This window comes from Aethalodelphis obliquidens, unplaced genomic scaffold (assembly GCF_003676395.1).
Source record: "Aethalodelphis obliquidens isolate GAN/ISIS:26980383/991018 unplaced genomic scaffold, ASM367639v1 scaffold9, whole genome shotgun sequence".
Classification (NCBI taxonomy): Eukaryota; Metazoa; Chordata; class Mammalia; order Artiodactyla; family Delphinidae; genus Aethalodelphis; species Aethalodelphis obliquidens.
This window is the reverse complement of record NW_020837953.1, coordinates 27,762,184-27,833,182: the sequence shown is the minus strand read 5'-3', so window position 1 is coordinate 27,833,182 and position 70,999 is coordinate 27,762,184. Positions and strand designations below refer to the sequence as shown.

General features: G+C 50.5%; 2 protein-coding genes across 17 annotated transcripts in view; both read right to left on the bottom strand.

Annotated features, from left to right (window-relative positions):
- Positions 1-5,070, bottom strand: part of ADGRB2 (adhesion G protein-coupled receptor B2) — a 36,152-nt gene extending 31,082 nt beyond the window's left edge. For 9 of the 16 annotated variants that reach the window (XM_027109326.1, XM_027109329.1, XM_027109327.1 and 6 more), the window contains exon 1: positions 1,776-1,880. In XM_027109326.1, the coding sequence (XP_026965127.1) occupies positions 1,776-1,865 (90 nt within the window). In that variant the 5' untranslated portion in view covers positions 1,866-1,880. Of the gene's footprint in view, positions 1-1,775; positions 1,883-4,895 lie in introns of those variants that run through there. The other 7 variants (XR_003433351.1, XR_003433349.1, XR_003433350.1 and 4 more) reach the window with 4 other exon arrangements.
- Positions 5,071-30,221: 25,151 nt separating this feature from the next.
- On the bottom strand, positions 30,222-59,574 carry SPOCD1 (SPOC domain containing 1). Its single transcript, XM_027109325.1, has 16 exons — positions 59,442-59,574; positions 58,389-58,748; positions 41,725-41,763; positions 40,549-40,725; positions 40,044-40,085; positions 39,829-39,889; positions 39,416-39,506; positions 38,513-38,672; positions 38,289-38,405; positions 36,512-36,637; positions 34,494-34,626; positions 34,114-34,264; positions 33,661-33,796; positions 33,032-33,121; positions 32,556-32,742; positions 30,222-31,641 (listed from the first exon to the last, which is right to left on the bottom strand). Exons 1-16 carry the CDS (start codon positions 59,547-59,549, stop codon positions 30,974-30,976), a joined length of 2,646 nt encoding a protein of 881 aa, XP_026965126.1. The 5' UTR covers positions 59,550-59,574; the 3' UTR covers positions 30,222-30,973.
- Positions 59,575-70,999: the final 11,425 nt, after the last annotated feature.

Here is a 70,999-nt window from a genome sequence, read left to right as displayed (position 1 = left end):
AGTGGCTCATGATGAGTGACATCCGATCCCCCCGCTGCCCCCAATTATTTCTAAGCAGGCTGCAAAATTCAGGCCATGGCTGTAGCTCAGTGGAGGCGAGGTGGGGCCTCATTATAACTGGCCTTGTCTCCCCCACTTAGAGCAGGGCAGGGAATCTCCACGCACAAACACACCGACACCCCTGTGCCCTGCAGACATGCACACAAAAGCATGGATGCAGACACGTGTGTAGCCAGGCATTCTGCCTGTGGAGAGATACACATGCACACAGACATGCACAGAGATCGGAGTAAACCACAGATGAGTGAACTCAATGCACACGAGGTGCGCACACTCACATGTACAAGGCTGTCAAGAGCCAGACACTCATACACACGTGCAGAGATGCAAATATACTCTCTAGTGTAAACACACAGGTATTTGGGTGTTTGAAGCTCAGCATATGACAGCTAAGCATCAGGCAGGATCTGATCTGCTGCTCCTTCCTTGGTGCTCCTGAAACTGAGGGCTCGGGCCCCCAGCCCCATCTCCTGGGCCTCCCCTGCTCCCTAGTCCGTAGCTCCAACCCATCAAGAAGCACTAGGTGCATATCCCGCAGAGCCACAGCCTGGCTTCTCCAGAACTGAGCCACCCCCAAACCCTGCCCAAGCCCCGTCCTCCACTCAGTCTCCTTCAGACACCTCCCCTCACATCAGTTCTGGAATTACACCCTGGGTGTATGTGACTCTCACTGTTCCTGCTGTGACATAAGACCTTCTAGGGGCCCCTTTTTTATATCAGTCTCCATCCACAAGAAAAGGCAAGGAGCCCAATTCCAAGCTGAGTCAGAGACCGCCTCCCCTGGGAAGGGACCTAGAAGGATCCTGGCCTCACAGGCAGCTCAGGTGGTTATGAGCCATGATTAGCCTCCCTGAGCCTGAGTTTCCCCCTCTGTGGAGTAGGGACATGATCCCTGCCCTCAGGACTGCATAAACCTTCTCATTCAGCCTCCTGGTGAGTTCCTAGCACAGAGCCTGCCCCGGGGAGAGCGCTCACACCATCCTTTCCCCTTCCCCCTCCCTCTTCTCAGAACCTCACAGGCTCTCCTGTTTCCTGCTGAAGTTGAGGTCGGTACCTCTGAAGGCTCTTTGGGTTAAACCTCAGAGTAGCTTTGCCACCTGCAAGCCCAGGAAGACCACAGACCCTTCCACGCACAGAGCTAGACAGAAGGGGTATGGAGGTCACCTCCGAGCAAGAACTTCCTGGGTCAGGAGGCTGATGGAAAGGATAATCAGTAGGCCACCTCCCTCAGGACCTCTCTGGGAAGAGATGGGTGAGGAGCTCAGTCTCAGTCTCAGGATCCCCCTCCTCCAGCCACAGGCCCCCTTCACCGCATGCCCCCCTGCGCCCCTCAAACCTGAGACTCCCACCCTCTCTCCAAACACATTCATGCCCCTTTCCTCCCAGATCCCGCAGGCCTGGGCTTCCCTTCTGCACCAGTGAGGGATTCCGAGGCTTTCCAGCAGCTGGAAGGGCCAAAACAAGACTGGGGTGGGAGGAGGCATAGGACGTAGTGCGGCGGGGAGGGGCACCTCAGGGCAAGGGCTGGGTCTCCGGGATCCCTGGGATCGACCCCTAGCCTCCCGCTAGCTGAGAGCAGGGGCGCCGCGCGGCGGGAGCCGGGAGCCCTGGCCGCGGTCGGGGGAGGGGCGGTGGGTGGGGGAGGGGGCGCGTCGGTGCGCACATCCGTCGCGTTTATCCACCTGGCAGCCCCAATTCGCCTGCCCGTCACTCACCCTCCGCCTCCCGGGCGCTCGCAGCGCGGCGGAGCCCAGACCGACACGCGGGCGGGGACCCCCGGGCCTCGAGGTCCCCTGCCCTTGCATCGGCCGGGGACGGGGTCCTCAAGCACCCCTCTCCCGGAGCTCTGCCACCCAGGAAGGCACACACCCTCCATCCAGCCTTGGTAGCTGGTGGGCCGGACCGAGGGGAGGGGGCGAACCTCCCCAGTGCAGCCCCTCCCTCTCCGGCTGGCAGAGTGTCTCTCCGTCTGGCGAGGGGGGCAGGGGCCTCCGACACACCACTAGGATGCGGGCCCCCCAGCCCCCCGCGGGGAGGGGGGGCGGTGCCGTGCGCGCGGGCGGCGGGGGAGGGGTCGGTGACTCAGCCGCCCTCCGCCCGCCTCCCCGGAACTTTGCAGCAGCTGGAGCCGCCGTTGCTACAGGAACCGAAAGCTTTTGTTCCCCAATGTCAGGGCTGCCCTGGCAGGCGGGAGGCTGGGAGGCTACCACTCCCCGGTGAGACCCAGGCCCAGCCACACTGCCCAGAGGGCTTCCAGGCCAGCAGAACGTCACGAATTCGAGGCTCCTCTCTCCCCCTTGCCCGCCAAAGCCAGGTTTCTTCAAACTCTTGGGGCCCTCTGGCCAGGTCGCCGCCTAACTCTGACCCGGAGCGCTAACTGCCCTGGAAAGTTCCTGCTGGCATCTCTCCTCATGGGGGTAGGTAGAGGTGCTTCTGTGCCCCATGTGCTCCTCTGTGACTGATTTCCCACGTGGGCTGCCCCCCCCCAAGAAGCAGCCTACCTTTGGGGACCTTGACTTGGTTCCTCCACTTCCCCAGCTTCTACACTTGAACCATTCCCTCAGAGGCCTTGGCCTTTCACTCATGCCCCTCTGATCCCGGAGGAATCTAGTGGGGTGTTGAAGGATGGGTGAGGGAGGGGGGAGACTAACGGTCACAGGCTCCCTGGACCCATTCTGGACCTGAAGCTATTCTCTGGCTTTATTATCTTGGAGGTTGGAGTGATGTCACTAGAACTTGTTCTGCATTTCTACTCTGGGATTAGGAGTGGAGTGGAGAGGGGCCTGACCTTGGCCTTGAAGAGAAACAGCCCAACACACCTATCATTGTTGAGCATTACTGGGTGCCAGACACTCTATACAAACAACCTAATATCATTTCTCCCAGCAACTATATGAGGCAGTTATCACTGACCCATTTTATGGAGGGCCAGTTGAGGCTCAGAAAGGTTATATAGCTCGCCTAGGTCACACAGCTTTTGAACCCAGGTCATCCAACAAAAAGCTGAGTTCCTAACTACTCAGCTCCATTACCTGGGGGTTAGGGGGGAGGGAAGAGGGCAGAGACTAGCTGAGACCTCACTGTGGGTTACAGAAATGCCTACTGCACACACCCACCCCAGGCTGGACCTCTTTCCTTCTGAAGAGTGATGGGGGAGGGAGAGAGAAAATGGGAGGAGAAGGAGAAGAGAAGGCAGAGAAGGGAAGAAGAGGGGGGAAATCTGTCAATCTTGGTCCGGAGAAGACCCTCCCTCATGCCCCCCTCCCCCACAAACCAGGGCATGCCCTGCAGAGTCCATACTGACCCTCACCCCTGTGGCAGCTCATGGGATGCTCCCCAGGTCCCTGCTCTGTCTCAGGGCCAAGTGGACTCCCCCACTTCCTAATCCATGCCCAAGCCAGACAGAGCCCACCTCTGCCCCACCACCTAGTGGGTACTGCCATGGGGTAGACAAATAGAGGCTTCCTGGGGACACCTGCCCAAGCCCAAACAAGCCCAACCAGAGCACCTCAAATCCAGGGGCCAGTCCTGCTGGTCTGTGCCCTGAATTGCTGCTGGGATAAGCCCTCCACCCCACCCCACACCTCATCCCCGGAGCATAAGGCCAGACAACCAGGGCTGTTCCGGCACGGCTAGCAAGAGAGGGCACCGGGCCTCGCCCACCCGCCTCCTCTCCCCAGGGACTTCCCAGCGCCCCGCAGCCACCACTGCTGCTCGGGCTGCGGAAATCTAGGGTTGCCCGCGGGAGGAAAAGGGGAAGGTGGGTCCAGGGCTGCGGGCAGGGGGCGCCAGAGGACGCCCAGGGGCCCGGCCGGCAGCTGGCGAGGCGGGCAGGCGGGCAGCATCTCTTGGCCCGGGAGCCCCTCCCCCCGAGGGCACCAGACCCTTCGCCAGCTCTGCACTGGCCGTGGCGCGGAGGACTTCCCTCGGACCGAGCTGACTGCGGGAGTGGCCGCCAACTTCACGGCCTACAACCCGCCCTCCCCCACCCCCGCATCATGCCAGCCCCCGGGGCTGCGGGAGGGTGCGTTTGGTGCCCAGCTCTATGCCCTGGGGGTGGGAGGAGAGGGATGGGGGATGGACAGAGATACTCCGACCAAAGATGGACAAGAGAGGCAGGGATGCGAGGCCAGTCGAGTTCCCAGGCTGGAGAGGAGGGGGCTCAGAGCAGACATGGGGAGCACGGCCCCAAGTCCAGGCTGAGGGGGAGGGGACTTGCAGCAGAGACTGACGAGGGATAGCGGGACTCCGGGTAGATATGGGGGAGGGGGCGATCAGGACAGAAATAAGAGGGGAAGCATGGTTGGGTTACTGGCGCTGGGAAAGGCAGTAACTATAGGCAGGCATGGATGGGGACAGGAAGGACTCTGTGCAGAGATAAAGTGGAGGGGAGGAGCAGGGTCCGGCTCCAGACGAGGAGGGGAATTAAGGGGGGAGACACAGGCGAGCTGCAGGTTGGAGACAGGGGCTCTAATCAAGGGTGGGGGGTGCACCCCTGGATCCAGGCTTAGATAGGGAGAGACTCGAGACAGCGATGGGGGTAGGTGTGGGTAAGGACTGGCGGCGGGGGCGAGGGGTTTTGGCAGAGATGGGTAAGGAGGAGGGGGACAGAAAAGGGACTCACCAGAGATGAAGGGGACCTCGGCCCCAGGCTTGTTAGTTCCCAGAGAGACGAGAGTGGGTAAATAGATGCTGAACGAACTCAGTTGGGGCGGGGGAGAATTCAGCAGAGGTGGGTTGGGGGAGCGCCCCCAGTCCGGGCCGGTGCGGAAATCGGGACCGCGACAGGAGGGCTCGGTGCGGGGCCGGGTCGGGGTCTGGGGCCGAGCACTCACCTGGACGCCGTCAGAAGCAGGAGCGGGGGCCGGCGCTGGCGGAGGCGGCCACGGGGCGCAAGTTTGCCATCCCTATGGCGGGGGCTTGGCGGGGCGCGGGGCAGCTCGCTGCAGCCGCGCGGAGGGCCGAGGCTCCCGCTCCGCGGAGCGGCGGGTGCAGAAAAGGCGCCGCGGAGCAGCGCGGGGCGGGCGGGCGCCGGGCCGGGCGAGGGCTCCTGCCGCCGCCTCCTCGCCACGCCGCCCCCCACCCCCCCGCTCCCCACTCCCCCGCCCAGAGCACCGCCCGCGCTGCGCGCCGCGTCCTATTCGCGGGCGGCGGCCGCAGCCCCGGGCTCTGCAAACCGGCGCCGCATCCTCCTCGGTCTCCGAGAGCCGCTGCCGCTGCCGCCGCCGAACCGGGTTCCTCCGGCCGCTCCGGCCGGTTCCCGCAGCGCGCGCGGGGCCGAGTGACGGCCGAGATGGGACGCGGCGCCTGCGCCGGCCGGGCCCGGGAGGAGGCGCGCGCCGGGCCGGGCGCGAGGAGCCGCCGGAGAAGGGGCGGGGGGGTGGGGGCGACGCGCGCCGCCTCCTGTTAAAGGGGGAACAGCTCCAGCCGAGCCAAGCGCACCCTCCCCCTCCCCGCCCTGGGCCCCAGGCGCCGGCGCGGGAGAAGCCCCGGGTAAGACCCCGCCCCGCCCTCGGCCTCCTGGACCGCAGGCTGAGGCGATCCGCGACACCCCTCCAGCGATATCCCAGGCGTAAGGCATCTCGCGCAGCCAGGGTCTCGGGGCCCTGAGGGCTGAAACATTTGCCCCCCTCCCCCATGTGCACTGCAAATTGCATATCCCTGTGCATGCAGGTGCCAGTCGTGTGAGCTGAACTTTGCGTATGCTTATGCATACAGGTGCCCTAGGCGTGCACTGCAATGTTGCCTGACTGTGCATGCAACTGCCTCACACATGCACAGTCCTTTAACTTGTGTTCAGGTCCTGAATGCATGTTGCTTGTTCCTGCGGGTAGGGATGCTATATATGTGCAAGCTTACAAGTGCCACACGTGTGCTGAATGCTGTGCGTCACTTGTATGTAGGAACCACATATGTACACTGCAGTGTGGTATGTTTGGTGCATACTCTGGTGTCAGCTCGGCAATGTTGCATGTCCCTAGGCACGGGTATGCTACACGTGTGCAGCGTGTTACATGTTTTCCTGAGCGCCTGTCTATTCCCTCAAGTGCCTTTCCCTGTGCCAGGGGCGCCCCCATGTTGCATATGTTTGTGTAGAGGCAGCAGAAACCTACAGACCCGCCCCCTCCCCATCCCGGCAGTGCGCCCAGGAACAGTTGGGTGGGGCCAGAGCCCACATGGTAAAGGCGGTACTCAGGGAGATGCCCATGGCTCAGGACCCTGGTCCGGTGGTTTGTGGCCTGGGCAGGTTGCCACCGGGAAGGTGGGCAGACCAGGGACACACCACTTCCGCCAAAGACAAGTAGGTTAATCCCACGGCTCTGGTCAGAGGAGTAGCCAGCAGGGGGCAGCTTTGCAATGAGGGTGGGACGGTTTCAGGGACTCTACTTTTTGAAGGTTCTCTGGCCAGGAAGGGGCCAAACCTAGAGAGCAAGGAAGTCCCCAGTCCACCCAATCCCAACCCCACCTCTCCACTGAAGCCCCTTGAGTTGTGCCTCCCGGGAGATGGAGCAGGATAAGACCACCTCTCCCCAGGGGCAGTACCAGAGAAAAAGCCCCCATTCCCTCCCTCCGTCTCTCACCTCTCCAGCAGTCTCAGTGACATTTGTTGTGAGTGATTGTGAGAGATTACCCACTTTAATGGAAGGAGGTAATAAGGAGTGATGAAGGAGTCTCACCCATCACCTTCAGGGAATTTATGAGGCTGGATGAGGCAGGGAGGAGGGCTGGCACTTTTCCTTTCCCAGCAGGAGCCCAAGGAGGCCTGTGCCTTGGGCGGAGCACTGGCAGGCAGGGCTCCTGGGTTCTTGCTGGGCACCCTCAGGCACACCCCGGGTCTCGGGGTTCGGAGGTTCAGCTGCTGCTGGGAAAGCCAAGCCAGGCGAGCCTTGCTGTCTGCATGGTGTGTTGAGAGCCACCCCAAGGGCAGTGGGAGATCCCAGGCCTCCTTACTCGGGCGCTGGGAGGGGCAGTGGGGTTGCTGGGGTTGAGGTCCTAAGGAGGTGGGCAAAGGTGAGGAGAGTGGTCAGGACATGGGATACCCACAAGGATGTAAGGACAGGCCCTCAGAAGTCTCCAGGACCCTGTCCTTCACAGCTCCAGCCCCTTCCACTCCTACAGGGAGTCTGCCTTCCTCTGTATGAATATTCATGACATTAGCATACTAGAGACCCAGAGCCCAGAGAAACCCGGGCAGGTCTCTTGCAGATGTGATGCAGCTGGATCCCTGAGGCTTTCCCCCTCCCCTCAGGATCCAGCTGGGTTCAGGGTAATGGGAGGGCTGGCTCCGGAGAGACAGCAGGGTTTTGTCTGTTCCTCCGTGCCTTGGAAGCCCTCAGAGTTCTCGACCCCATTCTTTCAGCCACAGAAACGTATGCCCTAGGAAAGACAGGTGGTCAGACAGAGTGAGGGACTGACAGAGATGGTACCCCATACCTGGGGGCTCATCGGGGCAGGGTGGGGAGATCAGTAAGGCAGGAGGGGCTGTGGGAGCTGGCTGGAGAGAGCTGGACCTCCCAGGGGTTGTGCAGGAGCAGGCTAGATTCGGTCAAACCTCTGGAAGGCTCTCCCCCGAGGTGCCTCCCTGCACTGGGGCTTCCCCACCTCCTTTCCCATGAGCCCCTGCCCTTCTAGACTCACTCTGGTGATAATGCCGCCTGAGAGGACTTGGAGTAATTACAAATCGTTTCCATATTCAAATCCAGGTGGTTGAAGAGAAATTACTTTTCTGACAGCCCTGGCAGGGGGTGGAAAGAGCAAGTCGTAGCCCCAAGAGGGCCTCCAGGGAGCCTGGGGCAAAACCTGGGCAAGGTAAGGGGCACCGGCCAGAGCCTGAGCACAGAGAGCTTGTGCAGAGTGAAGAAACAGCTCCCAGCAGCTCCCCACCACACAGACTGGACAAGGCCAATGACTCCAGCTCTTTATCCATTGGGGCCCCTTCTGGGACCTCTGAGGGGATGGCGGGGACCAGTCCCACAAGGGCAACTAGAAGTCAGGCTGTCCGCTTGCTCTCATGCTGCCGTGCCAGGGCACCTCGAGAAAATCCCTTCAGCTTCCTGAGCCGGTTTCCGTATCTGCGAAGTGGTATAAACGATCTCACCTGCACTCCAGTAAGATAAAGATACGGGTTAGCAAGAGTTATGCCCCTGAAAAGGGCCTTTTAAAAATAATTGTTTGATTACCAATTAATTTGTATTTTTGTTAACAGTAACCACCACCAGCAGCCCAGTCGGGAGGCAGCCCAGCCCTTAGTGGGGCAGCGCAGGAGAAGATGGCGGGTCGAGGAGGGGAGCAACCCCAGCCTCGCCCGCCTGGCCTCAGCTCTGCCTCTCGATGGGCCAGCCACCGCTATGCTTCATTGCCCTTTAAACAGATGAGAAAATCTTCTTCCCTTCGCAATGATTTATTTGGCCCAGAGCCTGGGCAGGTTTCGTTCCAGCCGGTGGGACCTAGGAGCACCCCTCCCTCAGCCCCTGCCCTCCATTGCCACCCAGCCAGGCACCTACAGCAACCCAAAGCTCTGGGTACCAAGGTCTCCTTCCAGACCCCCACCCCCACTGCAGACACCTATCAGGAGATCATAACATGGCCCCAGAGACACCCAAATCCATGGGACTGTCTTCTACCAGGGTCTGCCCCAGAGCTCAGTGCTCTGGCTGCCGGGGCGGGGTATACTGGAAAAGATGGACTGGTGGGCCCTCTCTGCCTGCAGGAAGTCCTGCGTGTCTAGCTTCCTGCTGCAGATGCCGAATGGGTTAGGAGCCTGGGGCAGCCCAGGCTGGATGTTTGTCATTTTCCTGGTGCTATAAATTAGGGAGAAAAGGGCGGATTAGTTGCTTCCTAGCTAAATCTTCCCAGAAGGTCAATGCCTGGCTTGTGTACAGCCCTCAGGGCAGTGCCTGCATTCTCCGGCCCCTAGCCCCTGGGGCAGAGGATAGAGAACTTTAGGGTCCTGGGTGATTTTTACATACATGTCTTATACTGGAGGATGTGCACAAGACACCTGGAGGGTATGCACAAGAAGATGCCTGCACTCATTCATTCAACAAATATCTATTAAACGTTTACTATGTTCTAGGCACCAGGATACAGACCGTCAGCAAGTCCCATTGCTTCTACCTCCCAGAATATCCCAAATCTATTCGCTCTTCACATCCCCACTGCCAACATCAGGATCCAAGCCACCGACATCTGGTGCCCGAACTCTCCCTTATTTAGTCTCCGGGTTCCCACTTCTACTTCTCCATCCCAACCCATTCTTTGGAGCCCACTGAGCCATCTTTTTAACATGTAAATTGGAGCACCCCTTCTTAAGTCCTCAAATGGCTTCCCACTGCATTTAACACCATGACCTTCCAGGCCCTGCATGACCAGGCCCTTACCAACCTCTCCAGGGCCATTACCCCGCCCACACTATGCTCAAGTAGCACAGGTCTCCTTGCTGTTCTTGTAAAACTCCAAACCCTCCTCCTCCCGGCACTTTGCATGGCTGACTCCTTCTCAGCAGGAAGATCTCAGTTCCAATATCGCCTCCTCCTGCAGGCCTCCCTGATGACACTTCTAAAGCAGCTTCCCCCCTCCCCGCCCCGACCTGCACCGCTCCAGTCGCTCCATCCCATTGCCTTGTTGTATTTTCTTCCTAGCACACATTACTCTGAAAATATGTTGTCTATTTACACCCATGTCATCTGTTTCCCCCACTGGACCATGAGTTCTGTAAAGGCAAGGACCTTGTCCATCCATCCACCATTGGATCCCCTGGCACAAAGCACGATGCCAAGTACACGGTAGGTGCTCAGCAAATGTTGAGGGAGTGAATGGTGAAAGGACAAGCATAGACCCTGCCCTCAAAGAGCTTCCAGTCTGCAATCTTCGATCAATGTTTGTCCAATAAAATTGTGTTTTACAGTTTCCCACGTGATGAACTGGAAAGAGTTCAGGCCCTGGGATCACACAGATCTGGACTCCTGCTTCTGTTCCTCACTGGTTGTGTGACCTTGGACAAGTCACTTATGCTCTCCAAGCCTCAGTTTTCTCTTCTGTAAAATGGAAGTAATGATCCCAACCTAACAGAGCTGATGTGAGTCACATGAGACGGTAAAGATGAAGTGCTTCACGCAGTGTCAGACACAGGGAGGTGTCGTCTGCATGAATGTGGGCCCCTTTCAGACTTACTCGGGGCTGCAGGCTGTTCTCGGTTCTGGGGGTCATGGAGATGACTCAGAATGGGGCCCTGACCTTGAGGCCTTCCCAATGCCCCCTTCCTGAGCCCCATACCAGCTGGAGTTCTCATCTGCTGAGATCATTGCAGCGAAGGAGGCAGCGGGAGCCAAGGTGTGACCAGGACAGTGTGTGCACGTGACCCCTGCAGAGAAACTGAATCCAGATCCACTTCTCTGCAGCACCTCCTCTCCTTATTTGGAAGCCCCTCTTCCTTTTCTGCCATCCTTGTCTGTGTAAACACACACAAACGTACACACAGATGCATATACAGACAAACATATCCACACACTTTACACAGTCGCTGTCCCACAGACATATACACTTGACTGGGGTACGCAGGTATATAATTAACCAACACACCCAACCCCAGGACACGATCCCCTCCATTTTTCTGGTGCAGCGGGGACCTGTCTGGCTTATCTATCAGTCCTGTCACCTCCTGCTCTAGACTGAGGTCAGAGACAATCCCTCCCAGTTGACAGGAGGCAGCCCAAGCACTCCCCTTGTTCAATTCTCCCACACTCCCCGCTGCTGCAGGCCTCAGAGGCTAGGAGCCCTGGCAACGACTCGGGGTCGGGTGGGGGGGATCCCTTGGGGAGGGCCTGGGACACTCGGCAGGCACGGGGCACACTGGCAGTCAGGGGGTCAATGTGTTCCCATCGTCTGAGATGGCCCAGGTTCTCTCCCTGCCCCCAGGTGGGCTCCGTGTCACCTGGATCCTGCTGAACTGGGCTTGTGTCAAGTCGGACCCCACAAGCATAGCAGGCAGGGTGGGGGTGACCTAGAGGTCTAGAGGGACCAGCTCATCCTGCAAAGCCCCTCTGTGGGCCTGACACTGTGCCGGCTGTTTTTAACTTATTGTCACAAATAGCCCCTGGAACGACCCTTTAAGTTGCTAGGGTCACTCCCATTTCACAGATGAAGAAACTGTGGCTTAGAGAGAGGCAGAGATAGAACCCATGCCTCCCCTCATTCAGTAAGGCCCTGCCTGAATCCTGCCTCATCCTTAGCCTCCTTGCTACCCCCCAGAGGACAGACCAAATGCCAACTGTGGAAAATAATTTATTTCAGGATTAGAGCTGATCTTCCAGAGAAGACCAGCTCCCTCAGGGTGAGAGATCTGAGAGGGGTCTGACTCCCAGGGCCTCTTCCCTGAAGGGAGAGGCTGAAGCAGGACTCCTAGATCTGGGGGAGACAACCAGAGTTGCTGAAGGTGTTGGGAAGGACATGGCACAGGCCTGCTGACACCTACACACTTGCCTGGCAAGGAGAACCGCCATTGCCACAGACACCACCGCATGGGGACTCACCCCAGGAGGACATCCCTCATGCTTCAGCATACAGCACCTCGTGCTGGCAGGAGAGCAATCACTGCCAGGTGAGCAGCTGGGCCTACCTCACTGCCAACCCTGGCGACTCTGACCTCTGGGGTCCAGGCTTGGACGTGAGGCCTGTGGCTGAGGCAGGGGTTGGGGGTCAGGGGAGGAGGGGAAAGAAGGCTCCTGAGTGCTGTGGTTGGAAGGGAGAGGCCCTGGGATGCATCACTGAGCCAGCGTTCCGCATGTCAGAGTGGGAGTGAGCGGGGCTGAGCTCGGGTACACGTGTGGGTGGTTGTATGCGTCAATGCGTGGGGGGAGAGTCTCTGTGTGTATACGGTATGCCTGCCTGCAGGTTCTGTGTGTGTCTGCCTAGGCCTTGTACGTCAGAAGCCGGGGCCTGGCTCCGGGGATCTCTGCTGTGTGTGTGTGTGTGTCTTTGCGTGCAGGGTGTGTGGGGTATTTGTGCACTGATTTTTCTGTTTGGGTGTATGTGTGGTGTGGAACGCATACTTGTGTGTGACACTGGGATCTGTGCACCCCCTCAGTGTCTGGGGGAATGTGCCGGGTGTTGACAGGGCAGTGTTTGGTGGTGTTGGAGTTTGTGTGGAACCAGAGGGTGTGGTGTTTCTGTTTAGTGTGTGCTCGAGCCTGTCTGTGGCGGGGTGGGGGGGAGAAAGTGCTTTCAGGCCTGTGCGTATCTGTGTGTCAGTGTTTGGTACGTGTCTGTGCCAGCCTGTGGTGTGTGTTCCTGCATGCACTTGGAGCTGTGGGCAGGCCTTCAATTTCCCAGGGGGCCTGTGTGTGTGATACTATTTGGTGTGTGTCTGTGGGCGGTTGTGGGCCTGGGTGTTTTATATATATGTATATGCCTAGATAAGGGATGTGCATTAGTGTGTTGCATGTGTCTGCTGATCTGTACTCATGACATGGTTATTCTTGTCATTGGGGATTTTTTGAACTAATTCTTGCCAGGAAGTCCCCCGGGGACACACGGCACTCCCAGCCTGAGACCTTGGCGATGCTCCCCACTCCCAACCAACTTGGTGAGCTCTGCGCCTGCCTTTTGGAGGCGGGGCCCTCCTGAGGCTACCCAAAAACTGCCGGCCACCGGGGCAAGGTCACATAGCTGGAGGAACACGGCCTCCCCGCACCCCTCCGCTCACAAAAGGCACTCCCGCTGAGGCTGCCGCGCACCCCGCGCCCCGCCCAGGTCTCCCCTGAAATGAATTTTCATTTCCGCTTGGGGCGGGCGGCGGTAAGGCCTCCGGGGCCCTCCGTGGAGGCCGGGGTGCCGGCCGGCCGCAGGGTCGCAAAGCCGAGGAAGGCAGCGCGGATTTGAATTTCAAAGGCAGCTGGGGCCCAAGTGCGTCTGCGTTGTGCGGTTGTGTGTGCGGCGCTGGTGTGTCCGCTCACGCGCCTGCGTGTGTGGCGTGTGTCTGGGTGGACGTGCTTTGTGACTGGGTCTCTGCGGGGACGGGGCGAGCCCGGCGTGGGCTGCGAGCCAGTAACTGGGAGCACGGGTGTCAGGGTCTCCATCACTGCGTGAACATCCACGGGAGCGTGTCGCGCGTCTGTGCGCGCTGTGGGCAAACGTTTGCCTCTGCGAGCCTGTGTTTCCAGCCTGTGTTTCCAGGACGAGTCCGCTCGAGCGTGTCTGTGTCTGTGTGTGTCCGTGTTCCCGGTCCTGCGTGTGTCTGCGAGTGTGCCAGTGCATCTGGGTGCTCGCTGCCTATGTCACTGAGGGTGTGTCGGTGTGTCTGCGCTCACGTGTGGACGAGCGTTTGCCCCAGTGAGCCTAGGGGGCGGGTGTTTGTAGGAAGGAGTCTGAGTGTGTCTGTCCGTGTGTGTCCGCGCCCAGCCCCTGCACAAAGCTGCGATCGTGTCCCTGCATTTGTGCACTTAGGTGTCTGTATCATAGTGCCTCCGCCGGCGTTGGCGCCCACGAGTGTCGGTGTGTCTGTGCAAGGGTGCAGGAGTGGGTGTCCGTGAGCGTGCGCTGGGGGCACAGCGCTCTGGGGAGCAGGCCCGACGCTCACAGCCGCCCGTGCCCCCAGCGCTGTGTGTCCTCTACAGCGCCACTGGGCCTCTCTGGGCACCCGCGGGAGGCTGAGGGAACGGCCCTCTCCTCACAGGGACCCCGGGCCGCCAGCCCCGAGCACGCCTCGGCCCTCTCCTCCCCCCAACCCCGGCCTCCCGGCTCGCCGACCCACGCGGCGCTCAATGGGTTCTCGGAGGCAATGGCCAGGGAGGATGAGCCATTAGCCCGAAGGGCGGAGCGGCGCCTGTTTCACGCTCGCGCTCTTCTGAGGCCCTGGGGGGAGCTCATCCGTCTTGGGCAATGGGCTTGCGCGGCTCTGAGATCTTCGCCAACACGTGGCTGCACTGAGATTCAAGCTAGAGCGCAGGAAGGTCCACCAGGGTACCAAGGCGGTGCCGACTCCTAACAAGCACATGCGCACACGAGCCCTAACTCAGATGCGTCTGGGCACATTCCTAAGCACGCCTAACACAGCCAGGCGTGTGAGACAGGCCCCTGACACCGGGCTCAGAGGGCAGGTCCACGGATGCACACCCAGAGACCGGCAAGTGTGTGTGCACATTCCACTCACTTGAACAGCCTCAACTCTCCCTGGGTTTTGGACCCTGTGGGGTGAAGAGCACCGTGGCTCAGAAGTGCTAGAGAAGAGCGGCAGCCTGAATCACTCCATGTTCCCTTTACTCCGTCAGGCCCTAGTTTGGGCCCTGACAGGGAGGGTTCACTCTGCACCCTATCTCCCAGAAGCTGGGGGGAGGGGCACAAAGACCCCAAAGCCAGTTATTCCTGGTCATTCCAATAATGTGTGGTCCCATAGCCAGAGGCAGACGAGAGCCAGTTGCTGCCTCCTCCTGGGGGCCCTCCAGAGGCCTTACTAGGGACAGGGAGGTGACATCAGGATGCCCAAAGGACAAGAGGAACTAGGGATGAGAAGATGATTTCAGGTCCTCCTTCCCTGACAGATGGGGAGCATTTTGAGGAGGGGAGGGGCCAACCCCTCCCAGTAAGCCTCAACAAGGGGCCTGGCGCCAAGGGGCTGCTCCAGAAACACTAGGGACAGAATGAAGAAAAGAAATAAATGAGTCAGAGAAAGCAGAGGACCACCTGAGGGCTGAGGGAGCCCTACACAAAGGCAGAAATAGCATATCCAGGCTCTGTACCTGTGTGTGTGTGTGTGTGTGTGTGTGTGTGTGTGTGTGTGTGTGTGCAGTTGTTTGGGGGAGGATGTGTGAAGCTGGAGATTAAGCTGGAAATATATCACTGAGGGTCTTGTAAGCTAAACTAGAGGTAGACTTTATTCTGAAAGCAAGAGATCTATGAAGAGTGTTGGACAGGAAACAATCATAGTCAAGTTTGTTTAAGGAAGGACACAGGGCAACTGGAAGGTGGATTTGAGGAGTCAGGATTGGAGAAGGCAACTGGTTAGAGGCTCATTCGATCATTCATTCATTCATTCAACAAATATTTAGTGAGAGCTTACTAAAAATGTCTGGCACTGAGCGAGTGAAGAGGATACAACCTAGGATCTCCAGGAACTTCTAGAACCTGACAACCACATAACTGCTGTGGTTATGTGGAGTTTACCTTCCAGTGGGGGAGGGGAGCCAGACACAAAAGCGTAAATACATGGCATGTGAGTGTTGCTAAGTACAAAGAAGGAAGACAGTGCTGGGTAAGGAGGCAGGAGAAGTAGAGGAGAATGGGGGTGATTTGGGGTAAGGTGGTCAGGGAAGGTGTCTCTGGGAAGGTGACATCCAAGCAGAAGGAGGTGAGGGATATTTGGAGGAAGAGCTGTCCAAATAGGGGGAACTGCAAGTGCAAAGGCCCTAAGGGGGAGTGTGCTATTTACTCAGATGGGGAAGGATTTGTGGGAAGTCGATATTTTCTATTTTGGACACACTGCATTGAGGCGCCTTCAGGACATCCAGGGATGGTGACCAAGAAACAGGAGAGATTTGGGTAAAGATAGGGATTAGAGAGAATGGAACCTTGGGAGCTAATGCAGTAGGAGAGATTAAGGATACACTGCAGGGAGGAGAATGGAGAGCAACCTGAGGCGTGAGAGTCAATTTTGGAGAGACCGGCTGCTAGGGGTAGAGAGTGGGCGTGGGGACAAGGTGACTAAAATGGCATCCCCAGAATGGTCCTGGGTACTAGCTGCCCCTCCTCCCAGTCCTGCCTGGGCCCACAGCCTCTCCTCTCTTGCCAAATTACCCTGCTGCCTGGGAGAGAGCCAGGGAAACAAGCTGGGCTGTTGACAGGAGCCCCTTTCGACATGACCTCCTGTGGTCCCCTGGGCTCCGTCTGCCCCATCCTGGCCATCAGACCCAGCCTGTCCACCTTTAGTGCTTCCTTCCTCTCCCTTGAGGCTGAATCCTCAAGCAACTCTGCAGCCCTCCCAGATGGTATTGGTCCTGGGGAGTAGGGGAGCCTGGACTGAGAGTCTGGGGGGCCACAGACGAAGTCTTGGGTGGCTCCCGAGCCTCAGTTTTCCCTTGTGTTGGGATCTGTAGAGACCCTCCAGCCCTAACATGATTAGAATCTCTGACGCTCTTGCATCACATTTCAGATGGTTTCAGTGGTGTGCTGGTAACTGTTTAACGGGCTCTGGGTAGGGAGTAGGGAGGTGTAGCCTTGATTTGTAGCATTTGTCAATTTCCATGGTGTAAAGCCTCCCGTGATGGTCAATTTCAACTACTAACATGAAGTCAACTGGTTGGCAAAAGTCCTAAACATTTACAATGGGCTCTCATAAGCTGGAAGAGCTGGCTCCCGCACCTTTGCCAGACCCTTTCCAGAGAGATGGAAGAGGCAAAAAGCCTGGGGTGGGGCATGGGGGTGTGTGTGGTATCTGCCGGCAAGTGAGGAGGGAGAAAAGCTGGGCTTTCTAGCCTCCCCATCTTCCTCTCCACACCGAAGTCATTCCTCAGGGAGAGGCTCAGAGCCTCTTGTCTGCCCCCATTTCTCCTCCAACTTCAACCATTTGACATCCTTCCTAGGCTTTCTACCTACTGCATTTCCTACTCAGAAGGGGTCTGGTACCCACGACCTCTCCCACTTTCCCCTCCTCCCTCTCAAAGGGGCACCTTTACTTGGAAACAGAGGCCAGACAGCCACAGGCCATGTCATAAGGACCCGTAGTCACGCCACAGCTGTGGTCACTGTAGACAGGTGACCCAGATATCTGGTCCAGCTCTGCCACCAGCTCCCAGGACGTTCCTCCCTCTACCTGTCCTCAGTTTCCCCATCTGAAAGATAGGTAGCAAGTGCTGGCGTCTCCAAAGGCTCTTTCAACTGTGAGATTCTGCAGTCTCTACCTTTCCTTGTCTCAGCCCTGATGGCAGCTCAGGGCCTCCTCTCTCAGACACATTTCCCCAGCCTCCTAGACCCTCCCTGCTCCAGTGGCCCCCCACTGCCTCTGGCTCCCCAGGCTCCCCGATAAGGGGCCCAACTAATTATATTAGAATTTCATGTCAATTAGCAAACAATTACACGGGAAAATTGGTGCCTAATTTGAAGGAATAACAGCAATTCCATTGGACATCTCCACTGGCCAAGGCGAGATAGCTGCAGACAAGACTGCTCAGCAGGCCTGGCCCCATCAGAGCCCCTGCAGGATGGGAGCTGGCTCTTAGCCCTGACCTGAGCCCAAGACTACAGTTCTCCTTTAAGGATCTTTCTTTGAACAACTTTGTGCTGATGACATGGTCTGCCCAGGCCTTTGCTAAGTGACGGTTATAGAGGAAAGGAGGGAAAGTGGGCAGTGGGGACAGAGGGGAGCTGAGGCAGACAGGGCCTCCTTCACTGAGGAGGTGGGGAGGGTTTGGGGAGGCAGGGAGGAGGGGAGACATGGGGCGGGGGGTGGGGGGGACACTAATTAACATGAGCGAAGGCTTGGATGCTGGAGTGGGTGATGTGAGCTCATGACTAATGGAGAAACCAGTCGGGCCAGGGCACAGTGGGTGGGAGGAGCTGAGGCCACAGAGGTAGGTAGGGTCAGACTGGGAATGCCATTCCAAGGGACTGAAACATTCTCCTGGAGGCCTAGGGAGCCACTGGGGGCTCAGGGGAGGAGGAGGAGACTGTGCTGAGACTCATCTTGGCTTCCTGACCTTGGACCACCAGCAACTACCATCTCACCCACAGCTGCTGTGGGGTCCCATCTGATCTCCCCTCTTAACATCTCTGGAACCCACTGCCTTTGTTCAGGACCACAGACATGTGACAGTAGCTATTAGTCTTGTCCCTCAGCCTCTGACAGTATTTTCCCCAAGTGAAGTGAAGAACAAATTCAACCATATTCCTCCTTTGCTTAAACCCCCACTGGCTCCCCAGCGCTCTCGGGATAAAGTTCAAACTCCTTACCTCAGCATTCACTGCCCTTTACCATCTGACCCCTGTAGACCCCCCAGCTTTCCCTTTCTTCCTGCCTCCACCCCATGTCCCAGGATCTAGACCCCATTTTCTGATCGTACCAGCCTCTCTCTCACCTCTCAGGCTCTGACCGTGCCATTCCTTCTGCCTGGACTTCTCAGTGAATCTTTCCAGGACCCTTCCTCTACCTCCCAGATTCCTCCAGAAAGCATCAGTTCTTCTCTCCTTTGGGCTCCCTTTGTAACCTCCTTCTGTGACACCGTAAACTCTGTTTCAGAGCTGTTAGCACCAGCGTCTGCTTGTCCCACTGGACTCAGAGCTGCTCACGGGCAGGGCCTGGAGCTGATTTACTCCGTGTCTCCTTCCTCAGCACCAAAAGTGAACAAATGAAGAAGACAAAGGGATGGGAGAAAAACATTTTCCCCTGAGGGTGGTAGGGAAGCTGAGGCGGGCCCCAGAGAAATATTCATGAATCTGGTGATACTTCACTTAGAAAGGAAAGCTGGGTCGGCTTTTAGCCCTCTGTCTGCTAGAGCCAAGCCCTGCCCCCATCCCTCCATCCTTACAAAGCCTGGAGTACCTCACTTCAGTCCACTCTTACCCAGGTGTTTTCACCTCTGCTTTCAACACATGAGATAAAGACAGCCCCTACTAACCCAAGGATACCCACCCCCAAAAAAGGCAGTTCTCAGGAGGGCAATGGCACAGTAAACTGAATTGCAGCAGGAAGGACTGTGGGCAGACTCAAGGAGGAACTTCCTGACCATCAGAGCTCAACCACTAAAGTGATCCCTAAAGGAATGACAAAGGGAAAGGGGTGGGGGGCCTTGGCCCATCCAAGGGAGACCAAACAGACGCCAGGGATGGATACGCAGACCTTCCTGGAGGCAGGGGGATACCTGGCTGACTTTTCTGAGAGCTTGGTTCTCACTTTGGGGGGTTGCCACTCCATCTCAAGGCCCATCATTCACATTAATTACTGAGAAAAAGCTGATTTCTCCTCATTTCCAGACCTCAAATGACAGTATCATTAGGCTGGTAATGTTCAGAGAAATTGTGTGTGTCTGTCTTGGAACGTTTCCTGAGCCAGAATGGGTGAGGGTGCCCCCAGTGAGGGCTTGTCTCTAAGACACTCCATGTGGCAGAGGGCCGATCTCAGAAAGAGATGCTATGCCACCAGGGCAGAGGTGCTCTCCCTCTCTGGTGATGGTGATTAAACCATACCAGGCAATGGTGTGGGTAACAGCTCACAACACAGAAACCCTGCCAGATGTGAACAGAGCCAGCAATTCCCCTCTGGGACTTACACAAGGACACAAACGTCCTTGAGTCAGCTGAACTTGAACTCAGGCCTGACGGTTGCCACGAGCCTTCCCCGTCTTACCTGGACTCTGTGCTCTGAGCTCCCTGCCCACCTCTGGACCAAGAGGCATCTGGGCACCATCTTGTCTCTGGGAAGGGGGAGTTGGCCATTGCCACACATTCCTTCCTCCCTCGGCCCCGTGTACATAAACATGAGCAGACCTCAGACAATACCTCACAGCCCTTTATATGCCTCTTCACACTCTTCATCGTGTTTAACCCTCACTCAGACCCACTTATCATATGTGGAAACTGAGGCCCAGAGAGGTGAGTAATTTGCCCAAATTCAATCCTCCGAGCTAAAGCTTGACTCCAGGTCTTCCCAACATCAAAGTTCAGGCTGAAGACAGAGTCTTCAGTGAAATCCATCCAGTACACCGGGAACACCTCCTCTGTCCCTGCTCCTGATACAGAGAATTGGACCCAAACAGGCTCTGCCCTCAAGAGCTGAGGTTGGTGAGGGAGAGGCAGGATGTAAAAATATAATTATAGCTCACTGTGATCTGTGCATGACACAAAAGAGGAGATACAAAAGCTTTATCCTCACCAGTAATCAAAGACATGCAAATTAAAACAATATGATGTAGTTTTACCTATTGAAATGAATACTTGTTTTTAAAGATAGCACCAGTGTTGATGAGAACTGAAATCTGGGGCACTCTCAGCCTCCATTGATGGAAGGGTAAAGGCCATCGGGCTATGGTGTCAGGAGCTTTTAAAACAGACAGACCCCTTGGCGCTCTTAATCTACTTTTAGGAACTCAATCCAAGAAGTAACCAAAGATGTTGAAAAAGAACCATGCATAAGGATGCTTATTGCCATTATTTATAACCGTGAAAAGTCACAACCACCATAAATGTCTAGCAATAGAGGGTTGGTTAAATAACTTATGATATATCCATATATAAGAATATTATACAAACGTTAAAAGTCATGTTCTGGAAGAATTTTTAATAACCTGGGGAAAAGCTCATTATGTAATGATGAGTGAAACAAAGCAGGAAAAGAAACTGTACATATAGGATATTCTTAATTTTATAACGAAAATATTATAACGAAAATATTCAATCAATTCATTTAAAGAAAGTCTGGAAGGAAATAAACAGAGTTAAATCTGAAGAGAGGATTATCGGTGATTTTTTTTGTTTCAATTAATACTTTTTTGTTTCTTCTAAATCTTCTACAAAATTTTTGGGGAAAAGTCATTAGAAATATGTGCAGTGTGTGTGCAGGGGAGGAAGGGGGCAGCCCAGGATGTCATGCGAACACAGAGGCTCCTAACCCAGCCTGGGCAGTCAGGGAAGGCTTCCTGCTGGAGGTGATGCCTATGCTGAGTCTCAGAATGTGAAAGTTTATCCAAAGGAGGGAGGATTGGCTAGTATAAATGGTAAGTATAATTTTGGATATCTGGGTAATTTCTAAGAAAGATAGGATGCTCAAACATTGGTCATGAGGTATAGTCTATATCTAGCTTTGCTTCTTTTTTTTTTTTTTTTTTGCAGTACGCGGGCCTCTCACTGTTGTGGCCTCTCCCATTGCGGAGCACAGGCTCCAGACGCGCAGGCTCAGCGGCCATGGCTCATGGGCCCAGCCGCTCCGCGGCATGTGGGATCTTCCCAGACCGGGGCACGAACCCGTGTCCCCTGCATCGGCAGGTGGACTCTCAACCACTGCGCCACCAGGGAAGCCCCGCTTCTTATTTTTATATGCTGTGAAGTAGTTAGTTCTTTGTGCCAGTCAAACTGCCACTTAAGAAGGTATAAAAGGGATGTGGGGGTTATTTCATGTGTTTTTATAAACTCTTTTGGTTTGTGTGAAATTGTGATTTATAATAAGAAATATATATTTTGTCTTCCTCTTGAAAAAATAAAAAGGAGGGAGGATTGGTCCCAGGCTAGGAAACATTATGTGCAAAAGCACAGAGGAAAGAGAGATCCTTACCTCTTCTGGCAACTCTTAGTAGCTGTGTAGCTGAGTGAAGGGGCAACAGGTAAACCCAGTCAGTGAGCAGAGACCTAGACCGGGTTGAGGAGCTAGCGCTTTGCTGTGAGAATAAAGTGAATGGTCCTCTGCAGGGGCTGTAACATAACAAGATCCAAGTTGTGTTTTAGAAAGATCGTTGCTGTGGCCACAGAATGGGGCATGGGAGACAGGATGAGGCCAGGAACTGGGGAGAGCCATTCAGAGTCTGTTGCACCATCTGGGTGAGAGAGGGGGCTGGCCTGGGCTGGGCGGTGGTGACAGAGAGGAAGAGAGGAGGGGCAGGCTGGGGCAGTGATCATGAGGAGATCTGACAGGACTCGGTGATTAATTGGAGAGGGGAGGCAGGGTGGGGGAGGGGAGGCTCTGCCTCTGACCGTGACTGTAGCGCGCACACGCAGGCACTCAGATTAGATCGCACGATTTCAGGAGGGGCTTTCTCCCCCATTCTCCCAAAGGGGCAGATTTGGGGCTTAGTCAATATTCGGCTGCAGACCCTGGAAGAAGCTGACCTTGGCCCAGTCGCCACCTGACCTCTGGCTCATGCCGGGCACCCCTGTACCCCTGTGTGTGCCCAGCCTGCTGCGCCAGAACATGGGGGTGGGCAGGGTTAAGGGGAAGCCCGCATGGAGGGGGGCCGTGGGCGGGGGCAGGCACAGAAAGGCCAAGGCTAGGCCTTCCCTCATGACTCAGATACACACGGCCACACACATGGACCAGGATCCACAGAGAGAGGGCACAGTCGTCCACAGGGACTCTGAGAGTCACAGACAGCACAGGCAGAGATACACAGAGGCACAGCCTGATGTAGGCTGTCAGATGCGGGTCCTGTCGCACACACAGCCGCATATCCACAGTCAGACAGCCTCCGACACGGTCAGCCCCAGACAGGGCTCACGCTCAGGCCACTGTGCTCAGCTGGAGCCCCCAAGGGCCTCCAGGCTATTCCACCCCCAGCCCTACCACCCCACCTCCCTCCCCAGGAGGATGGGACAGAGGGGCCAGCAGAGGGGACTGGCACAGAGACCAGCAGCCAAACGGGGCAGCCGGGAGGGAGGCCTCTGAGAAGGGGTTGCCAAGGCAACAGGCTCCTGCAGAACCAACCAGGAGCTTAGATTCTTGACTCTTATTTTTAGAAGTTGGGCCTGGGCTGGTTGGACCAGCCAGCGGGCCAGGTTCCCCCAGGCAGCGCCTGATGGTATAGACACCAGCCTCAACCCTGTCTCCGGGGGTTCAGGTGGGCAGTGCTCCTGCTGAGACTTCCACACACACCCAGCCTCCTTCCCAGGGACGTGCCCTGGGCAGGATCTTCTACTTCCTTCTGTCTTCATGCAGACCCAGGCTCCTTCTACCGGCACTAGCATCTAACCTGCAGGCCCCAGGAATGGGGACAGAGCCTGCCCTCCTACCACAGCCTGTTGATGTCTCTGGCTTAATTTCTGGTGTGCTGGGGAAAGAAAGGGTGGGGAGCTTGGCCAGATTTGTGTGGTGGTGTGCGTGACACCTGTGTCTGAATAGTGCATACGTGTGTACATCTTAAGGGTGACTCTCGCACTCAACTCTGCATGCCTGTGTGTGTGTGTGTGTGTGTGTGTGAATTCTCTCTTCTGCAGGGGCAAGACAGAGTTCTCCCTCTCTCTCAGCCCCACTCACCCCCCCCAACCTCCACCCCTGCCTGGATGTCTTAAGAGTGGGGAGAGGGCAGAGACCTCAGATGGAAAGGTCGTGGGGGGCCTGGGCCCTGGTGTCCCCTCTTGTCCAGACCCTCTCTGTGTCTGAGCAGATAGCTCCTGAGGGGGGTGAAAGAGTGGCGTCAAGGATGGGAGGGACCAGACACATCCAGGTGGACAGAGACTGGATGAGGGGAGCTCGGGGAAGCTCCAGTGAGCTGACTTCATGGCGACTCCTCCAGCTGCTGGGGATTTCTCTGTTAATCTGGGACTGCTCCGTTTGCATCTCATTTGCCTATATTTGCATAACAAGGACCTGGCTGGCACCAGAGATTGAAATTCCTAGCCTGGGTAATTATGTGAAAAAGCCTCTGGAGACCAGCAGGAATCCTGGGGCCAGGGAAACAGAGGCAGGGAGCTGGATGTGTTGGTGTTACTGGTACCCATTCAATCCCAGAAGCCTCCACTCCTTCCCTAATCCCTGCTGCAGGAGGGGTGGGGATGTCAGTGAGAATGGGATGGGAGGGGCAACAAGACTGAGAATCAAGTCATCCTTGGGAGCCCCCGACGCCCAGATGGAGCTGGGCACAGAGCATTCCCATGGCGGGGACGGCCTGAATTTGGTCAGGGCAGGGTTGGGAGTGGGGATGGAGAAGTAAAATTTAACAACCTCTGCCCATCCCACCAGCCCCCTGCCCCCCTCAGTCCCCATCAGTCCGTTAAGAGCTGCCTCTAACCAGAGAGCCTGGGATCGTATGCTGGATCTGCCATTTACTAGCTCCAATATTTTCAGACCTGGGCAACCAAGACCCTTGCCCTGGACCCCCCACTTTAGAGGACCCCACTTTGGCCCTCTTCTGCATGGGGTGAAGAATTTGAAGGTCCACAGTGCCACAGGGCTGTGCCCACCTGGAGCTCCAGCCCCCTTCTAAACTATACTCCGACCCAGGATCCTGGAATTCCCTCTCCAAACAGCCCTAAACTGGCCGCCAGGGCCTGGTGGCCTCTCCCACGTCCTTTCTCCTCAAGCTTGCAGGGTGGCAGAAGGGCGGCTCTTTGCCAGGAGTGTGGCAAGCAGGGTCTCGAGTGTCGGGGCATCAACAGGCATGCCCACAAGGCCCCTCGTGCAGCCACAGGGAGCCCAGGGATGGGAGAGAAGGGAACCGGGTAGAGGGCTAGAGGCCTCCTTTTGTACTCTGCCCTAGGCTCTTCAAACAGTTGGGGTGGCTCTGACAAGCTGTTTGACCTTGGGCAAGTTACTTAACCTCCCTGTGCCCCTAAGTGGGGTTAATAATAGTAACTGCTTCATAGAGTTGTTATGAGGATGAACTGAGTTAATTCATGTAAAGCACTTAGAACGGTGCCTGGCACAGAGTAAGAGCCTGTAAGTGTTGGCCATTATTATCTATTATCCTGGGACTTGGCTTTTTTTCCTTCCAGCTGCAGAAGAAACACCTTTTTTTTTCACTTTTAGAGACTGAAGAAGAAGTAGGGGGTGGGGGATACCCTTTCCACTCTTTCCCCTTCTCCCTCAGAGCCCAGACCCACCTTTTCTCCCTTCCCAGCAATTGCATCCCCAGGCCAGGAGGCCAGGAGGCCAGGAGGGCAGCCAGGTTATTAGCCTGAAAGTAATGATTTGTTTAACGTCCTTATTGGTTGAATGAGTGAGTGAACAAATGAACAAGTGAAAAACAAAGACTGAATGAATAAAAGTCAAACAGAAGGCTCGACTGACTGACAAAAGGAGAGACTGACAGGCAGATGTTTTGGCTTTGGGGGCCCTCAGATCTGTTTCCTGTCTGCTTTCATTATATGGTGGGAGGCCGAGGGGGAGTGAGGGGCCTCACCAGGCGATCTGCAAGGTCAGCCCTGGCTTTGGCGAGTGGCTCATGCCTTGGGAGGAGGTGCCACTGACGGGCTGCTAAAGGGGGAGCGCCAGGCACTGCGTGTGTCTGGGTCCTTTTGTGTCCTGTGGAGGTCTGCGTCTGTGCGGGTGGCTCCGTGTAAATGTGTGTCTCTGCTCAGAAGCTCCTCCCTGCCCAACAGTGAGAGGCCCTGGGGCAGGCCGCATCTGGGTCTCGGGCGGGGGATGGGGGATGTTGGTGAGCCTCATTACCCCCTTATTTACACCATGCCCCCCTCTGGCAGAGCCAGGCCTCAATGTGCCCGCCTGTCAGCCGGCGGGTTAGCAGTGAGGGAGAATTCTCCTGGGGCCTGGAGGCCTCCGCCGTCTGGCCAGACTAGTGTTGGGGGAAGTGGGGGGACCTGTCTCAGGACGACCCTCTGGGCCCTCGGGCTTGGCACTAGGCTCATCTCAGAGAGGGATGGGAGTGTGGGCACGTGGGAGTGCAGGTGTGTGTGGGCATCGCTGCGTGGGAGCCCGTGTGAGTGATTTTGTGTGTGAGGTGAGACTGTGCGTGGGCAGATAGGTCTGGGTGTGACTGTGAGTAGAATTTTATGTGTTTATATTCATGACTGTCTATGTTTGTGTGTCTGCATGACTGTATCCTTGTGGTCTGGGGTTTCTGTGTATGATGGCGTATGTCCCAGGCTGGGAGCTAAGTGCATGAGTCTTGGGTCTGGGGGTTTTCCACGGGAAGCTCCAAGGTGGAGGCTGGAGTGAGAAGGGCCCGGTGGGGACTGGAGCTGTGGCCTTGAGAGGACGGTGAGCATTCTCAGTGAACTCCTGACGTGGCTTTCAACCAGGAAAAATTAACCTCCAAGTCCATTCCTTTAGAAACTGTTCTCATTTCTCTCCTCCTACCTGGGTGAGGCCCAATGGTGCTGAGTCCCACTAGAGGGGCTGGAAGTCCCTGTGAGGAAAACCAAGGAGTCCTAGAGGATGTTTGACAGTCTCTGAGCCTCGATCCCTGGAGGTAGACCCTGGGGTCAGCAGAAGTCGCAGGTTCCCCGGAGAAGCATCCCATAGAGAATTCCCTCATCTGCCCCAGCACAGAGACAGGACACACATAAAGCCACTTTGAGGTACTGTCACACAGTTACCCAGACCTGGGCACTGACATAGCATCACACGTGAACTGGAAACCCACGTGTGTAGTCACAGATACGCTGCACACAAGCACACGTACCCGTTCCCATGCACACATCACGACACGCAGACACTAATACAGGCACTCAGATGTATAGACACATGCGTGCTTACACACAGGAACATGCCCATACATCGGTAAAACATACTCTTGCCAGGACATACATGCTTAGACTTACATGCACACAGACATGCTTGCGTACATGTTCACAAATATTCTGTCCCTTCCTACCCGCACTCCAGCTGCAAACCAATGCCCAGCTGCAGCTCTCACCCACTATGCACGACCCTTTGCAAGGTGGGCATCAAAGGAGGACAGATGCCATATGCATCTGGGACCCTAGGAGTATGGAGCTGTGTGTCCATATATCCAAATCGTATATGTGAGTGTCACTGTGTGTCTGGTTGTCTGTGTGGCTCTGTCTAAAACAGGGAAGTGTCTGTTTATGACACTGTGGGTATTTTCCTGTGTATGTCGGTGTGTATTTCCGAATGACCAATGTGTAGCTCTGTGTTGTGCGAATGTGAGTGTGGGTGACAGTACAGGATGTGTGTATCTGTGTGACTGCACTTTGTGGACTATCTCTGTGACCATGTCTGTCTATGTACGTCTACGTTTGTGTATATGCACATTTCCCATGTATATATGACTCTGTGGTCCTGAATCCACAGGCTGGCTGGCCTGACTCCCTCCCTGCAGAGGCTGCAGCCTGGGGCGGGGCCAGGAGACACTGCACTGAATCCGTCAGCCATTGACAGTCATATTTACAGAGCCCTGAGTAGGATGTAATTGCTTCTATTAATCTTTCTCCGGTTGTTAATTGCTCACTTATCGGGTTGTGTATTATGCCGACTGTTGCTCTTAATTCGCCTCCATAGCTGCAGGTGTTTGCTGCCTTATTAACTGTTAATCGGCGCGGCTAGAGATGGAGACTTAATTGGCCCCCAGAGCGGGACACAAGCAGGCCAACTGGGCACTGCCAGGCTCTCAGCCTGTCCCTAGAATCCTTACCTGTGGAGCACAGGTGGCTACGAGGGAAGGAAGTGGCTCACTGCCATCCGCCGGCAGACAGTAGTCCTGCATAGTGTCAGAGTGACAACGGCAGGGTATGACCCCCAGGTAATTCTACCTCCTCCAGGAAGCCAACCAACCAATCGGAATCCAGCTTCTATACTCCCTCTTCATCACCAATAACCTTCCTCTACCCAGGATAGGAGCCAATCTCATTTATTTTAATTATCTGAACCTAACTGAGAACTAAGAGACCAACACAGAGTGGAACTGATTCTCCTCCTTTAACACCTGCTCTGCCTCCCCTCTGACCCTAGCAGTCAAGGCTGTTAAGGTTACAGAGACACCAGCAAAAATGAGGGAGAGAAGGAGCTTCTGCCAGAGCAGGAAGGTAAAGTTAGACCCAGGCAGGACTTCCCAGCTTTTGAAGAGGCTATCTGGAACAATTAGAGTCCAAGTAAGAACAAGAACTTCCAGGATATCTACTGCTCCATCCCAGCCACGCTCAAGGGGTAGGGTACCTCGCAGCCTCTGCCCCAACAGAAAACTCACTTCCTCCATGGCACTGCTACAGAGCTGCAGCAGTGAGAGGGTTCTCCATACTGAGCCCTCCACCCCAAATCACAGCAGAGGAGTCCCAGTTGTCCACAATGGGGACCCTGAGGACCAGAAAGGGCAAAGGAGTGGCCCCAGGGTCCCCCAGTTCTCTCTGGTAAAGGCTCAGATAAATGGCTCTTCAAGCAAAGTTTCTGACCTTAGCCTCCTGCTGGACCCTGCTCCATCCCAGACATCTCAGTCCTGGAGAGTACTTTCTCGATCACCTTAGCTCTGGTTCTTAAGTCTCTCAACCTCCCTGCTGCCGTTTTGAGACAGAAATGCAAGGTTTCTGGAAACAGTTGGCCGCTGTTTCCAAAACGCTGCTGCCGTTTTGAGACAGAAATGCAAGGGTGTAAAGGTGTGTGTGGTAGTGGTGGTGATGGTGGGGTGGTGTCCGTGTTTCTCACCAACCTGGCCTCCAGCATCCAAGAAAGACAAACAGGCAAACTAATAGTCCTCATCCTGTGCCTCGAACCCAGTCTGCCCTGACATCTGGAAGTTCTTCCGGGTGTTTAGTTGTCATGACATGAGCTACAAAGAAGTCAGTTTGCTTTGGCTGGGGCCTGAGAGGAGCTGGGCTCCATGGAGGGAGGCAGAGAGCTACCACTAAGTGGATACTGTATGCCAAGAGCAGCAAGAAATGCATATAAAAGTGGCATCCCATTGAACCCTCTCATAACTTGATGAGTTAGGGATTAGTATCCCTATCCACAGAGAAGGAAACTGAGCCGTAGAGAGGACAACTAAACTTGCCCAAGGCCACACAGACAAGAAAGGGCATAACTGGGATTCCAACCAGGCCTGGCATTGCCCGGTGGGACGGGGTCTTTGGTCAAGGGTACGTGGATTCATCCAAACAGCTCTATGAGGTGACTGCGGGGCCTGGGAACCGGTGGTCACTATTACAGTTCACCCGCCCACCCCAAATCTGGGAACATTAATAAGCAAAACACTCACGCATGCGCGGCCCACGTGCCCATCAGGCGGGATGAGAGAGAAGCAAACGGAACTGTCCAGGGATAGTTGCCCAAACAAGTTCCGGCTCCGCCTCTATGTTAATGACATGCAGATATATGTAAATTTACACACGCAACCGCTCAAACCTTTGGGAGCAATGGGGTGACACTGGAGCGGTTGCTATGGAAACCCAAAAGCGACCCTCCCTCCCCCTACCGCACTAGCAAACGCGTAGACACGTGCACAAAGACCCAGGGTTCCTCGCTCCAGAGCCCAGAGGATAACGGAGTCTCGGAGGGTATGACCGGAAGGACCCTCCGAGACGGCGTCCTGCCCAGGGGAAGGTGAAGCCCGCAGAAAGTCGCGGGGAGACCAGCGTCGACGGCCGCCTTCCGTTAAAACCTAGGGAAGCTTAGCTGGCTCTTCGGGTCCCCTGATACGCCTACTCCGGCCCAGCAACGTGAGCCCCGCCCAGCGTTGCTTAGCAACCCGAGCCCAGCAACCTCCGGTCACGCCCCCTAGCAACAGCTCGCCTAATCCGCGCTCCTGGCCTCCTCTGCCAAAAGAAAGGCAAGAGGCTTGCGGACTAGCGCCAAAAGGTGGGTGGAGATCATGCTGTCCAGCCCCCATCCTCGAAGCAGGCTGAGGATTTCGGGGTTCACCTATAGCCTTCTCTGCGGGGCGAGGTGCCAGAGGGCCGCACGATCACTCCCATCTACAAAGGGGAAAACTGACGCTCCGAAAGGAAGTCCCAGCCCAGAGTACGGAGCTTTTTTTCCCCTGAGTGCTCGGGAAGGGACCAAACGGTCTCCCGTCTCCCTGGGAGGAAGTCCTGGGCTTGGAGGGAGAGGGCGCACAGCCGTCCCCCAACTGCCCTGTGTTAAGAAAATGACCCAAGTTGCTGCCGACTTGAGTCAAGCCGCAGGTTGCAGGGTAATTTGGGTAATTTGCATATAGCACTGAGGCCCTCACAAGGCCCTCGGAGCTTCCCCCCCACCCGCGGTTCACCTGCCCAGTCCCCCCTCCTTGTCCCACCCCCGGCACCCCACCCCACACACACACACGCGCCCAATCCCTACGGCTAAATTCCCACACTTCGCCCCGCCTCCAGCTTGGCCTCCAGTCCTGCCAGCCCCGACCTCCATCCCAAGGCCTAGGGCCCCCTCTGCTGTCGGCCGCGGGTAGGGCAGCAGCACAGCTCATGGGGCAGAGAAGTGGGACTCCCCCAACTATTGCCCCATCTTTCCCAGCCCAGGGCGAGGCTGGTACATGGGTAGACTTCAGAGAAGGGGTGGGAAGAGATACACCCCTTCAGGCCAGGGCAGGGGTGAACGGTGGGGTCCTGCCACAAGTTCTGTCCTCCAAGCCAGGCCCTGCTTCTGGACCCTGGATTAGGTAGTGAGGAGACAGTTAAGTTCCCATGGCAATGCCTAGACTCAGCTCTCCGGAGGTACACACACACGGAGATGCCTTCCAATTGTAGCTGCTGTTAAGAGCTCACTCCAGGCCCCAGGCAAAGCAGCACCATCCTGCCCTGTAACACCAGCCTCCAACCCCATCCTCAATGTCCACCCCCATCCACCAGGCCAAGGCCCTTGGCTTTCTCCAGTATCAGTCCCCAGGAGCTGGCAAGAGGAACAGAGAGGAGACATCCTATTTGGACCTCCCAACTTCCTCAACAGAGACCCACACCGACATATGGTCACAGGCATGCGCACACACAGAGACCCTCAGATACACACAGAGACGCGTAGGGATTACGGCGGTAACCCCCAACTCTCCAAAGGAAAAAGTCTTGGTAACTGAAAATTTTTAAATCCATTGCAACTTGCTCTCCTTTTCCTCTCTAACAATCTCTAAGTGTCTATGCCCCTTCAAAAGCCTCGTTTTTCTCTCTCCCCCCAACCTAGTGCTGCCTTCTCTCCCATCACTTCTTCCACCCAGTTCAAAATACTTGCAAAATGCTTCCAGAGTCCACCATGGCAACAGCTGAACCCTGGCGCACAGTGATGGTTAAGGACCTCAGACAAGCAGCAGACAAAGCTACCCCCTCCATCCCTAACACTTTAGCTCTATCTGTGCACAGAAACTCCCAGACACACCCACGTCAACCCACACGTGGCCAGGCCCAGGGTCCCTCCTGTCCAGCCAGCAGATGCAGTCTCAACTTTGCCAAATTCTTTATTAAACCAAAAATTAACACCAAGCAAACTGCAGAACAGGAAATTCAAACAGCTAACCATCCCCTTCCTCTGCCCCTGTTGCTCCTTCCGGAGCACCTCAGGGTTCAGCACTGGTTAGGGAATTAAAGCCCCTCTTTTGGTGGGTAATGAGGGTCAGGTCTCTTCAGGAAGGGGACACTCAGAGCCGACTCCATCTGTAGACCCCAAAGAGGAGTCAAGGGATGGACCAGGGGGCTCTGGAGCTGCAGGGGACTGGCAGAGGAGGCCAAGAATCCCAGCGGCTACAGGAGGCTGGGCAGGAGGTCGGGGAAGTTGCTCCTGGCCTAGGGACCTCAGTGAGGCTTGGAACTGCTGGCTCATGGCCACCAGGGATTTGAGATGCTGAAGCAGGGCTTGGCGGGGACAGGAAGCCCTGTGGAGGTGCTGGTCATGGCCAGCTGGTGAAGCTGAATAGGGATGCCAGGACTGGTGCCAGCCTGGGTTTGGACGCCGTTGCCCTCGCCCAGGACCCTGCCAGGTCTCAGCCTCTCCCCACAGTCTCCCCCTGCCTCTGGCAGGCCTCTGCCAAGCACAGATTCCCCTTGGAGCCAGGCTGCCTTTGCCCTGGCCCTGCTGCAGGGCACCCACCTGGGGAGGGGATCCCTTCAGGGCCACGTCTGGCCCTGTGGCCTCTGGCTGGTGGCATCTCATCTCTGCTTTTCTGTTGAAGGAGAGCATTTTGCGAACCTTCCCCCACAAGGGGCTGAACTCTGCTGTGGCCAGAAGCCCTGCCTTGGGGAGCAGCACAGCCAGCAACAGGCTTGCGTGAGTGGCTTCCAGGCCTGGAGAAAGAGAAGGAAAGAGACCAAAGGCTTGGACGGAGAGAACTCACAGCCCCCAGAAGCTGCATTCTGGCTGTGGCAAGAGGTCTGGAGGTTAGACCCCAAGAAGAGCTTTCCAGTAGTGAGATGGGGCCCATGAGATGCTAGGAAAGTTAAGTAGGAGGGCGTAAGATTTGCTCTCACAGTGTGTGAAAGGGTTCACCTGGCTGAGACTGGGGCATGGATGGTTTAATCTCAAGGCTGTATGATTCATTCTACCACACTGTCCCCAGGACAGGCAGCCCAGAAAGATCAAACACTACTCAGCAACAGGTACAGTCTTCCCCTTGATACCCCCTCCAGCCCCCTCCCATGCTTTCCTGGATCCACACCCTGGAGGCTATCCAGGCACAAAAGCCAAGCTTGGCCCAGGATAGCTGTGGTGAAAACATCTCTCCTTCCTCTTTTATGTAGGTCCTAATTTCAGCCAGTTGGTGGTTCCTGCCTCTTCTGCTATGCTGGGGTCAAATGTGACTGGTGAGTTTCTCATCAAGGTGCCTGATTTGAGAGACTGTATGTGTGGTGGTTAGCAGGCCAGTTTCTGCTACTGACTGGCTGTGACTCTGGACACTTGCTTTCTCCCTACCTCAGTTTCCTCATCTATGAAGTGAAAAAATTAACAGCACCATCCTGAAGGGGTTATTTTGAGGACTAACTGAATTAATATAAGTGAAGCTTTCAGAATGGTGTCTGGCACATAGTAAACAATATACAAGTCTGAGCTCTTCTTGTTTTTGTTCTCACGTTTGCCCATCTCAGAAGTTCCCTTCTGAGATGTGTCTGCCTCCATGGAGACAGGGGTGACTGTGTCTACAACGTCTGTCTGGTCACCAAGTGAGGGGAGACAGGGCCTGGGATGGGCATTGGGCACTCACCTGGGCCTCCAAGAGGGCGCAGCCTGGAGGGCAGGGGCTGGAAGGCAGGCAGGGGCAGCAGGACCACCCCCACCTGTTCCACAGCTGCCAGGCCGTGGCACTGCTTGTTGTTGAGGTAGGAATAAAGCAGGTGGCAATTTTGGGTGTCCCGAGAGCCCTGTGGGCACAGTCTGACCACGCAGATGTCCTGAGGTTGCAGGAAGAAGAGCAGGTTTAGGAACAGTCATTCTCTGCTCCTGTGAACACCCCTGGTCTCATCTGAACCTCTGAGAACCCTGTGAGGAAGGGTGGCCCCATTTTCCAGAGGTGGAAACAGAGGGACTTGCCCAGGTTCACACAGTGAGTCTGCAGTCACAGTGGGAACTGGACCCGGATATCTTAAACCAGGCCTCTGCTCCAGAGCTGGAGTGAAAGAGAGCTCAGGGCTGGGGATATGGTGCTAGGAGGAGAGGTGGTGCCCAAGGGTGGGTGGTTACCTTGGCCTCGGCTGGGCAGATGCTGGCCAGAAAGTCCCAGACAGCACTGGGGGGGATGCAGCCTGCAGAGCGGATCACCTGGGGCAGGGCCTGGGGACAGGTACGAGGCCAGTCAGCCTCCCAGCTTCCCGCCCACTTTAGGCAGACTCAATACTGGCTACCCGGAAGCCACAGCCTGTGGCCAAGAGGATTGACAGGCAGTGTATCAGGAGCCCCAGTGGCTGCTGGAAAGCCCTAACTACCCCTGGAGGCCTACAGCCTGTCCTGGCCAATCTCCTCCACTTCTCAGGAGCCCCTCACGCCCTCCTCTAACCCCCTACCCTCATCCAACACTTGGCTGATCGTTCACTCACTCAACAATAACTCCTAAAACCCTACTCTGGGCCAGGATGCACCAGACCCTTTTCCTGGGTCCTTCCTGCTTTATGCCTTGGGTTATAGGGAGTCCTTTGCCCATGTGTCTCTGCACGAGTGGGGCTGCATTTAGCCTAGCACAGGGCCAAGCACAGAGAGGGAGCCAAAGACTTGTTTCAGAAGGAGTGAGTGGGTGAATGAATGAACGGGGGTGTGTGTAGCTGACTGGGCTGGTCAGTGTGCAAGGGAGTCTCCGGCGAGCTGGGCAGGAGTACCCGGATGAGACAAAAGCTGTGCCCCGAGACCAGCTGCGCCTTGACCCGGAACTGCTTAATGGAGAACATGTCCAGAGACCCCTCCCAGGGCGGCTGGCTGGGCAGGGCTTTTGTGGACCCAGCAGGCATCTGGAGCCTAGAGGGAGGGACAGAGAGAACAGGGCCAGATGAACAGGTCACCAGGGCTTCCCCAGCAGCTCCTTAGTTTTCAGAGAAGGTCCTGTGTCTCCACTGTGGGTGCTGGAACACTGGTCCAAACATGGCCTCATGTGGTAGAGACCAGTAGGCAGGGATGATTAGTTCCATTGCACAGATGGGGAAACTGAGGCCCACACAAGAGGCAGGATTTGCCTAAGGCCATATGGAAAAACCCAGCCTGTGTCTGCTGCCCTAGCAGGTGGCCTCCCCCACCCACCCTGCCAGTTGCCCACCTCCTTGCCCACTGCCCCATACCTGTCCTTGGGCTCCGTGGGAGGCTTCTCCTTGGTTTGGGGCATCTCTGGAGAGGACATAGGGACCAGGCTTGGGGCTCTCTGGAAAGCATCATCCCCCATCCTCCTGGTGGCTGTGAAGGAGGCTGGCCGCTCATACAAGGGCTTCCAGTCTGCAAAGAGCAGAGGCAGGAGCTGAAAAGGGGGCCGGCAGCTAGGCTGAAGCCAGCCCAGGGCATTAGAAACGGAGTTTGAACCAGGTCCTTTTTGAGGTGACCTGGAACACAGGTACCCCCACCCCACCACCTTCTCCCCAAGCCATGAATCCCTGTTGCCGCTGAACCCCACACTCAGCCCCAGCCTACCCACCACCCCTGTGCCCCTCCTGTGTCTCCCTCCCACCCATGCAGATGCGGCAGCTGGGGTCTAGGAAGTGGTGCTTGTGCTGCTCTGTGGTGTCCTCGTGCTGCTCCGTGGTGCCCCTCGACGTGGCAGGCAGGGCCAGTGGGCCGCAGTCTATGGACATCATGGGTTCCTGGGAGGCAAAGGAGGAGAGAGGGGTGGGCCGGGAAGGCGGCTGGGGAGGTCAGCAGCCCTCCATGAGTAGGGGGCCCTCAGGGCTGTGGTTTTATTTTTCTAAATAATATATTCTTTAATTACAAAGGTATCGTGAACTTGTTACAGAAAATTTAGAAAATATAGAAAATTTGAAAATTAAAAAAAAAAATCCCCCCTTGTCCCACCACTTAGAAACAACCGTTGATACTCCGGGTGTTCCTTTATAATAGTTTATCTATACACAGAGTTTCGGGGGTCCTTTTGTGGTTCATGTGTCCATGAAGCACAGCAAAGGTATCTGCCATGTTATACCGTCCCTGTAGACATTGCACTGATGGGGTGGGCTGGAGTGTACGCATCACCTCTGCTGCTAGACAATCAGGTCGTTCCCAGGCTTTCACTGTAACAAATAACACTGAGGACATCCTTATGCTGAAAGTATTTTCCTAGACTTTCAATTATCTCCTTAGGACGAGTTCTCAGAAGCAGACGACAGAACTGGGGAGAATGAACGTTTTTAAGAACCTTGAAGCCCAATGCCAAATCACCCTTTCTTCCTCATAATAGAAACAGCTTTAAACACACAACAAACATTGATTGCTTCAGGAAGATTTGAAAAGATCTTGAAACTCTCACTCTTGCCTTAAAACCACCTCCAGAGCAGTGACAAGGCACAGGCTTTGGAGTCAGAGAGCCTGGATTCCAGTCTCCCCCACTGCCAACTAAGTGACCTTGGGCAAACGGTTTCAGGTGCCTCACCCAGGAAACAGGCATCACCCATCTCGTAGGTTATATCGTGAGGTTTGAATGAGGCGTTGTTTGTAAAAGTGGCACATAGTAGGTGTTCAGTCGGAGGAAATGTTGCTATTCTGTGTTATCTTCCCCTCCCCTACTCTGCCGCCCGCTCTCTCTTCCCTCTCTCTCTGGCTCCTCCCCCTATATTTACATTCAATTTACTCAGGGAATACAGGTTGGTTTGGGTTGGGGAGCAGCCACGCCCTCTTAGGGCTCCTCTCCGCACAGCCAGGAGGTCTGCTTGTTGGCCTGGATACTGGTGAGGGACAGCAGGGATTTTTGTCGGTCAAGGTCACTGCCATTTCCCCAGCGAACGAACGTGGCTCAAGGGACCCTGCGCTCCCCCATCCCGGACACACAGCTGATTAGACCGGGGTGAACATCTGACCCACGGGACGCCCAACCAAAGCCGGAGCAGCCTTCTCCTGAGAGCGACTGAAGTGAGCCAAGGGGGCGCTCTGATTGGCTGCAGGAGGCTGAGGGGATGGGTTCACTGATTCGAGGGCTGCTGAGCCATCCTGTTGAGCCATGTGCAAGGAGGAGGGGCCAAGGGGGAGGAAGAAGCAGGATGGACAGGAGGATGGGGCAGGTCCCCCACAAAGAAAAGGACACTCCGCACAGGCTGCTCTGGACTCCAGGTGGTGCCCTGCCGGCGCATCCCTAAGTCCTTCTGCTGAATAGAGCAAGTCTCTGCTCCTTACATCCGAAAAGTCGCTGCCTCAAACAGCGTGTCCCTCCTGCTTCCCAACCTGGGATCTGGTCGGAATGCCTGAGGTTGGGGGGAACTGCGGAGACAGGACTCACTACTACTCACACGAGGTGCCTTGGGGTTAGGCCAAAAGGAGGGGCAGCAGCGCTGCGAAGGTGCGGACAGGCCCGGTGCCGGCGTTTGTCTCACCCCGTGCTCACCCAGACCCTGTGCGGCCACCGTCATTCCCCTATCTACGATGAAGACCGTGGGCCTCAGCGTAGTCATATGACTTGCCCAAGGCCACACAGCTGGTGAGATGAGGGGTGGGATCCGAGGGCACAGGCCCTGCCTGGCACCACGTCAGGCTCCCACTTACCACCAGGTCCTCCAGGGTCAGCGTCTGGTCCATGTCCCGCAGGATCTCGACTTCCCCCTTGTGGGTCAGTTTGGAGGCCGGGAGGCTGCACGGCTCCTTCTGCAGCTGTGCAATGATCTCCAGGCTCTGAGGGGCGGAGCAGCCCCAGCTCAGCCAGGGTTGGAGGACTTTGGCCACCAAGAGCCCAAGTGCTCCCTTGAAGCCCCTCCACTGTGGCCCCTTCCATGCCAGCCCTTTCCCTTCCTCCACGTCTCTGCTTCTGCCAGTCCCTCACCTGGAGACCCCCCACCATCCACCTTACTTCTCCATTTTCCACTCATTCACCCTCCAACTCAAACCCGGCCTCCCCCAGGAAGCCTTCTTGAACTTCGCCTTCTCGCACGAGTCAAATCTGCCCGACTGTATCCCACCCACCCTCTGCCCTGGGAAGAGTGTGGGGTAGTCGAAAGAGCACAGGCGCTAGAGCACCACCTGTCATTAATAAAGGCCCACAAGATGGTGTGGCCCTGGGCAAGCCCTTCATTGCTCTAAGCCTTAGTTGATCTGTTCTCTAGAAATGAAATTAAGAGCATCATATTAAACAGCTTATGTTGAGTGTTTAGCCTGGAGCCTGGCTCACAGTAAACGCTACTTGTGATTCTTATTGCTGATCAGTGTCATCCTACCTGAAACGATTCCTGAAAGCCTGTCTCTTCCTTTCTAACAACCCCGGGAGGACAGAAGCCCTGTCCTCCCAGCAGGGTTGGCTTTGCGGGCATGGGCTCCAAGCAGTAGCCCAGGGCCCTGTGCCTAGAAGGGCCCCATGCTAAATACTGCCATCATCTTGAAATTCTTTTTTTTTTTTTTTCTTGGCCGCGCTGCCCGCATGCGAGATTTTAGTTCCCCGACCAGGAATCGAACAAGTGCCCCCTGCAGTGGAAGCACAGAGTCTTAACCACTGGGAAGTCCCTGAAATTCTTAATCGTTGAACAAAGCACCCGCATTTTCATTCTGCACTGGCTCCACAATTTACACAGCTGGTCCTGGTCGCCCACAGTGCCCGGACAGAAGCTCAGAGTGGACAGATGCTCCTAACGGATTCCAGTTATTAATTCTAACCAGCCCAGTGTCTGTCAGAATAAGGGCCTTATTGCCCTAGCCCATACCATAGGCCCTGCTCCCTCGGTCAGTCCCTTTCTCACTGGGGCACCAACAAACATTATGCAAGCATCTCCTGAAGCTGGCTCAGTGCCCACACCTCCCCTGCCCCTGTGCAGTTCCCCCTAGGTGTATGGGGGTGTATCTGTGAACTGCTGGAGGCTGTGGGGTTCCTCACTCAGCCTGGGGCACTAGGAAGACTCCGGCCTTTTCTGGAACTTCTGGGGCTGGACTGGAGCAGGGTCATCACACTGGGTCTGTGCCCCATGGATGGCGGATGACAATCCTGGATTCCAGACTCTGGGCCAACATCCCCAGTCCCCCCACCCCCCAGCCCAGCTCCATAGAAAAGCAAGTGGAAGACAACACCCCCGGGGGTGTCACCTCTCTACTGAGCTCTCCATCTCCAATCCCCTTCATTTCTGCCCCTTTTCCCTTCTTTTTTGGTGGGGAGAGTCTCTCTGACTCTCTCCCTGTCTGCCCGATCTTTCCGTTCCCTCATTTCTGTTTCTGTCTGTCCTGTGCTCCCCTGTCTCATCACCTTCCTCCTCACTCTTTGTCTCTGTCTCTCCCGCTCCATCCTCGGGCCTCCCCCTCCCCAAACCCCTTCTCCATGTCCTGACTCGACCCAACAGCTCACCCTCTTTTCCTCCTGGTCCCGCCAGCGGGCCAGCTCTTGGGGGGCCAGCTGGACCGAGCTCATCCGCACCAGGCCGTGGGGGCTGACGTCTCCGTGAACCACCTTGAGAAACAGGTCCTGCAGGGGCAGGGGCTGCACCACACCGCTTGGAGAGCCCCACCCAACATCCTGCCAGGGCTTCCCACCTCTGAGGGGGACCCAGCCCAGCCCAGAGCCCCACTCACCGGGTTCCTGGGGTCCCGCAGGTTGAACAGCAGGCTGCGGTACTTGTTCTTGTAGCGGCCGTCGGTGGCTTGTGTCAGGTCGAAGAGGGCTGCCTCGATGCTGGCAGCGATGCCCTCCACGGCCTCCTCACTCAGCGCCAGGTCTGGGCGCTCCTGAAGGCTGTGGGGCACAAGGGCAGGGCCAGGGCACCGAGCCCGAGAGGGAGACATGGGTGGAGAGCAGGGTCTGGGCCAACTCTGGTTTCTATTCTGAACATTTTCGTACATGCACCCATTTATTCTCCCCCCAACTCCGTGAAGAAGAGGTATCATCATTCTCCATCTACAGATGGGGTGACTGAGGCTCACAGAGGATAAGGGGCTTGCCTGAGGCCACACGATGAGTAGAAAAGCAAGATCGGATTGCTCAGCCCCTGCTCTGTCCCTGGCCAGTAAACCGGGGTATGGAGGGAGGGGAGGAAGCCTGGTGGGGGGAGGGCAAGGCATGGGTCAGGGGAGGGGATGGAGCCCTGGCCCTGGATGTAACCCTGAATCGGCTACTGACTTGCTGTGTGACCTCTGCAAAACCCTGTCCTCTCTGGGCCTTGGCCTCACCATTAGTAAAGTGACAGTTCTGTGCTCAGATCTCTGAGAGTCTCACTGTGTCTGAAAGCATTTGCTGTGGGCGACATCCACGAGGACCTGAGCAGACACTGAGAGCTGCAGCGGCTTAATGAGAAAGCACAGCCCTGAAGCCAGAGAGACCCAGGTTCAAACGTGTGGGCAAATGACGTCACAGGATAAAATGGGGTTAGTCGTACAAACAGAAGCCCTTAGAACACGGCACAGCTCTGGGAGGTGGTGTGTGTGAAGGCAGCCCTTCAGGATGTCCTGGATGTCAGGGAACGAGGAACAAGGCCTTACCGACTCCACAGCGCCTCCCGCATGGCACGGACCACAGTGCCCCGTACCCCAATATCCAGGGGTAGCTTCTCCTGTCGGGGCTGAAGCTGAGCTGTGGGGAAACAGAGTCTCTGGCGCCCAGTGGATGCTCAGGGGCAAGGGGAGGGGGTGACTCAATGCTGAGGGGCTTAGGCAGGCAAGGCAAGGGTCCCACCCTCAGAGACCCAGGGCGTCTAGGATGTCTGTCTGGGAGCCAAGTCCAGGCAGCCAGCAGTCCCCACCCCACTGGGGAAGGACTACAGGCTGATTGCGGGTGGGAGAGGAGAGGAGTCTTAGCAGGGGCTGGGGCCCAGAGCTGGGTGGGAGCCCCCTGCGTGCTCAGCAGTCCCTAGAAGACAGATGGCTGCTGAGGGGCACCCTCCACGGCCCCTCACCTGAGTCCTCTCCCCGCGCCTGCTCCCCAGGCTCCTCCTCTTCAGCCTCCACTGGGCCACACTGTAGGGGAGGGGTGAGGACCCGAGGCCTTGTCCCCGGGTGCAGCCTCCCAGCCCCAGGGGGACCCTGCTTCCCCAGTCACCTCCCCAGTCCCACATCCCCCCTACCCGTGCTCCAGGGAGGGATGCCGTGTGGCCAGGGCAGAAGCACTCACCCCCGGACACTCTGCACCAGCCTCCTGAACGGGAACCCCCTCCTGCAACAGAATGAGCATGTGGAGAAGAAGGTGGAGCCCCTGGGCAGAAAGGAATGACTCCTCGGATGGTGGGAGGGGTCAGAGAGGCCACCAGAGCCCCATGCTGTCCCCCCTGAGGGAGGCGGCTAGAGGATCTTGGGATGGCAGGACATGAGGGGTGGCCAGGAACAAAGGTCAACAACTGCTCTCTCCCCGAATGCATGGAGGCCCAGCCCCTCCCTTCCTCCTCTGCTCCGGTCAAGCTCCTGAACTCTGCAGTGCAGGAGAAGGAATGCACAGACCACCGCCCGGGGGCGGCCAGCCAGCAGAGGTCTAACTCTGCCTCTGGCTTCTACGTTCTGTGTGACCATGTGCAAGTCACGGCGTCTCTCTGGGCTGCAGCACCATCTCTGTGAATCAGGTGTGCATGTGCCTCTCCCAACAGGATGAAGAGACCTGCCAGTGTAAAGAACATCTTCTGTACCTGGCACCCCGTGGGGCCCCGGGCCATGGGCCTTTCCTTCAATCTGGGCCTCTGGACAGGTGAGGCTGAGTTGACCTCCATCATGTCCTCCAGAACCTCCAGCTTCGGAGGCAGGAGCCCCCCTGCCTGGCTGTAGCCGATGGCCCCCAGGAGGTGGATCACTGCCCCAGAACCAACCTGCCAGGGGAGAAGAGCCCTTCAGAGCACTAACCTCACCTGCAATTGTTTACTGTCCTCGCTCTTCCCCGCTGAACTGTAAGCTCCATGAGGACAGGGAGCATGTATGTCTTAGCCCCCATTGTATTCCTAATGCCCAGAAAAGGCTGGCACAGAGGAGGGCTCTATAAATGTTTGCTGACTGCCTGGCCTCCATCCCAGGAGAGAAGCCTGTCTTCATTCCCATCCTCTCGGCTTCCCCTCTCACTCCCAGCCATGTTCAGAGTTACCTGGACCCTGTACTGAGACCCTTCTCACCCTTCTGACCAGAGATACATCTTACCAGGGAGCCATATCCTGTTCTGAGCCCACCTTCTCTTCCTCAAAGCTCTGTCATGCCCCTTTTCCAGGGTCACTGACTTGCCTTTTGCCCTGAAACAGCCACGTGGCGAACACGTCCAACACCCCCTCTGAAAGCCTGCTGATCACCCCTCTATTGCCCCTGAGAGGAAGCCCTTCATGACCATTTCAAGATGCAGAGTGGTTCTGGGTCTTCTAATGAGCTATAGAATCTCTCCTGCTCCCCTTTTTGCATTGGCTTCCAGGAAGCTTAGTATTAACTTTAAGCCTAGACGTTGTACCTTTCCAGGATTGGGGGGTGGGGTGTTGTAACAAGATTTCCCCCTCTCCTCCCCCTTTTCTTGCTTTCTTTAGACTTTAACCCATTTGAGTGTGTTTTGATTCTTTTAATTTATTACAAACCACAGGGAATTGTTTTGAAAGTAGATGGGTCTAAAAAGTAATCCTTGAATGAATGATCATGAATGGTCAGGTTCCAAGGTTTGGGGGAAAACAGAGGTCTGAGATTCACGTCATAGGAAGTGGGGAGTACTAGGAAGCTCCGGAGGAGGGCAGGCTGGGGCAGGGGGCTGGGATCGTCTCTGGGGAGGACCCCTCCCACCCCACCACACCTCAGGAGAGAGACAAAAAACAGCAGTAATAAAAAGGAAAAAAACCTACGTAATACACATGCTTCACCCCATGGGCTATTTTCATTGCCTCCTCGGAGAGAAAGAAGAAACAGACATTAGAATTCAGAGGACCCAGTGACCCCACTGCAGGGAATTCACAAGAAAATACACACAAAGGTGAAAGATGTACATTCAGTGTTCACTGGGTTGGCATTTATAACAACAACAAAAAAATTGGGTATAATCCAGTGTCCATCAAAAGGGTAATGGTTGATAAATGGTTACATATCATACTACGGATTCTAAGTGGCCATTAAAAAGAGTGAGTAGTAATAAAAAACTACCATTCATCAAGGGCTTATAAAGCAGCTGACCCTGGAAGAAGCATGTCATACATGATCTTATTAAGGTCTCAGAACAACACTATGAACTATGTACTATTTCCATCCCCATTTTACAGATGAGGAAACTGAGGCTCAGAGAGGCTCTGAAAAGTCCCATAGCTACTAAGTGACAGAGCTAGGATTAGAACCTAGTTCTGTCTGACTCCGAAGCCCAGGCATTTAACTGCTGGGCTATGTGGAGAGCACTGAGAGATATGGTAAGATTCATGGAAAGATGTCAAGCTGTATTGTTTGGAGAAAAAGAAAGAAATAGGTTATGGAGCAGTATGTGTTGCATAAACCCATTTATGTAAATATATATTTATAGATGCATAATAGAAGTTATCTCTGGGGAATGAAATTCCAGGGGGATTTTCACTTTCTACTTGTAGACACTTGGGTATTTATGTTACTCAGAATGAGCATGTGTCTCTTTTATAAGCACAAACATACTTTTTAAATTAAAAGACAAGTTCAGAACAATGTGTGTAGTGTGCTACCATTTGCTTTAAAAAGAGAAAGATTTTTTCATTGTATTTGCTTGAATCTGCATGAAATACCTCTGGAAGTATCCACAAGAACTTGATATCAGAGGCTTCCAATAGGAAAGGGACTGGGAGTTGGGAGGGAGACTTTTCACTTTTTTTTTTAACCATGGGAATGAATCAGCCTTTCAAAAAAGTAAATTGAGATGGGGGGGAGGGGGTGGCAGAGAGAAAACGGGACATCTGGGAAGGAAAACAGGAAAGAGATTAAGAATAGTCCCTCACAGTTTAAAACCTTTTGACTGGCCCCTGTTCTCAGGGGTCCACATACCAGTGTTACGAGGCTCCCAAACAATAGGCAGCAGAATCAGACCAGCAAAGGCTTTAGATACTGGACTTATCAGACAAGAATACAACATATGTATGTATGATATGTTTAAAGAAATAAAAGGCAATGTCGAACATATGAGTGAAGGGCAAAAATATGTATTAAAAATATTATATATATATATATAATCTGAAGGGCAGATTTGGTTGGGCACAAAACACGACTTCTGGAAATAAAAATATGATAATAATAACTATTAAAATTTAAAAGTCAATATATAGGTTTAATAGCATATTAGACACAGCTGAAATAAGCTAGTGAACTAGAAAATAGACTTAAAGAAATTATACAAAATATTTACGACACAGAGACCGTGAAACACAATCAAAGAGACACAAAGGCTAGAGCGAAAGGACTAATATCACTCTGGAACTAAAGTTCCAGAAAGGGAGAGGAGAGAATTGAGCAGAGGGAGTATTTGAAGATAGACAGCTAAGAATTTTCTAGACTTGATACAGGACGACAATTTACAGATTCAAAAAGCTCAGTGAATTTCAAAAAGTTTAAGTGAAAGTAAATCCACACCTAGACACATCATAGTGAAACTGCTCCACACCAATGATAAGGAGATCCTGGGCTTCCCTGGTGGAGCAGTGGTTAAGAATCCGCCTGCCAATGCAGGGGATACTGGTTCGAGCCCTGGTCCGGGAAGATCCCACATGCTGCGGAGCAACTAAGCCCGTGTCCACAACTACTGAGCCTGCCCTCTACAGCCTGCGAGCCACAACTACTGAAGCCCGCGAGCCACAACTACTGAAGCCCACACACCTAGAGCCCATGCTCCACAACAAGAGAAGCCACTGCAATGAGAAGCCCACGCACTGCAACGAAGAGTAGCCCCTGCTCACCGCGACTAGAGAAAGCCCGCGTGCAGAAACGAAGACCCAACACAGCCAAAAATAATAAATAAAATAAATTTATTTTTTAAAAAAAGGAGATCCTAAAAGCATTGAGAGGGGGAAAAAAAATCTAACACTTTAATAGCACTGAAAATGTGCTACCACTGTTCTGAATGCTTTCCTTGTTAGTTCACTTAATCCTCATCACAACCCTGCGAGTTAGGTACTGGTACCATTATTGCCCCCATTTTACAGAAGAGGAAATTGAGGCACAGAGAGGTTAATCAGCTTGCCCAGTGTCATACAGCTAGTAAACCAAAGATCTAAGATTCAAATCCTGGCAGTCTGATTCCAGAGGCCACACGTTTAACCGCTAACGCTATAATGCCTGCCTCTCACAAAAAGACATTCTACCTACAAAGGAATGGTAGTTAGACTAACAGCTAACTTGTCAATAGTAATATGGAAGCAAAACATAGTAGAATAATATTTTCAATATGCTTAAGGAAAATATCAATTGTGCATCCACACAAAATATTTTTTGAGAATGAAGATAAAATAAAGATATTATAACTTATTTACAAAACAGAAATAGACTCACAGACATAGAAAATAAAGTTACGGTTACCAAAGGGGATAGCGGGGGTGGGGAAGGATAAATTAGGAGTTGGGGATTTACATATACCCACTACTACATATAAAATAGATAAACAATAAGGACCTACTGGGTAACTCAGGGAACTATATTCAGTATCTTGTAATAACCTATAATGGAAAAGAAACTGAAAAAGAACAGATTCAGTGAACTGAGTCACTTTGCTGTACACCTGAAATATTGTAAATTATACTTCAATTTTAAAAATGGTTTAAAATAAAAAATAAAGATATCATAGAGAAAACCAGGAGAGTTATTGTTTTTCTTGGTAATTTTATTTTTCTCAATAAACAAAATGTTAAAGGATGAACTTGAGGCAGAAGGAAGGAAAAATGATCCCAGATATAAAAGCTGAGATGTAGAGAGGAATTCTGAGCAAAGAAAATGATAACTATGTTGTTAAATCTAAATGAACACTGATTATATGAAACTATAATATTTGTGTAATTTGTGGGATTAAAAAAATAACTTAGGACCAACTTACTAGATAACAACAGCACATAAATTGGGAAGGTGCATGCTTGGAACTAAAGCATTCCCAGATCATCGTATTACTTCAGAGGAAGATAAAGACAGTAACTTCCTTTATACTTTGATAGGTCAGGTATTTGTGTTAACATTTCTACAACAGCCACCAAAAGAATACAAACAGGGCATAGAGGGATAAAAAGGAATAAGAAAAAGTAATCAATCTAAAAGGAGGTAATAAAAGGGAGAAAGTGTATAAGAAAATGCAGGATATATGCAAAGCACAAAATAAGACAGTAGGAATAGAGTCAAATAAATCATAACTACAACAAATGTAAATGGACTAATATTTCAGATTAATGCAAAAATTATCAGAACTTTAAAGAAAGGAAATCCAATTATAAGACACTTATAAAACCTATTTATGAAACACAACAATGCAAAAAGGTTAAGAGAAAAAAATGGAGTAATATGTGAGTGGGCAAATACTAACCAAAATAAAGTTTTGTAGCTACACTAGTCTCAGACAAAACGAACTTTAAGGCAAAAAATAATTAGAGGCAAAGACCTCATTACATAAAGATTAGCAATTTCACCAGAAAGCTATAACAACTCTAAATGTATAAGCATCTAATAACATAATCTCAAAAAACATAAAGTAAAAATTGACAAAGCTATGAGGAAAAAGACAAAACCACCACTATAGCATGAAATTTTAATGTATTTCTCTAACTATTGCTAAATCTAGCTGACAAAATAATCAGTAAGGATAAAAAAGATTGAATGAAAACAATGAAGAAGCTTAATCTGTGTACATATATAGAACACTGTTCTTAATATACATATTCTTTTCAAGTATACATGTAACATACATGAAAATTAAGCACAACCTGAGCCATAAAGCAAATCTCAACAAATTTCGAAAGACTAGTATTTTTTAGACCAACACTGCCCAATTAATTACAAATGTGAGCCATAGGCGTATTTTTAAGTTTTCTAGCCACATTAAAAAAGGTAAAAAGAAACAAGTGAAATTCATTTTATATTTTACTTAACTCAAAACATCCAAAATATTATCATTTTAACTTGTAATCAATAAAAAACATTATTAATGAAATTTTAATTTCTTTTTTTCAGTGACTAAGTCACTGAAATCCTGTATGTATTTTACACTTACAGTACATCTCAATTTGGACTGGCCAGCTTTCTTTTTTTTTTGCCGTGCCACGCAGCATGTGGGATCTTAGTTCCCAGGGATTGAACCCACGCCCCCTGCATTGGAAGCACGGCATCTTAACCACTGGACCACCAGGGAAGTCCCCTGGCCAACTTTCAAGTACTCAGTAGACACAAGTGTATAGTGGCTACCACATCAGATGACTCAGATAAAGATCACTTTCTCAGACCATAATATGATTAAGTTAAAAAGCAATAACAAAAAGAAAAACATAGAGAAAGAAAGTAAAGGAAGAAACTCATATGAATGGAAATTAAGAAATACACTTCTAAATAACACATAGGCCAGGGACTTACCTGGTAATCCAGTGGTAAAGAATCCACCTTCCAATGCAGGGAACGTGGGTTTGATCCTTGGTTGGGGAACTAAGATCCCACAGCTGAGGGGCAACTAAGCCCATGTGCCACAACTACTGAGCTTGCGCACCTCAACTAGGGAGAAGCCCATGTGCCACAAGGAAAGATCCCGCACGCCTCAGTGAAGATCCCGTGTGCCAAAACTAAGACCCGATGCAGCCGAAAAATAAATAAAATAAATAAACATAAAATAAATAAATAACACATAGGCCAAAGGAAAAATTGTAATAAAAGTTATGAAATACTGAGAATTGAATGATAATAAGAAAGACATATATTAGAGTGTGCGGATGGAACTAACATCGTCATTAGAGGTTCCTTTAGAACTTTAAATGACTATTAGAAAGGAAAAAGATAGAAAATTAATGAACTAAGCATCATTCTTAAAATATTATAAAAATAAGAGAATAAATGGAAAGAAAGATGATACTGAAAACAAACATATAATGGAGAGGATCCACAAAACCAAAAATCAGGTCTTTGAAAAGATTAAAAAAAAAAATTCTCTGCCTAAGGAAAAGAGGGAAAGGACAACAAGACAATATTTAGAATGAGTAATCATGAGTGCACAGATATTAAAAAGATAAGAGGCTATTGTGAAATACTTTATGCCAATATGCAAGTAGATCTGAAAACTCAGATTAAATGGATACAATTCTAGAAAAATGTAACCTACCAAAATTGACTCAAGGAAAAAATTTTTTAAACTGAATAAACCTATAAGCATAGAATTAATTGAATCAGTAGGGAAGGAATCATCTTCCCTAAAGAAAACACCAGTCGAGACTTCTTTTTTTTAACCAGTGATGCTACCGAAATGTTCAAAGAACAAATAATTCCAACTTTATACAAATTACTGCAGCAAATGGAAAAAGGGAAAACGCTCTACAATTCATTCTATGAGGCTGCAAAACTGAATACCAAAACCTCACAAGGACACTGTAAGAATAAATCATTTCAGGCCAGTTAACTCATCAACAGAAATACAAAATTTCCAAACCAAATATTATCAACATGAATTCAGAAAACATAAAAAAGATATAACATGATCAATTTGGGGTTTATTCCAGACATGCAAGATTGACTTAATATTTTAAAAACCCAACTCATTAAATTAACATTAGTAAGAGAATAAAAATCATATTATATCAAAAAATGCAGAAAATATACTTCTTAAAATGTACTGTCCATTCAGAATAACAAGCAAATCAGGAATAGAAGGGAGCTTCCTTAACTTGATAAAGTATCTATATAAAAACACAGCAAACATCACACTCATGGTGAAATGATGACCACATTCCCTTTGAAATCCAGAACAAGACAAAGTTCCCTGTTACCCTATTACTACTTCTATTCAATATTATACTAAAGGTCTTAGCTAGCACCGTAAGGAAAGGGGGTGGGGGAGATGTAAGAATTGGAAAGGAAATAACAAAACTCTCGTTATTTGCAGGTTATATGACTACCTACATAGAAAGCAAAAAAAAATCCTAATAGGTAAATTATATAAATTAATAAAAGATTTCTGCAAAATCAATTGCATGTTATATACCATCAATAGTTAGAAACAGCAATTTTTAAAAGTTACCATTTTATAATACATAAAAACATAAAGAAATAAAATCAGACAGTATGTGCTTTCTGATGGAAAGACCACACCACTACCTAAAAAGTAGTTGGCCCCAAAACTTTGAATCCAAATCTAATCAAAGCTCCAGGTTTAACCACCAGTTCACAGAAAATACAGAAGACAGAGGAACAGGCTGCACTATAACCACAGCGATGCAATAAGCTACAGGAAAAACAACCTAGTTTCTTCAAAAAGGACTGCAAGAAAAACAAGATTGGAAACAGACCTATACGTTAAAAGAGGCTTACAAGGCATATCAACCAACTGCAATGTGTAGATTTTACTTAGATCCTGACTTTAAAAAGACAAAGTATAAAAATAAATTATCATCTTTATGAAACTATTGGAAATTTGGATATTAAACAAATATTTGATATTAAGGAATTATGGTCAACCTTTAGAGAAAATAATGCGTGGTTGCTAGAGTTGGGTGATGAGTACAAGAGATTTCATTCCAGGCGCCGCTAATTTTTTTCTGTGAAGAGCCAGAGAGAAAATATTTTAGGCTTGCTGGCTATACAGTCTCCATTGCAATCACTCAACTCTGCCACTGAGGTAGGAAGTCAGCCATGGACAATTTGTTAACAAATAGTTGTGCCTGTGCTCTGATAAAACTTTATTTACTAAACCAGCTGAGGTGACCAAAGCGTGGGTGATAACTTGCCAACTCCTGCTTAAAATTCAATCTACTTTTACATATATTTGAAATTTTCCATAACAAAATATTATATATAGATACCGTATTTAGGAATAAATCTGAAAAAGATATGCAAGACTTTTATATGCAAGAACGTATAAAACTTTATTGAAAAACAATAAAGATGATCAAAATAAATGGAGGAATATACTGTGTTCATGGATTGGAAGACTCAATATTGTAAAAATGTTAGTTCTGCTTAAAATGATTTACAGGTACAGTATATTTCCCATTAAGATCTCAACAGGTTTTTTCAAGTATGGAAATTGACAAGCTGATTGTAATATTTATGTGAAGGAGGAAAAAAAGTAAGAGTAAAGATGCTCCTGAAAATAACAAAATTGGGAGACTTTTCTTGCTAGATATCAAGAAGTATTAATAATCATTATAATTAATTATAATTATATATTATAATTAATTTATTATTAATTATAATTAATATAAAATATATGCATAAGGAAAGAAATTTTAAACAAGATGAGCATAGGGAGAACAAAACCAGTCCCACATATATGAAGACTTGATTTGTGACAGGGCTGGCATTGCATATAACTGGAGAAGGACAGAATTTTCAGTAAATGGTGTTGAAACAATTGGGTATCCATATAAAAAAGTGATATACCCCATATCACTCACAAAATCAATTCCAGGCAAATTATAGACCTAAGTGTGAAAGGAAACACAACACTACATAGAAGAACATCTTCATGACCTTGAGATAGGAAAGAGATTCCTTAAAAAGATTATACCTATTAGGATACATATAAATTAGGATACATTAAACTTAAGAATTTCTCCAGCAATTCTACCTCTTTTTAATTCCAATTCAATTCAACTTCCACTTCTGGCTATAGACACAAAAGAACTGAAAGCAGGGACTTGGATATTTGTATACCAATGTTCACAGCAGCATTATTTACAATAGCTAAAAGGTTGGAAATAACCTAAATGTCCATTAACAGATGAATGGATAAACAATATGTGGTAAAGGCATACAATGGAATATTATTCAGCCTTAAAAAGGAATGAAATTCTGACGCATGCTACAACATGAACCTTGGAGACATTATGCTAATAAGTCAGTCACAAAAGGACAAATATTGTACAATTTCAATTATATGAGGTACCAAGAATAGTCAAATTCATAGAAACAGAAAGTAGAATAGTGGTTATCAAAGGCTGGGGGAAGGGGAGAATGGGGAGTTATTGCTTAATGGGTACAGAATTTCAATTTGGGAAGATGAAAAAGTTCTGGAGATGGATGGTGGTGATGACTGCACAACAACGTGAATGTACTTAATGTCACTGAACTGTACACTTAAACATGGTTTAAAAGGTATATTTTATGTGATGTATATTTTACCACAATAAAACAATTTTTAATAATTAAGAATTTCTACCCATCAACAGACACCATAAGGAAAGCAAAATATGAACCACACTTTGGGAGAATATATTTGCAAAACATATAGCTGACAACGGAAGAGTATCTAGAATACATAACGAACTCCTACAGATCAGTAAGGAAAAGTTAAAACCAAAAATTTTTTTTGGCAAGACTTAACCAGAAATGACCAGAATGCATGCAAAGATTCTTCTTAGTAATAGGGATATGAAAATTAAAACAACATTGAGACACCATAGCGTATCCCTATTTTGGCAAAAATTGAAGTCTGATAATATCAAGTGTTTGTAAAGATGTGGAGCTACTGGAATTTTGCACTGCTGGTGGGAGTACAAACTATTTTCAGCCATTTTAGAAAACATCTGGCACTGTTTAAGTTGAATATGTGTATACCCTATAACCCAGCAATTCCACTCCCAGGAATATTCCATGGAGCCACTCTTGCCCACATGTACCAAGAAACATACAAAACTGTTCATCATAGCAGCACCATATGTAATAGCAAAAAACTGCAAACAACCCAAATGTCCACGTGGAGTCAAGGAATAAATAAATTGTGGTATATTCGTGCAATAGAATCCTTACTGCCAATACTTAGGATATGTGTGAACTTGGGAAAGTTACTTAACCTCTCTGTGCCTCAGTTTTCTCATCAGTAAAATGGGGATAATACAAGTATCAACCTCATAGTGTTAATGCAAGGATTATTATCATTATTCAAGGCTCTTAGAACAGCGCCTGGGACTCAGCAAGCTCTCTCTATAAACTCTGATGTTGTTAAGTTTCCTTGGCTCCTGCCCCTGAGAGAGTCCCTCCCGGTAACTGACCAGACTTCAGTCTCTCCATTTCCCTTTAAGCAATGTTGTCCTCGATGATCTTTCCCACCTTCCTTCTCCCCTCTTGACCCCACCCCACCTACTGCTCTGCTCTTGCAATGCTCCAAGCTGCTCCCTGTCTCTGTACTTTTGCATGTGCTCTGCGCTCTTCCTAGTATGCCCTTCCTACCTTCTCTGCCTGCTGCACACCCACTTCCTTTGCCCAGATCGAGCTCCCACAACCCCCTCCTGTGCCCTACCCTACCTCCAAGCCCTCCCACACACCCCTCCCTAGGGAAGACTCAATTGCTCTCTGAGTATCCAGAATCTGCTAGGTGTCAATCTGAATCTCAACTCTGGTTACTTGTTTGTCTCCCCACACTGGACTTTGAGATCCTGGAGGAGCACTCCCTGTTTGCTGAACAAATAAAGCCCCATAAAAATCTAAATCCCTTAGCCAGGCCTTTAGCATCCTGGCTCAGTGCACAGAGTGGAACTGAACAGGCCTGGATTCAAATCCTGACTCCACTGCTTACTTACTGCACGACCTTGAGTGAGTCACTTAGCTTCTCGGAATCCCAGTTTTCTTAATCAGCAAAACAAGGGTATTAACACTGACTTTTCATGCTATTGTGAGGATTAAACATGAGATGATGACCTATGTGAAGCTCCTGGTATACAGTAAGCACTTAAAGAGCTATTCTTAGGCTGTCCATCTGCTGGAGACATGCTCCTCCCTCTCACAACTCCTGATGCTTCGTAGCTGCAGACGGGGTACCTGACTGTGGGAGCCGAGGTGGGGTCGGAGGAGCTGTGTGCCTCCCGAGCTGTGACAGGCAGAACAGGGGACACTGCCAGAGCTGCCCTCCCCACGTCCCCGCTATCCCATCCGCTGAGTGGCTCCAGACCTAACTGACCCCCGTGGGGATCAAACAGAGAAGAAAATGGCGCTTCAACCAACTTCCCCACCCCCCCTCTAAGAGTCTCTATCTCACACCAAAAGAATACAACACAGCCAGCCTCTCATACCAGATTCCCAGCAGTTCTGGGGCCCAGCTGATTCCCACATTTCATAGAGGAGGCAACAAGATTCAAAGAAAAGACATCTCTCATCTAAAGTCACTCCGTTGTAAGAAGCAAAGCCTGACCTTGAACCTGTCTATCTGCCCCTAACACGAGCCAAGCTGCCTCCAGGAGAAGGTGCCAGGACCCTCAAAGGGGATGCAGATCAGCTGGGCACTATGCCCATGCTTGCCCACGCCCCACTCAGCCCTGTCCTCAACCACCTGCCCGTCCCTGTCACAGCCCAGCCTCAATTCTTCTCTTTCAGCTGGCACCAGTTGCCGTGGCAACAGGTTGTTTGGGAAGCTGTGGAATGATGGGGCTGTGCCACAGAGTCAACGATGGGGCCTGGAGGAGAGAGCAGCTGTGGGCTGCTTCCAGTCAAGGTGGGCAGGAACCTGGCTCCACCACCAAGCTCAAATACCCCCTCAAAACACTGCAGACCCAGGAATTCCAATTCCGGGCATCTGGCCCAAATAAATAATCTGAAATGGGGAGAAGCCAGATGCACAGGAGTGTTCACCCCAGCAGTCCTTAAAGCAGGACAAAATTGTATACATCAATAACAGGTAACATTTTTTAGTTTCTTCTTGTACCAGGCACTATGCTAAATACTGAACACACATATGTGTCATCTCGTTTGCTCCTCACACCGCCCTATGAGGTAAGTACTTTTAATACCCCCATTTTGCAGATGAGGAAATTATACTCAGAAAGGTGAGGCCGCTTGCCTAGGTCACATTCAGAGAGTGGCAAAGCCAGGACTGAATGCCTGTCTGTCAGCCTCTGAGCTTTGTGCTCTTAACTTACATGACAGTGGTCGGAAATGAGAAGAGGAAGACCCAGCCCATCCTCTGGTCCTGGCAGTGCCTGTAGACCGCTATGAGGCAGGGTTCAGGGAAAGCACAGATTTGCAAAATTGTATGTACCAACTGGGAAACACCTTCGAATACTAAAGCACTTGAAAATTAAAGTGTAAGTCCCAGAACAATGAGGCATGGCATGAACCTACTTATATATAAAAAGGTGCCTTCAATATACAGATGTTCATATATGTATAGAAGTTATAAAAAGGAGACTGGAAGGATGCTAACCATTAACAGCAGACAAAGGGCAATTGGGCCAGGAGGTATTAAACAGGATTTCCTCACTCTGTGTTAACAAATTCATTGTAAAACAATTTTTTTTAATACCTAAAAAATCAAGTTATAAATTGTGACATGGGGCTTCCCTGGTGGCACAGTAGTTAAGAATCTGCCTGCCAATGCAAGGGACATGGCTTCAAGCCCTGGCCCGAGAAGATCCCACATGCTGTGGAGCAACTAAGCCTGTGCACCACAACTACTGATCCCATGTGCCACAACTACTGAAGCCCGCACATATAGAGCCCGTGCTCCGCAATGAGAGAAGCCACGAAAATGAGAAGCCTGTGCACCACAATGAAGAGTAGCCCCTGCTCACCACAACTAGAGAAAGCCCACGCACAGCAACGGAGACCCAACACAGCCAAAAATAAAAACAAATAAATTAATTAATTTAAAAAAATAAATTGTGACATGCATGATCCCCTTTCTAGGCAAAGAAAAGACTTATATGCATAGGAAAAAAATGGAAGAAAGGACATATATCAAAATGTCAACAGGATGGAACAGGATAGAAAGCCCAGAGATAAACCCACACACATATGGTCACCTTATTTTATTTTTTTAATATTTATTTATTTATCTGGCTGTGCTGGGTCTTAGTTGCAGCGCTCGGAATCTTTGTTTCTGTGTGTAAGATCTTTTTGCAGCACGTGGGATTTTTAGTTGTGGCATGCAAACTCTCAGTTGCAGCACGTGGGATCTAGTCCCCTGACCAGGGATCGAACCCGGGCCCCCTGCATTGTGAGCACGGAGGCTTAGCCACTGGACCACCAGGGAAGTCCCAGGTCACCTTATTTTTGATAAAGGAGTCAAGAATATACAATGGAGAAAAGACAGCCTCTTCAATAAGTGGTGCTGGGAAAACTGGACAGCTACATGTAAAAGAATGAAATTAGAACACTCCCTAACACCATACACAAAAATAAACTCAAAATGGATTAAAGACCTCAATGTAAGGCCAGACACTACAAAACTCTTAGAGGAAAACACAGGCAGAACACTCCATGACATAAATCACAGCAAGACCCTTTTTGACCCAACTCCTAGAGAAATAGAGATAAAAACAAATATAAACAAATGGGACCTAATGAAATTTAAAAGCTTCTGCACAGCAAAGGAAAACATAAACAAGACGAAAAGACAACCCTCAGAATGGGAGAAAATATTTGCAAATGAAGCAACTGACAAAGGATTAATCTCAAAATTTACAAGCAGCTCATGCAGCTCAATATCTAAAAAACAAACAGCCCAGTCCAAAAATGGGCAGAAGACCTAAATAGACATTTCTCCAAAGAAGAAATACAGATTGCCAATAAACACATGAAAAGATGCTCAACAACATTAATCATTAGAGAAATGCAAATCAAAACTACAATGAGATATCATCTCACACCAGTCAGAATGGCCATCATCAAAAAATCTACAAACAGTAAATGCTGGGGAGGGTGTGGAGAAAAGGGAACCCTCTTGCACTGTTGGTAGGAATGTAAATTGATACAGCCACTATGGAAAACAGTATGGAGGTTCCTTAAAAAACTAAAAATAGAACTACCATACGACCCAGCAATCCCACTACTGGGCATATACCCTGAGAAAACCATAATTCAAAAAGAGTCATGTACCACAATGTTCACTGCAGCTCTATTTACAATAGCCAGGTCATGGAAGCAACCTAAGTGTCCATCGACAGATGAATGGATAAAGAAGATGTGACACATATATACAGTGGAATATTACTCAGCCATAAAAAGAAACGAGGGCTTCCCTGGTGGCGCAGTGGTTGAGAGTCCGCCTGCCGATGCAGGGGATACAGGTTTGTGCCCTGGTCTGGGAGGATCCCGCATGCTGCGGGGCGGCTGGGCCCGTGGGCCGTGGCCGCTGAGCCTGCGCGTCCGGAGCCTGTGTTCCGTGGCGGAAGAGGCCACAATGGTGAGAGGCCCGCGTACCGCAAAAAAAGAAACGAAATTGAGTTATTTTTAGTGAGGTGGATGGACCTCGAGGCTGTCATACAGCGTGAAGTAAGTCAGAAAGAGAAAAACAAATACCATATGCTAACATATATATGGAATCTAAAAAAAACGTTCTGAAGAACCTAGGGGCAGGACAGGAATAAAGACACAGACATAGAGAATGGACTTGAATGAGGACACAGGGAGGGGGAAGGATAAGTTGGGACAAAGTGAGAGAGTGGCATGGACATATATACACTACCAAGCGTAAAATAGATAGCTAGTGGGAAGCAGCCGCATAGCACAGGGAGATCAGCTCGGTGCTTTGTGACCACCTAGAGGGGTGGGGTAGGGAGGGTGGGAGGGAGACGCAAGAGGGAGGGGATATGGGGATGTATGTATATGTATAGCTGATTCACTTTCTTATAAAGCAGAAACTAACACACCACTGTAAAGCAATTATACTCCAATAAAGATGTTAAAAAAAAGAATATTAACTGTATCTTATAACTTAACATAGACTAGGTTCTAATAGAATTTTGACATTATTAATAAAACGTGTTGCAATTACAAAAAAAATGTTAACAGGAGATAGCTGTGAATGTTGGCATTATGGGGATTTTTATTTCTTCCTTATATTCTACGATAAACACATATTAGTTTTTTTTATTAAAAATTAATGTTTTTGAGTGATGTTTGCAAAGACGATGTAATAGCACTTCTAATGTAATTATAGTACCAAATAGTGGTAAATCACACAGGCAGCTCATTGGTTCCTATCCCAGTTCTACTAATTTGTTGTTTGGTCTTGACATAGTCACTTTACCTGTCTGAGCCTCAGTGCCCACAACATTAAAACGGGTATACATCATTAGCATCTACCTCGTATGGTTGTTAGGAAGAGGGAAGATAAAGAGCTCGGGAATATACCCAGCTCGTGGTAGGCAGGCCAGCTGCTATTACTGCTGTGATGCTAGCGGGGAATGTGCACAAGCAAGCAGCCCAGCAAGCTCTCCAGACGGACTGCCTGGGTCTGCATCCTGGCTCTGTCATTTACCAGCTGTGGGACCTTGGGCCTATAACCTTACCTCTCTGGGCTTCAGGTGAAGACTAAACCAAAAGCACTTAGCACAGAATACATATTCAATCAATGTGATAAACATTTAACTATGTGACTACTATATATAAAATAGATAACCAACAAGGACCTACTGTATAGCACAGGGAACTAACTATACTCAATATTTTGTAATAACCTATAAGGGGAAAAAATCTGAAAAACAATATATATACATATATATGTGTATATATATATATATCACTGAATTGCTATGCTGTACACTTGAAACTAACATGATATTGTAAATCAAATACTTAAATAAAAATTCAACTATGTGAGAAATATACATCAAACACAGGTAATGCCATCTTCTGCCTTTGGTGTACAAACATGTTAGCTATGATTATTTATAAAATGACCAATATTACTATCAGTAAAAGAACAATGGAAAGGGAAGCAGTGAATACAGGGAACACAGCCAGGCACTGCTTCCCTTGCTGTGTGAGCTTAGAGAAGTTTGATAACTTCTCTGAGCCTCAGTTTCCCCATCTGGAAATACAGGGCTAATGCCTGTCTCATAAGGCTATTATAACACTCAAGGAAAAGCAAATTTAACATAAATGGATTTACCTTGTGCCTCATGCTAGGCACGTTAGTTTACACCATCATCTCATTTAACCCTCAAAACCAGGGATCCTCATCCCCCGGCCACAGACAGGTATTGGTCTGTGGCCTGTTAGGAACCAGGCTGAACAGAAGGCGAACTGCGGCTGAGTGAGCGAAGCTTCATCTGTATTTACAGCCGCTCCCCATTGCTCGCATTACCGCCTGAGTTCCGCCTTCTGTCAGATCAGCGGTGGCATTAGATTCTCATAGGAGCGTGAGCCCTACTGTGAACTGCGCATGCGAGGGATCTAGGTTGCACACTCCTTATGAGACTCTAATGCCTGATGATCTGAGGTGGAGCTGAGGCCGTGATGCTAGCACTGGGGAGCGGCTACAAACACAGATTATCCTTAGCAGAGAGGTTTGACTGCACAGAGACCATAACAAATCAATTTCTTGCAGACTCATATCAAAACCCTATCAGTGAGTGGCAAGTGAAAACAAGCTCAGGGCTCCCACTGATTCTGCATTATGGTGAGTTGTATAATTATTTCATTATATATTACAATGTAATAATAATAGAAATGAAGTGCACAATAAATGTAATGCACTTGAATTATCCCGAAAACATCCCCTGACCCCGGTCCGTGGAAAAATTGTCTTCCATGTAACTGGTCCCTGGTGCCAGAAAGGTTAGGGACTGCTGCTCAAAACAACCCCATTGGGGCTTCCCTGGTGGCACAGTGGTTAAGAATCCGCCTGCCAATGCAGGGGACATGGGTTCCAGCCCTAGTCTGGGAAGATCCCACATGCCACGGAGCAACTAAGCCCGTGCGCCACAACTGCTGAGCCTGCGCTCTAGAGCCCGTGAGCCACAGCTACTGAGCCCCCGTGCTGCAACTAATGAAGCCCACGCGTCTAGAGCCTGTGCTCTGCAACAAGAGAAGCCACCGCAATGAGAAGCCCACTCACCTCAACGAAGGGTAGCCCCCACACCACAGGTAGAGAAAGCCCGCGCGGAGCAACAAAGACCCAATACAGCCAAAAAATAATAATAATAATAAAATAAATTTAGGGCTTCCCTAGTGGCGCAGTGGTTGAGAGTCCACCTGCCGATGCAGGGGACACGGGTTCATGCCCCAGTCCGGGAAGATCCCACATGCTGCGGAGAGGCTGGGCCCGTGAGCCATGGCCGCTGAGCCTGCGCGTCCGGAGCATGTGCTCCACAATGGGAGAGGCCACAACAGTGAGAGGCCCATGTACAGCAAAAGAAAAATAATAATATAAATAAATTTTAAAAAATAAAATAAAGTATAGGATGTGGATGTGTGTAGGTTATATGCAAATACTATGAAAAAAAAAAACCATTAAATTGGAATTAGTATTCCCTTTCTACAGATGAGGAAACAGGTTAAAAACTATTCCAGGGTCACTCAACAAGGAAGTGGGCAGAGATAAGATTTCAATCCAGGACTCACTGACTCCAAAAGATAATGATGCCCTTCCTATCTCAACCTTTCAGACTCAACCTACCAGTTTGGGGCAGTCTCCTGGGCTGGATTCCTCTGCCTGGTCCTGGCTGGAGTCGTCTGGGCATCTGTCAGTGCCCTGGTCCTGGGCATGGGGCACCGGGCTCCTTCTCAACTGTTTAGCACACTTGGATCTTCTCTGCCCCATGCATGGGCCTGAGCTAGCCTTGCTGGCTACAGGCTGCAGGGCAGCAGCGAGTCCCTGTCCTGGCATCCCCCCAGACACTGGCTGAGCCTTGACCTCCAACTCCTCCTGGTTGTGTGAGGTGGCAGGACCATCACCACCGCCAGGCCCCGCGATGTGTCTGGCTTCTTGCTGCTCTGTGGAAGGCTTTCCGGACACTCCCAGGCACGGTACAGGGCTCTGTGGAGGATCCCGGGCAGCTGGATGAAGGGACTCGCCTCCACTGGGCAGTGGGGACCTGACAGGGTCACAGGGGCTGCCTGGCTGGGTCCCGCCCTCTGCAGTGGGCAAATATTCAAACTTCTCAATCCCTGAGGCACAGCTCATCCAACTTCCACCTGAATCTCCAGGCCCACACCCAGTGTCCTTGCAAGAGAGAGGACTGCAAGGGCCTCCCAAGGACTCCACGTCAGCACCTTGGGGGGAGTCTCCCACAGACTGGGGCTTGTCCCCACCAGGGCTCTGACCAAGCCACAAGAAGTCATCAGCTCCCTCATCCTCTGAGGGGGCCTCAGACCTCCTGCTTTTCTGTCTTGTTCCCACGGACCCACTACAAAGATTCCTGGGCCAGCTTCCAGCTAAGATGTTGTGCATTGTAACCTGGAGCCTCTTGGAGGCCTGAGCCCTCCTGTGGGCAGGCACTGTGGGCAGTTGGATGTGGAGCCTGGGGCCGGGCACCGAATCCTGGCTCTCTCCCATAGCTTGCAGCCCCAGGACCACCAGGTGGGCCTTGGCCTCCAGGCTAGTCCCAGGAGCACCCACTACCTGGGAGCTGGCACCTTGCTGAGCCTCTTCCCTGAGGACCCTCTTCCTGCTGCCCACCCAAACTGGGGCCCCAGAGCTCCCTCCTGGCAGGTCTGGTGCCAGGCCTACCATGGAGCTGGTTTCTTCCATATCCTCCTGGAAAAGCCCACAGCTGTTGTGGAGACTGAGAACGGGGTCCTCTGTGCTGGAACCCTCTGCAGCTGCCTCCTGAGACATGTCTGCCCACCGACAGGGGCCCAAAGAAGAAGGCAGGCCCTGTGAGGAGACAGAAAGGGACTTCATCACGGAGGGTCTGACCCGCCAGCCCACTCAGGACACCAGGCCAGTGGGAACCTGGGAGGCTGCCTCCCTTACAGGTGGCACCTCCAGGTACCACTGATGTAAGCACCCCAGGTGAGGGAGGGGAGGCCTGTCTCCAAGCAGGGTTGAGCTACGGCCATTAAGGTCTTCCCCTCTCTGGGAGTTCACACTTTTGCTTAAATGGGCCATAATAACAGCAGTTATCATTTACTAATTAGTTACTTCTGTGCATTATTTCATTTCATGCTGGCAGCCACAGGTGAGGAAAGTGAAATTCAGTGACTCGCCCAAGGACACGCGCAGATAAGAAGTGGAAGAGCCGGGATTCTCTCCCCAACAGAAAGCCCAGCCCTTAAACCACTCTGAACCAAGCAGACACGTAATGACGTTAATTCCCATAATTCCTGACCAACCCCGCCTCACATCGGGCCGGGTCTGACAGACACTCCAGTCAGGTTCCCAGGCCTGACCCGGCAGTCCCCCACCGACCTACGCGCTCTCACCTGGGGTCTCTGGGTTCCACCTCTCGGGGTTCCACCCCCAACTGTAAAGGGCCTGAGAACACGTGAGGCGTGCAGCCCTGAGGGAGGGATAGGGGCGGAGTCTGTTGGTACGCAAAGGGCGGTACCCCAGGCGTGCTGGCGTCCGTATCCGGCAGAGAACGCTCTCCCCCACCAAGGGCTTCCCGGAGGAGGTGCCTGGTGACAAAGGACCTTGAATGCCTACCTGCCTGCCTGCTTGCCTGCCTGCCTGAGAGTTTAAACTTGTTCATAAGGCGATGGGGAGTTACTGAAACCTGAACCTGAACCTCTAGAGGAGTGTCTGAATCAGATCTAGTGCCTGAACCTCTAGAGGAGTGTCAGAATCAGATCTAGATTTTTGCTCAATTATTTATTTTAATTATTGTTATCTCAAATATAATTCATATAGATGAGAATGCACACCTGATGCGATGCCCAACAGAGAGATTATAAATAAAAAGCTAAAAATGTCGTCTCACTCCCCAACTCTTGGGAGCAACCTTCCTTCCTTCCTTCCTTCCTTCCTTCCTTCCTTTCTTTCTCTTTCTTTCTTTCTCTCTTTTTAAAAAATTCATATAACTATGAATAATATACTCGTGCCTCTATTACTTGGTTTATTAAAGTTAACAGTATCTATTGACTACCTGCTGTGTGATTTCATTAATCAACCTTTCCCCCTTTCTCCTCCCAGTTTTTTTTTTATATTCATCTTCTTTTTTTCATTCCATTGGTTGCTGTTACAGTCTTCTCTCTGTATGGGGGATTCGGTTCCCCAGCCCCCAGGCGCACCAAAATTCCCGAATGCTCAAGTCACTTATATCAAATGGCACAGCATTTGTATATAACGCATGTAGCTCTTCCCAAATACTTTGTCATCTCTAGATTATTTATAATACCTCATGTAAATGCTGTGTAAATATTTTGCATGTGCCCAGCAAATTCAAGTTTTGCTTTTGGGGACTTTCTTGAAAAATTTTTAAAAATATTTTCCATCTGAGGTTGGTTGAATCCAGATCTGGAACCAGAACATATGGAGGGTCAACTGTATCCGTTTAAATAATAGTCTTAAATGTCTGTTTCTTCTTTAGATTGTATCTCTTGACTCTCCCGTGTGAAATGAATAATTTCCCTTGATTTCCCCTCCCCCCTTCTGCCTTCCTCCATCAACTCAACCTTAACTTTTGCTTTAAGGTTGTTAGCATGTACATTCTCTCTTGTAAACATAATTCAGTTTGCCATACTTTGCCTGTATGTATTTCTTAACATTGAAAACCAAATGACATTTATAACATTATGACTATGTAAATACTTTCATTTCAGAACCAGGGATTTGATAGACCTCACTGAGAGGGAGATGGAATTCCCCAGCACTGAACCTGTGACATGTGAGGCTGAGAAGCTTCCAGGTCAATGAATTACTACACCCAGTTAGAATGAATACATTTAGGTATATGTAGATTAACATGGATGTATCTCAAAGACATAATGTTGAATTAAAAAAGCAAATGTTAGTGAGGGAAACTGAGTGCTGGGTATATGGAAACTCTCTATACTAATCTTCAATATTTTTCTTTAAATCTAAAACTCTTCTAGAAAATAAATTTTAATTAAAAAAAAAAAAAGGAAGTTGTAGCGTGATCCATATTGAAAACTCTCACGATATGGCTGCTAGGGTCACAAATGAGGTAAGAGTTGAGATTGATGTCACCAATGACCACAATTACTGCTCTAAAGAAAAAAATTTGGGGAGTGAGATGACCTCCCACTATGGAATGTCCTGGCCATGATAGCAGAGACGTGGACCAGGACCCCTAAGACCAAGTGGACTGTTATTCTGGTCCATTCAGATAATGGATGTCTCCCACCACTGGGCAAAGAAAGGGGGAATGAAGGTACCACGTGGCATAGAGGATAAAAGGACAATGATGGCTAATACAAATAGTGCTACTTCAAGCCAGGGACTGGTCTAAATCCTTAACCTATATTAATCCTATGTTTATCTCTTTTAATTTACCTATATTAATTCTTACACCAAGTCTAAGAGGTAAATACTGTTATTATCCCTATTTCATTTTTTTAAATGTATTTATTTTATTTTTGTCTGCGTTGGGTCTTTGTTGCTGCGCACGGGCTTTCTCTAGTTGCAGCGAGCGGTGGCTACTCTTCGTTGTGGTGCGCGGGCTTCTCATTGCGGTGGCTTCTCTTGTTGCGGAGCACGGGCTCTAGGCGCGCGGGCTTCAGTAGTTGTGGCTCGCGGGTTCTAGAGCGCAGGCTCAGTAGTGGCGCATGGGCTTAGTTGCTCCGCGGCATGTGGGATCTTCCCGGACCAGGGCTCGAACCCGTGTCCCCTGCATTGGCAGGCGGATTCGTAACCACTGCACCACCAGGTAAGTCCCTAGGTTTTCTACTCCTTATAACATTTGGTGAAATTCATTGGAAAATTATATGGTGCCATTTGGTGAATGAGACATTTTACTACTATGTTGATTTATTAAATGACTATTGGTTTGTTCAGTTCTATTTGTTTTTGAAACAATTTTAGCAATTTATATTTTCCTAAAATTTGTCCATTTTTTCAAGGTTTTCAAATGTAATGGCACAAAGTTGTCCATAGTATTCCATGATTCAAAAGATCTCTGTTGTATCAGAGTTATATTCCCCTTTTCATTCCTAATAATGTTTATTTGGGCTTGTTCTCTTTCTCTCTTTCCTGATCAGTTTTTCTAGGGTGTTTTTCAAAGAATTAGACTTTTGTTTTGTTTGTTATCTGTTTTTTTTGTTGTTGTTGTCATTATATATATACATATATATATGTATGTGTGTGTATATATATATATATATATATATATATGCCGCACCACACAGCTTGTGGGATCTTAGTTCCCCAACCAGGGATTGAACCTGGGCCCCAGCAGTGAAAGTGCCGAGTCCTAACCACTGGACCGCCAGGGAATTTCCATTGTCATTATATTTTCTACTTCCTTATCTTCTGCTCTTTCTTTCATTACTCGATTTCTTCAACTTCCTTTGGTTTACTATTGTTCTTTTAATTCCTTCTTAACCTGAACCTTCAGCTCATTTTAAAAACTATTTTTATTCATAATTAATTCATTTAATGCTATACATTCTTCTCTAAGTACTTCTTTAGCTGCATCCTACAAGCCCTCATAGGTAATGGTGATGCTTTTATCATCATTCAGCTATAAGTATTTTATAATTTGTTATAATTTACTCTCTTATTCATGGATAATTTAGAAGTTTATGTGTGCATTTAGGGTTCAAATAAATGAAAAAATTAAAGCTACCTGTTATTATTGAAAATAAATGTAATTTTACTATATTGTGATGAGATAAAACGGTATATAATGTTGACTTTGAGAAATGTTTAAGATTTCCTTTGTGAGCCGTTAATATTTGTTGTGTGCTTCAACTACTGAGCCCGAGTGTCACAACTACTGAAGTCCACACTCCTAGAGCCTGTGCTCCGAAGCAAGAGAAGCCACCGCAATGAGAAGCCCGCACACCTAAACAAAGGCCCAACGCAACCAAAAATAAACAAATAAATAAAAATAAAATAAAATAAATTTTAAAAATATTTGTGTGCTTGAAATAATGTAAATTCTCAGTTTAATGGTGTAAGCTTTTCTTGCCTCTTTATATATTAAAGGTTTATAACCACATTTTCAAATCCATAGTAATCTATAGTAATCTGAATCTGTAGAAATCAGCATTCAGTGCACAAAACAGAAACCACTCCAGGTATTTTAAGCAAAATGAGCATTAAGTTTTTACAGAGTCATTGGAAGGGCTGTAGGAGTGCACTTGAGGTTGGGTCTCTGCGATGCTATCTATCGCTAGAACCACGTTTATGATACACTGTTGTAACAAGCCAAAGAGTGGGACACCAGCACTGCCAACACAGACACTGCTTCCTAACATTCACAAAACCAGAGGCCAGTCATTGACACAGAAAAACTCGATGGCTCTAGGATTGTGCTTGTAAGCAATAACAGCCCAAGGAAAAGGACAATGATCTCTGCCTCTCATCCACCTTCTAGATCTTGCACTGTGGCACCAGGTGGTGGAAACTAATCCACATCTGGGACACTAGCTGTCAGAGACTCTGGGAAACAGTTTTTAGCTTTCCATCCTCTGCACACTAGGGTGTGGGAATAGATGCCGAGTGAGTCCTTCCACATTTTCCTTTATAATATATTAATTTTTCATCTACTTGATCTATCAATTTCTGAGAGGTGTGTTTTTAAATCTCACACCATTATTGTGGACTTGTCAATTTCTCCCTTTACTTCAGTACGTTCCTGCTGTATATACCTCAAAACACTTTTTAAAGTGCATACAAATTCATAAATAATTTTAAATCTTTTTAGTACATTATAACTTTCATCAGTGCCAAATGTACTTTCTTCTTATTAATGTTATTTTGCTTTAATTCAGTTTTTCTGATATTAATATGAATACATTTCTGCCTTTCAGTCAGTATTTACCTGGTGTAATTTTTCTATTATTTTCAACCTTTACGTTTAGTTTTGCTTTTCACTATTCGTCTTGTAAACGGCATATAGTTAGGCTTTAGAAATCCAATCAGAGCCTCTTGTCTCCCATTAGTGTGTTTTACCTATTCACATGATTGGGACGACTGATATACTTGGTCTTATTTCTACCATTGCTCTTTATGCTTTCTTATCACGAATTCTCTGTTTTCTTTTTATTCCTTTTGCCTTCTTTAGGACTTGTCAAATTATACTTACCCCCTTTATTTTCCTCCACCAGATTGGAAATTATATTTTCCTATTTCTAATCTTTAACAGTTACCCTTAAATTTATAACATATGAACTTTCATTTATATTTATCCAAGAAAGTCTACATTGACATTTTTGTTCTTCTCCCGAGTAAGACAATTTCCTTTAACATGATTTCACCCCTCCTAAAACATCTCCATTTCTTTGCTATTTTAATTTCACCCTTTTTTCCCTTTCTTTTAAGACGTATAAAATTATTCTTTAACTTTTTTACAGTCAATACTTACTTCAATTTATCACCAGGATTTACTATTTTTTTTTCCCCTCTCAGATGCTTCTTGCATTGAACCCATAGAAGTGAAACTAGAGATGGAGTAACCACATGGGAGGATGCAGACAGGATGCAGGCGTCAGATGGTTTCTTTAGAAAATATCTATTGAACATTTGCTATGGGTCAGGACTTTCTGTATATTATCTCATTTAATATTCTCATCAGCACTATAAGGCATCATTATTCACTTTTTACAGAAGAGGAAAGCTGAGGTTCAAGTAGGTGAAGTAACTTCCCTAGGATCATGCACGATCTGAAGAGAAGTAGAGCTGGTAGTTCAACCTCAAGTCCAACGCCAAGGAAAGAGTATTTTGGTTTCCGTGAGGTTTTTTTTCCCCCTGCTAATAAGTCATTTCTCTTGGAATAATTTTAGGCTCCCAGAAAAGTTACAAACATAATATAATACATAATTAGTTTTATCATAGTCATTGGGTATATAGTACAGATTCTCATCACTGGTCCATCCATACAAGGCCTCCCTTAAATTGCTTATGAATTTATGTATTTATTTTAATAATATAAAACAATCCATGGAGCCACTGCCCAATATGAAAAATAAAACACTGATAAGAACTTGCATCTACAATCTGGTCCTCCACACTTCAATCTACCCAAAGTGAATTTGAATCCTGTGTTCAGTGTTTTCCTGATTTGTTTTTTATGTAGTTTTATCAAATCTATATCTATTTCCCAAAAGTTTTTTTTTCTAGTATTCAATTTTTATAAAAAGGGTACCAGTTGAGTGTGATATTTGGCGATATACTTTTATTTTAATTAACTTATTTATTTATTTTTGGCTGGGTTGGGTCTTCGTTGCCATGCGCGGGCTTTCTCTAGTTGCGGTGAGTAAGGGCTGTTCTTCGTTGTGGTGCTCGGGCTTCTCAATGTGGTGGCTTCTCTTTGTTGTGGAGCATGGGCTCTAGGCGCATGGGCTTCAGTAGTTGTGGCATGCAGGCTCAGTAGTTGTGGCTCTTGGGCTCTAGAGCTCAGGCTCAGTAGTTGTGGCGCACGGGCTTAGTTGCTCCGTGGCATGTGGGATCTTCCCTGACCAGGGTCCTGCATTCGCAGGCAGATTCTTAACCACTGTGTCACCAAGGAAGTCCCCCTGGTGATATACTTTTTTTTTTTTTTTTTTGCGGTACGCAGGCCTCTCACTGCTGTGGCCTCTCCCGTTGCGGAGCACAGGCTCCGGATGCGCAGGCTCAGCGGCCATGGCTCACAGGCCCAGCCGTCCTGTGGCATGTGGGATCCTCCCGGACTGGGGCACAAACCCGTGTCCCCTGCATCGGCAGGCGGACTCTCAACCACTGCGCCACCAGGGAAGCCCTGGTGATATACTTTTATCACTCAAAATTATGTTGCTAAATTCCATGCAGACTGTTGCACTTAACCTTACTGCATTCATTTTGACTGCTGTATAATACTCCATTGTATGTTATTCGAGAATTTCTGTGTCTGTTCTCCTGCCAGTGCTTTTGTGCCAACAGGAACATTCTTGTATCTCCTGATGTACCTGGTAAGATTCTCTCTTGAATATGGAGCTGGGAGTGGAATTGCTGGGTCACAGTTGGCTTAGTTTGGGTCCCCTAAAGCAGAGCCTGAGACAAAAGGGATGCTGATAATTTATTTGAGGAGTCATGCCAGGAAGCAGGAGAGAGTGAGACAGGGAAGGAGGAAAATACAACATAAGGGAGAAATATTGAGGTGACTGCCGGGGGCTGGTTCCCAGAATCGTGGGCCTGAAGGATGGACAGCAGGGGCATTTATCTGCAGGCTCCTGACCCCATTGATCAAGGGATGCCCCCGGGATGCTAACTTCCCTACGTTTCTAGGCTGTGCTTGTGCATGGGCTGAGTGCTGCCACCCCCAGCCACCCAGTGGAGAAAACCCTGGGCAGAAAACAGAAAAATGTGTACCTATGCTGTGTGGGGAGCTGTCAGCACACATGAGTCCTGAGCTGGGCGGAGGGGGTTTACAGCTGTGGCTTAAAGGTGAACTAAGGGGATGTGACACTGGCACCAGAGGCGACTACTAGATAGGATGGGTGAATGTTGGAGTTTACACCCTAATGCCCGACTGTGTTCCTAAGTAGTTGTGCCAACTTACACTCCCACCACCAACGTGGGAGAAACCCAATGACTCTGCATCCTAACAGTGCCGTTTTCTCGCTTCTTAATGACCACTTTCTTTTTCTTTTTATTTTATTTTATTTTATTGACGTATTGTTGATTTGCAATGTTGTGTTTATTTCTGCTGTACAGCAAAGTGACTCAGTTATACATATATATACATTCTTTTTCATATTCTTTTCCATTATATTTTATCATGGGATATTGGATATAGTTCCCTGTGCTATACAGTAGAACGTGTTGTTTATCCATTCTATATATAATAGTTTGCATCTGCTAGTCCCAAACTCCCAATCCATCCCTCCCCCAACCCCCTCCCCCTTGGCAACCACAAGTCTGTTCTCTATGTCTGTGAGTCTGTTTCTGTTTCATAGAAAAGTTCATTTGGGTTAATGACCACTTTCTAATTCTTAGTAGCCTGCCTCTCTCTTTCTCTTTCTCTCTCTCTCTCTCTCTCTTTCTTCTTTCTATTTTTTGGGGGGTCATATATTTCCTTTACATTTTTAAGGAAAAACAAATCTTTTATTTTTTCAAGGAGTAGTTTATCTGTTGAGAGTGTCAATTGCCTGGGACGTCGCTGGTGGTCCAGTGGGTAAGACTCTGTGCTCCCAAAGCAAGGGGCCCGGGTTCGATCCCTGGTCGGGGAACTAGATCCCTCATGCACGCTGCAACTAAGAGTCTGTATGCCGCAACTAAGACCCGGCGCAGCCCAAAATAAATAATAATTTTTAAAAAAGAGAGTGTCAATTGCTACAGAAGAACCTGGAAATATAAAGACTAAGAAAAGGCCCAGCGTATCACTTGTATGTGGAATTGAAAGTATGACACAAATGAACTTATTTATGAAACAGAAACAGACTCCCACACACATAGAAAACAAACTTATGGTTACCAAAGGGGAAAGGGGGTGGGGGAGGGATAAATTAGGAGTTTGGGATTAGCAGATATAAACTACTATATATAAAATAAACAACAGGGCCCTACTGTATAGCACAGGGAACTATATTCAATATCCTGTAATAAACCATAATAGGGAAAAGAAAAAAAAGAAAGAAAGGGCCCATCGTGAAGCCTGGTGGGTATTGGTGACTCCAGCAGGAGTGGCTGCGCTGGGTGTGTGGGGAAGGGGTGAGGGTTGAGTTGATCAAAACTCAGAGGGATAAGGGGTGGGGTGACAGAGGAAACCAAGCAGGCACTTTGATAGCAAAAGGAAGGAGAGGATTGCAAGGTCAAGGGGAGAGGATTTCCAGAAAAGGGAGCATTGAGTTTACGGCCAAGTGAGAAGGAAGCAGGGAAGAGGAGATGATGGAGATGAAGGAGCAAGGGGCTGCCTCAGTGTTTAGAGCACGTGGGCAGTACAGCTCTCTCCTCTTGCACAAAGAGCACTGACTTTGGAGTCAGCCAGACGTAGGTTCAAATCCCAGGGCTGCCATTAGTGAGAGGGCGGCAATGCACCTGGCAGAGTGACGTGAGGAGCACCTAGACCAGTAGCTACTCAACACTTGGTGGTTCTTTCCCTCCCTCCCCCTCGCAAAGTGTCTGAGGCCCAGTCTAGATTGGCAGGCTGGGAGGTGACACTTGGCTGCCGGGCCGGAAATTCCATGCGTCGGAGGAAGGGAAGGGGATGGGGAGAGCTGAGGCCTGGAGCCCAGATGGGAAGAAACAAAGGGGTTCCTGAGAATCAGGGAGAGACAGGGTGCTGATGGAGGAGGCCGAGGTGTTGCTCGTATGGCAGAGAAGTTGCCACTGATTGAGGGCTCCGGGGCTGGGCCTTCCTGGCTGGGCACCAGCCGAGTGAGTAGATGTGGAGTCCTGACACAAAGGGCCTTGTCCTCCCTGTCCAAGAGGCGCCATCTCCGCTCCCAGCCTCTAGCCAGGGACGCTGGGTTCCTGCCCCACCTGGTCCTCCTCCTACATCCCCCTCCCAGTGTCCTGGGGCCCATCCACTGAGTCCTCCCAGCCAGAAACCTGGAAGCCAGACTCACCTGTCATCAGCCATGAGGTCTATCAATTGCACCTCTCCCTCTGCTTTTCCCAGCAGTTCCCAGGGTTGGGGGCCTTCCTGGGGCACCAGGCAGCTCTCATCTGGCAGGATTCCCTCCAGTCAATTACTCAACGGGCTGGGCCTTGGCTCTGCTCTTTCCCTCTGGCTACCACACTGGATTCCACTATGGATTCATCTAGGGGGAAGCTCAGTCTTCACTCCCTGAGATGAGCTGATTTTTGTAAATTGGCTTCTCCAGCCGCTGGGGAGGGCCAGAGAGGACAAAGTTCATTTTCCATGGATGCCTTTGTGCACTTTCTTCCACCTGGCTTCACAAGCTGTGGAACCCAGGGAATGAAGGGACTGATCTGGACCACACTGAGCAGCCAGGAGGCGAGCCCCTGGAGGGAGAACAGAAGTCACTGGGAGCTAAGCTTTCCCGGAGGCACCCCCTGCACGGCCAGCTCCGGGCCAGCTCCTGCCAGCCAGCAACAGCACTACTGCTGTGCACTGCACGCCCCGGCCCCAGAGATCTTCAGCGGAAGGCAGTAGGGCTGCTCGCTCATAGGTCACAGCGCTGTCCCCTCCACTGAGACCAGCCTGGACGGGCCTCTGGCTCAACATCACTCCGCCTCCCAGGTTCTCTGATTTGCTGAAGGACATGTTCCAGGTTGACTCATGAACTGGAAAACCAGAAGCAGACCCTCTGGGCCCCAGGCAAGAGGTTCCGGAACACAAGGATGCAGCTCCTCATCCTGGGGCTTGGTCTCGTCTGAAGGTGGAGATGCACCACTGTATCTCAGGCCTCTGCTGAGGCTGCCAGCTGCCTGGACCCCAGCCCCAGGGACTCCTCGAGGCACTTTTGCTCCTCTGACTCAAGGTCATGCCACTGGACACTGTGAACTCTGTAGCCAGGGATCCCAGTCAAGGTTGCTGGCACTGCTGGGCCTCTGACAGAGCCCTCCCAAGATGCCGCTTGAGCCCGGCTCCCCCTCTAGACCTGGGCCATGGTTGAAGGGACTGGATTTCCTGTGCCTCTGAGCTCCTAGCAGCTGAGGCGATCAATGGCCAGATGCTCCAGGGTTCCTGATCCCCATCCCACAGGGTCGTGGACAGACGCAGTCAGCAGTAACCCCGGGCTGTGGCTGCTGCGGGTGGGCATGCCTGGTTTTTTTTTTGGTTTTTTTTTTGCGGTACGCGGGCCTCTCACTGTTGTGGCCTCTCCCGCTGCAGAGCACAGGCTCCGGACACGCAGGCTCAGTGGCCATGGCCCACGGGCCCAGCCGCTCCGCGGCATGTGGGATCCTCCCGGACCGGGACACGAACCCGCGTTCCCCTGCACCGGCAGGCGGACTCTCAACCACTGCGCCACCAGGGAAGCCCTCATGCCTGTTTTTATGCAAAGCTGCTGGCACCCTGCCCAAGATTGCCGATGGGCACACGTCGTATCAACATGACTGCTTAGCACTGTCGACCTTGATCACCTGGCTGAGGTTGCGTGTGCCAGGTTTCTCCACTGAAAAAGTTATTCTGTGTCCCCCTCCCCCCCACCATTGTACATAGGAAGGCGGTCACTGTGTGTAGCACACACTTAAGCAGTGGGGCGTTATTCTCCACCTCCCTGAGGGTGGAACGTCTA

Bases quoted from the DNA above. Each gene is read 5' to 3' on its own strand.
- SPOCD1 (XM_027109325.1), bottom strand. From the start codon at position 59,549: ATGTCTCAGGAGGCAGCTGCAGAGGGTTCCAGCACAGAGGACCCCGTT. The intron at 38,673-39,415 runs GTAAGGCCTTGT...TGTGCCCCACAG, and splicing joins CGGGAGGCGCTGTGGAGTCG to CCTTCAGGAGCGCCCAGACC. The intron at 32,743-33,031 runs GTAACCACCCAC...CTGCAACCTCAG, and splicing joins TCTGCCCAGCCGAGGCCAAG to GACATCTGCGTGGTCAGACT.